This window comes from Hevea brasiliensis, chromosome 6 (genome assembly GCF_030052815.1).
Source record: "Hevea brasiliensis isolate MT/VB/25A 57/8 chromosome 6, ASM3005281v1, whole genome shotgun sequence".
In the NCBI taxonomy this organism is placed as follows: domain Eukaryota; kingdom Viridiplantae; phylum Streptophyta; class Magnoliopsida; order Malpighiales; family Euphorbiaceae; genus Hevea; species Hevea brasiliensis.
Genome location: NC_079498.1, coordinates 96,687,161 through 96,759,249, shown reverse-complemented (window position 1 = coordinate 96,759,249; position 72,089 = coordinate 96,687,161). Strand labels below are relative to the sequence as shown.

Sequence of the window (72,089 nt, the reverse complement as noted above, 5' to 3'; positions counted from 1 at the left end):
ATCTGCATCTCAATCATCGTCTTTCACTTTATAAAGGTTGAAAATGTCTCATCTTTTATTTTCAGAAAATACACCCACACCATCTGAGAGTAATCATCAATCAAAGTCATGAAGTACCTAGCACCGCTCTTGAAAGGGATTTTATTAGGACCCCATAGATCTAAGTGGATATAATCTACCGTTCCTCTGGTCTTGTACACTGCCTTTTTATCAAACTTTACCTTGGTCTGTTTGCCAAACACACAGTGTTCACAAAAGTCCACAGATTTTGTTTTTTGCCCGTCCAACAAATCCTGCTTGCTTAACACAAATAATCCTCTTTCACTCATATGACCAAGACGCAGATACCACAATTGATTCTTATTATTGCTTTCGGATGCTACTACAGCTTCCCTTGAAACTGTACTGCCTTGAAGAAAATACAATTCTGAAACCAAACTGCTCTTCATGAGTACTATAGAGCCCTTGTACACTTTGAGAACTCAATTCTCTATATGGTATCTAAATCCATGAGAGTCAAGTATCCCAAGAGAAATTAAGTTCTTTTTTAGTCCTAGATCATGCCAACACTCTATAGTTCTGACAACACTATCAAACATCCTCAATCTGATGTTACAAATTCCTTCCATATAAAATGCACGATTATTGCTCAGAAACACCTTACCACTCATCTGTTTGTAAGTGACAAACCAATTTCTGTGTGGACAAATGTTATAAGTAGCACCAGTATCAAGAATTTAGGAATTTTGTCTATAATCTGAACTCACAGATAAAATTTCCTCAGCACTGTCATCACTATCAGAATCGATAAAACTATCAACTACATTCGCAGAACTTTCTGGTTGCTTTCCCTTTTTATTTTTCAACTTGGGACAGTCTCTCTTGTAGTGACCATACTCGCCGCACTCAAAACAATTGGCCTTTTTCATTCTTTACTTAAATCTGGCCTTAGATTTCTTCCTGCTGGAAGAACCTTCCCTTGAATGTGTTCTTCCCCTACTCACCAAACCTTTCCCCTCAAATCTTTCTCTATTATCTAGAAATTTCTTTTTCAACTCCTTCGATTTTAGAGAATTGCTAACATCGTCTAGTGAAATACTCTCTTTTTCATACAACATAGTATCAACAAAAGTTTCATAGGAGGGTGGCAAAGAACATAACACAATAAGGGTCTGATCCTCACTATCAACTCAATATCAATATTCTTCATGTCCATAATGATTGAATTGAATTCACCCAAATGTTCTTTAATGGGCGTACATTTACTCATTCTCAGATTGTAAAGCCTTTTCTTCAAATGCAGGTGGTTGGCCAGAGATTTGGTAGAGTGCAACTCCTTTAATTTCTTCCATGCCGCAGACGCTGAGCTTTCACCAGCAATCTCACGTAGGACATTATCAGTTATGCTCATGAAAATCACACTTAAGGCTCTCTCTTTTGGATCAGCCTTCTCCGCCTCTTTCATACCTTCTAGAAGGTTATCCTTGATTGCCTTCCATAGACCTTGTAGGATCAAGGAAGATTTAATTTTAATCTTCCACAGATTGAAACTCGATCCACCATCAAACTTCTTTATCTCATACTTCATTGAAGACGACAACATCTGTAAACCCTAAGTTTTATGCACAAAGCTTTGATACCAGTTTATTATAACAAGTACACAAATCTAAGGCACATACACAAATTGCACAATCACACAGTATAGAAAAGAAAAGAATAATAATACAGAATTTAATGTGGTCCAACCACAAGGTCGGCATCCATTGGCAAGACAAGAGAAAAAGTTCAACTATAATGAAAAAAGTAAGATACAATTACTCAGAACTCTCAAACCCTAACTCTAGTGTGTTTCTCGAATATCTTACAACTCTATCACAAATAGTAGAATATTACAATATTTATACTGGTCCACCACTGATCTCACTTTTTATCCTAGTCAGGTAGCAGCATGAAACTTTCAGGTCTATGAAAAATATATCTAAAATTCAAGCCACAAAAAATAACACACCCTTTCTGCCAAACCAAAATACAAAATCTTGGGATCATTGGGATGAATGGCAAGCACTTTTATCACCTCCAGGATCACTTTAGCTAACAATGACCATAGCAACCCCTCTCTCGCAAGATAAGATTAATCTTATGCTTCTCTCTCTACTTCACTAGTTGGTTACAATACTCGAGTTTCCAGGTGATCAAACTCTTCCAATATAGCACAGAAATATGCAATGAGCCACGACACAGCCCAAGGCAATGTAATCATAAAAATGGGTGGCTAATCTATAAGGAAAAGAACTATGTTACTATTATTAAGGAAAGATGACAGCTATGATTTTCTATTTTAAATTAGTTAATTCTAATCCCATTTGTTACGGGATTTCTATTATATCAATTCCTCTTATGCAGGGATTTAGTTTCATTGTATATCTGCTAAAGATACTCACTGTACTCATATATATGGAACAATAGAAATCAAAGAAGTGTGCAGAAAAAATCAACTAGTTTCTGATTTGTTTTATGGTATCAGAGCCCATCTAGGTTTAAACACCATTTTTTTTTTATCTACCATGGGCACCCAACTGTCTGCCTCTTCCTCACTTTTGCCTCTCGCTCCACCTTCTGTTCATCATCAAATCACCATTAAACTCACTTCCTCTAATTATCTTCTCTGGAAAACCCAAATTATTCCTCTTCTCTCCGTACATTAATTAATTCATCATATTGATGGATCCAAACCACCTCCTCCCAAGGAACTCAATAATGCTCCAAATCCTGAATATACCGACTAGTATATCAAGGACCAGATTATGTTGGGTTGGCTTCTTAGCTCTCTATTAGAATCTATTCTTTCTCAGGTTGTTGGTGCCACTAGTGCGCATTCTGCATGGACTCGCTTACAGACCACTTATGCTTCTAGTTCTAGAACACAGATTCGCACACTAAAAAATGCTCTTCATTCCTTGACTCGTGACAATGATTCCATTGCGACGTAAATGGATCGAGCCAAGTGGTTGTTTGATCAACTGGCTGCCCTTGATGCTCCGATATCTGAAGATTATCTTGTGGATCATATTTTGTGTGGTCTTGGTCCAGAGTATAGACCTTTTACATGCAATATTGAAGCTAAATTATCTCCCACTTCCTTTGATGATTTATTTGGTTTACTTCTCTCTGAAGAACTATAACTCAAGAGTTCCACTAACACTCTTAATCCTCCTACTGTTACTCATTATACATCTCGTCAAAATAACACTGGTGGAACATGAGGTAGAGGACGTGGAAACTGACGCGATGGCTATAATTCCTCTTCTGGCCGTGGTCGATCTACTCCAGTCCATAATGATCCTTCTTCCTTTATTTGTTACAGTTGTCGTGGTCAAGGTCACACCTCCAGACAATGTCCTAGCCCCAAATTCAATGACAATAACTCCAAACCAGTAGCTAATTACACCTCATCCCCCACTGCACCTCCAAAGCCGTGGGTCGTGGACACTAGAACAACCCATGACTTGACCTCTGAATCGAGAACACAGGCATTCACTCAATATTCGTGCAATCGATGAAGTCACTATCACAAATGGTAAAAGCCTACCTATCACTCACATTGGTTCTAAAGCTATTTCTCTCAATTCTCATACTTTTTCATTAGATAATATTCTTCATGTTCCTCAATCTAATTCCAATTTATTATCTGTTCTACAATTCACTAACTCTAATGATGTTTCCATTGAATTTTTTCCCACTTGTTTTGTGATTAAGGATCTCCAAATGAAGCAAGAACTTCACAAGGGACACATTAAAGATGGCCTCTATCAATTAGCTTTTGCTCAAATTTCTCCAGTTTGCAATTCTATCTCTTTGTCAACATGACATGTTAGATTAGGCCATGCTTCTTTTTAAACAATTAATAAAGTATTATCCTTGAATAATTTGTCTGCAACTGCTAAGACTACTAATTCCTTATGTGAGACGTGTTGTGTTAGCAAATCTCATAAGTTACCTTTTTCTAATTCTAGTTTTTCTGCAAAAGAACCATTAGAATTGATCTGTTCCGATTTATGGGGTCCAACACCCATTGCCTCCACTGATGGTTCTTTATACTATGTTTTTTTTTTTTTTTTTATCATTTTACCAAATACACATGAATCTATTTCCTTCGCAACAAATTTGATGTCTTCAATACTTTTGTTAAATTTCGGGTTATTGTTGAAAAATTTTTTGGTAAATCCATTAAGCAATTTCAAAGTGACTGGGGAGGTGAATATCAAGCTTTAAAACAATATTTAGCTCAAAATGCCACTATCCAACGCAGCTATTACCCTCACACACTTGAACAGAATGGGTGTGCTGAACGCAAATATCGTCACATCACCAAAACAGGTCTAGTATATCTATATCATTCCTTCGTACCACCAAAACATTAGGGTCATGCTTTTGCCATAGCTGTTTACACCATTAATCGGTTACCCACTTCCAAATTGAACAACAAATCACCTTACCAAATGATTTTTCAGCGTAACTCGGAATATGAGTTCTTACGTGTTTTTGGATGTTGTTGCTATCCTTGGCTCCGTCCTCATACTAAGAATAAACTTGAACCTCACTCTACTAAATGTGTTTTCCTTGGTTATAGTCTTCTTCACAAAGGATACAAATGCTTGTCTCTATCCACTAACAAGATTTTTTACTCACGCCATATTTTATTTGATGAACAGGTGTTCTCGTTCAAAGAGAGTGATGGGCAATCTTCTATTCTCGGTCCACCACCATCCCCTTTCTTTACACTTGGACAGCCCCTCACAAAAATAACTTCACCAATTGTGGAACCTCAACCAGTGATACCACCTACACCACCACCAACTGTCATTACCTAGGATATTCTTCATCTAGCATTACCTCCACCTCCACCAAAACTGCCAATTCCCTCCAATCCACCTCTTTCTCTTACTCAAAATTAGCACCCCATGGTCACTCGGTCTAAAACTGGCAGCCTTAAACCCAAAGCTAATCTCACTACTTCTGCCACTTTTATAGCTCCATCCATATGCACTGAAGCAGCCAAGCATCAAGTTTGGCGATAAGCCATGTCAGAGGAAATTGAAGCGCTAATGTCCAATGGCACTTGGGATTTGGTACCGCGAACACAAGCCTCTAATGTGATCGGTTGCAAGTGGATTTATCGAATTAAGATGAAGCCGGATGGTTGTATTGACCACTATAAGGCTAAACTTATGGCTAAAGTGTCACACCCTACTCCTCGTAAGATGTAACATGCTCCCGTAGTACACCTAATGAGTTATCGTACTTCGTCTACCGGTAACCCATTAAATATACTACAAGGGATTTTGAAACAATTTTCGTTCATTTTTAAATTGGTGCGTAAAATTTTCTCAGATATTAAAAACCTTTATTTAAAGTCCAAACATAAATCAAATTTTTAGATATTTAAAAATCTCCGTAATTTTTACAAAAATTTTGGCTGAGTGCCGTCTGTATTTTAAGAAATGATTCTTCAAAACCTAAAAATAAAGATACTCCCAATATTTTTCTCAACAACTTCTTCAAATTTCACAATCAATCTCAACCAATTTCTCAAGTCTCAAAATTCAAACCATCCTCATTTCACAAATCAATACAAACAATTCAATACACAGTTTAAATTAAATCAAACATTGAAATATCTCATTAAAATAACAAAATGAATATTTACATTCATTGGAGTATTAAAAATTTAGTAGTGCAAACTTTATAAATACATAAAATCTCAAGATAATATTGCAATAATTTGTATTTGATTACAATCTAAATATATATATATATATATATATATATATATATATATATATATATATATATATATATATATATATATATATATATATATATATATATATATATTACAAAAGAGTTAGTACAACTGCTTAAAGGAAATTTCATACATATAATTACAGAATTACATCAAAAGCTAATGTACAAGGGTATACCTATGATATACCCGAAGATAGTCTCACTATGTCTTTTCAGAAATCTTGCTCAGCTGCTTTATTATTCCTTTCACCTGCGACAGTATACAAAGCTATCGCTGAGTGGTGATTTCAGTGGTGCACAAACTAATAATTTAAAACTTAATACAATTTATTCTTAACAATTCATAATGAATAAAAATTTAAAATTTCTAAATTCTTCAAAATCTATGCCATTCAAAAATCATTATTTTCATTCATGCAAATTATTCATTTGAATAATATTTTGATTAATTAATAACTATTTATTTACATTTCTTTTAAATTCCGAAACAATACAAAAATATTTTGAATCACTAACAAATTATTTATTTCAATCACAATTTATCAAATTATGCATAATTTAAAGGGCGTTGTCAATAATTCACACAGTTGATCCCATGACCCAAAATTCAATTAGATGCCGTGTTGTACACCTCGACATTTCACATTCTCCCAATAACCGAGGCTAAAAGGGAGAAACAAAGACTAGCTAGTATATATGAGTACTCATTCAAATTCTTCCTCAACTGGCAAGCCAGAGAGGAAGTAACTCGCCCCATCTAGTGGAGGAGATATCTCAATAGACATGCTAATGAGAATTCACAACAAATTTTGTTATGTCAACTGTGGTTTCAAATCATATTCAAAATAATTTCTATTTACAAAGTGCTTACAAATCAACATATTTAATTATCATAAATTCATGCTCAAGGTTGGCAACACATCAAACTTAAAATTTACGATTCTCAAAACCATGCAATAAATCCTTAAATGCATAAGAAAATTTACATTTAATTTATACAAATTTATTTAACAAGTTAAAATCCTCAATACAAAAAAATTATAAATCATAAAATAACTTGTTCAAATCAATTTAGAAATGAAAAGTAACAAAAAAGTTAGTTATGTACAAACCTTAAACGAGTCGCCTCTTGGCCTTGACTCGATTCCTCGAGTTCTTTCCTGGTATTCTTTTCCACTGAAACACACAATTTCACAGTGTTTCAGTATCATAACTCATCATTAATCCAAAAATAAATTTAAATTCATTTATGCCTAGCTTTAATATGCTAATCTTGGCATTCTTCAAAATTTGTGTTTCGGGGTTACTATTCACGATACTATTCAAGTCAATTTGTTGACTTTCTAAGACTTAATAGGTATGGGAACTCCAACTTCACCCACATACCACATTTTGGTCACTAAATTTTTTGGTTTTGGTTGTTTACTCAAATTATAAGTCTTTTAGGCAAAATTGTAAATTTTTAGTTTTGGTGTCTTAAGTTGCACTATTCTATTGGTCATTTTACTGTTAGAATTTGGCAAAACTTCATCATATGAAATGTTCCCTATTGTCTTAAGTTTATTATACTTTTTGAATCACTCCAATTGGAGTTTTGTAGCTCAAGTTATAGCCATTTGAACCATGGCTGCCAGATTGGACTCAACCCAGATTTCTGGGCAAATTTTGGTTCTGGCAGTTTTAGGTCACCAACTTTGGGTGGCCAAATGACTTGGTTAATGGCATAATTTGGGTTTGTATTCTTCATGAAAGTTTTAGGTCTATACCTCAACTGTCCACTGGTAAAATTTCAGGTCATTTAGACCTGCCTAGCTTGAGTAATAGCCAAATGAACAAACACTGTTCATTTGGTCAGTTTGTACAGGACAGACTAAGATTTTCCAAGTTTGGTCAATTTTTTCACTAGGTTTTAGTCACTTTTTGGGCATACTTACTAAATGAAAATTGTGTCATTTAGTGTCTATTTTCATTCCCAATTGGTCTCATACCAATTGGACTTGTAAATTTTCATTTTTGGTCCCTCAAAGGAACCTTGCAGCATGACCACACTCAATCTGAATTTGATCTCAACTCCAACACTTCCAACTCACTTCATTTGGTCACCACTGACCATTTCTCACTTCAAATTAGATTAAAGACATCATTTACCAATTTTTCATATTTTTGTCTCTAAACCCTAAGTGTCTAAACCCTAACCACACTAAATTGTTGCATTTAGCTAATTCAAGGTCTTTAACTATAATCACTTAACTAATTGAGGTTCATATACCCATTCAAATTAATCAAACCATGAAATAATCCCCTTATACACATGCTGGCCGAATTTCAGCTTGGTCCCTCAATAATTTATTTCATTTCATTTTAAGTTTATTTCTAAGTTAATCAAGCTATAAACACAACTAATAAACTAATTTTGCAACTTAAATCACTAACCTCAATCTTTGATGTCCAATTCTTCAATTCTCTTCATTTTTCTTTTTCTTTGCTCTTTCAATCCTCTTCTTAGGTTGAGGTAACAAGCTTTGATGAAGTGTTTATGGAAAATCTTAAGGTTAAGTGAGGGAATTTGAGCTTGAGTACAAGCTTCAATGGAGGTTTAACAATGGAGATGTGAGGGAGAAGGAGAGTGACGGCTTGAAGAAGACTTTTGTGTTTTTTTTTTCTTTTCTTTTCTTTTCCTTTTTTTTTTATGTCTAAGGAAGACCACAAATCACTTTAATTAAATTTATTAATTATAATCTTTATGGCATCATGCATGATGTCATGCATGATGTCATCTTCCTTCACTTTTTCATTTTTTTTTTCATTTATTTTTCTATTAGTTCTTTAATTTAATTCCCGACTCCAAAATTTTCTTTTCTTCGATTTTATTTGACAGTTAGGTCAGGAGTCAGCTGTCGGGGTCAATTGATCAAATTGCCCATCGCCGGTTCAACCCGGTTTGCAAATAATTCAATATTTCTTCCGGCTCTCTGACCTAATTATTTGACTGACTTAACAATTCTTTTTCGTGATTTTCTCCTTTCCACTGTGTTCGTAATAGTCCTAAGGACCGCGGCGTCACATTTTACGGTTCGAAATTTGAGTTTAAATTGACTTCGCAACCCTTCCCGAGAAGGTCACCCATCGCTGTGACTCTCGGCTCGTTTAACTTCTTATGTTCTGTTTTTCTTATTTATACTTAACTAATTGGCAATTACTAATTATTTGTATTTATAGCTTATCTAGTTATCTTAAGTGTGATTCTAATCCCCTTAATCGTCCGGATCGACACCGGTTACATGAATAGTAACATATACCAGGTTATGCAAATGGGGGTGTTACACAAAGGATTTCATCAATGGCTCGACGCGGATTATGTTGAAACATTCAGTCCTATTATAAAACCAGCAACCATTCATCTCATTTTGTCTATTACGGTCAATTCTAACTGGCCCATTCGATAACTTGATGTTTCCAATGCTTTCTTGCATGGGACACTAGAAGAACCAGTGTATATGGAACAACCCTAATGCTTCTTGGATCGCACAAAGCCCAATCATGTGTGTTTTTTAAAGAAATCTTTATATGGGTTGCAACAGGCTCCTCGGGCGTGGTATTTTTGTCTTGCCTAAGCCTTACAACATCTTAGCTTCAAAGGATCAAAGGTTGATAGCTCTCTCTTTATCTATCACAATGGTGATCATATTGCTTATTATCTTATGTATGTTGATGATCTCATTTTGACAGGTTCTACACCTACTCTACTTCGCACTTTAATTCAATAGCTTGGGACTAGAATTACTCTCAAGGATTTAGGCCCTCTCACATATTTTCTTGGTGTCGAAGTTGCTTGGATTCCAACTGGCCTTCAGTTTTCTCAATCCAAGTACATTTGGGATCTTTTACGCCATGTTAATATGCATGAGGCTACTGCTGTTTCAACACCTTCTTCACCGCAACCATTCTTGGAAGTTGATTCTTCTCACCATGTTTAAGAACCAACTCTGTTTCTACAAGTAGTGGGGGCCCTTCAATATTTGGCAATTACTTGGCCCGATATTTCTATGGCTGTCAATAAAGCAGCTCAATTCATGCATACTCCTTATGTTAATCATTGGCAAGCTGTAAAGCGGATCCTTCGCTATCTCAAAGGCACCGCTGATCATGGCCTGGTTCTCTGTTCTTCCTGTTCTAATAATCTTATAGCTTTTTCTGATGCAGATTGGGGCCGTGACAAAGCCGATCGCAATAGTACTTTGGCTTATGTTGTGTTTCATGGTTCTAATTTGATCTTGTAACACCTTGGCAAATCCCACATCGACAAAATATGGGAGAGATGTTGGGTTTATAAGTTGGTGGTTCGTAACCCCTAGTGACGAGTTTTAAAACTGTGAGGGCTTGGGCCCAGAGCGGACAATATCACTAGTGGGCCGAGCCGTTATATTTGTGGTATCAGAGCCGCTCCGCATGTAACCTTGAACGATGGTGGGGCAAACCTCAGCGAGGACGCTGAGTCCCATAAGGGGGTGGATTGTAACACCCTAGGTAAATCCCACATCGACAAAATACGGGAGAGATGCTAGATTTATAAGTTGGTGGTTCGTAACTCCTAGTGACGCGTTTTAAAAACCGTGAGGGATTCAGCCCAGAGCGGACAATATCACTAGTGGGCCGGGCCGTTACAGATCTCATGGTGTTCGAAGAAACAACGAACTATGGCGAGGTCTAGTACTAACTCCGAATATTGTGCCTTAGCCTCGGTAGCATTAGAGGTTTATTGGCTTCAGTGTCTTCGCCGTGAGCTTCACCAACCTCTTATTACAATACCGAAAATCTAGTGTGATAATGTTGCTGCCACATATCTAGCGACCAATCCGGTTTTCCATTCTCGTTCCAAACATTTGGAACTCGACTTTCATTTTGTCCGTGATCAGGTTCGCCAAAAACATCTTCTAGTGTCTTACATTCCAACTACTAACCAGCTAGCAGATGTTTTGACCAAGCCCTTGTCCAAGCAACGGTTCCTCCACTTGAAGGACAAACTGCTGGTTGTTCCTCCCATCCGTTTGCGGGGGAAAATTAAGGAAAGATGACAGCTATGATTTTCTATTTTAAATTAGTCAATTCTAATCACATTTGTTACGAGATTTCTATTATATCAATTCCTCTTATGCAGGGATTTAGTTTCATTGTATATCTGCTAAAGATACTCATTGTACTCTATATATATGGAACAGTAGAAATCAAAAAAGTGTGCAGAAAAGATCAACTAGTTTCTGATTTGTTTTAACTATGAATATCATAAACAAGAATCTCATTTTATGCAATCACCAAATGCAGCCATCCGTGGTAGACAATAGCAATTATGGGTGGTGTGCGCCAATAAAAGGGTTTCGGAGATGATGCTACAGGTTTGCGCATTGTCCTATCTCATGAAAATATCTCCACCTCAAACTCAGACTTTTCGGAACTGTAGTAAGGAATACGTACCTCCTTGAACTTGAGATTGGAATCAGTGGTGACACTTCCTTTATCTATTTGGCAGTAGGGATCGCAGACAAGGCCAATGTGTATCCATTCTTGGTAGCGAGAGGGTGGAGGTAGTGCAGGCCATTGCTTGGCTATAGGATTGCAGATGTAACACATGATATGATCAAAGGTGCACAAGAGTAAGTCATTGCAATAACCCACAACCATGCGATCTTTGGGCTTACAAGGAAGGAAACTGAGAGTGAATTGAAAACCATTGCTACTGCTATTGGAGGTGATGAAATTTTCTTCGTGGAGCTGAAGTTATTTTAGTTGACGTGCTATGTATATTGCTACTGAATAATGATCTTTCATATTCCATAATTATTATAATTATTTTATATTCAATAATTATTAATATACCTTCGTTGTTGATAATTGAATGTGTGACCATAAAAATAGATAAATTTCAATAACTATCTTTAAACTTTAGGGGTATAATAGAGCTATTTTTGAACTTAAAAATATAATATAAAATTTCTTAAATTTTGAAATTTTGCACAACAAAATCCTTTTAACTCTCAATAGTTGAATTATTATATAATCTACAGTGACAATAACATGGATAATTCTCTATTCGCTATATGATAATGGTAAAATCGATTATGATTTTCTTCACAAATTAACCATGAAAAAGCCTCAGCTATACAAAATATTGAAGTGTTATATCAGCTGATAAGAGAGATTTTACCTTCAGAAAATAACAACAATTATGCAATTGTTATTTTAATTTTTCACATCAACATGTTAATTGCTTATAAACCGAGACTTAGAAAAATTTTATTATGTAAAATTTTAAAATTTTATATCATATTTTTAAATTGATAAATATTTTTGTTTCAACTCTAAAATTCAGTAATTACTCTTGAAATTTATTGGCATAAGAATTCAAATATAACTAATAACAAAATGAAAAATAATAAAAAAAGCAGGCATTTTGTCATGTACCAAAAAGTGATAGGATTTACAATAATCGTTGTTTTTAGCTGAGAATTATAAATTTAAAGCGTACCATATTCACTATATATAAAAGTTGAACTTGATTCTTCCGGCATATAAACACCATAAAATGAAGAACATATATTTTTGATTCCAGCTAGCAGGTGGAGAAAGAAAATCTTCCAACAGAAACCGAAATGCTATATTGTGAGTAGCACACACACACCAATGGCTTCTCTCTGTTCCAGTACTCATAACCAGTCCCACCATAAATAATAATTCTAGACCGGTGACCAGAAGAACCACAAGGGCATTTTGGCATGGAATTAAAATATATATATATATATATATATATCACATTACTACGTACAAAAAAACGTAGGATAAGAGAAAGAAAGAAAGAGAGGATCTGCCACAAATCAATATCAACTCATCAATCATATATTAAAACCAGACAACCCAGAAACTTTGATTTTCAAATTCTAGTTAACAGTCAGAAACAAATTATAAACGCAGAGTAAGATCAAGGTTTACTGGGTCATTGTTAAGATCAGCTACTGGGGAGAGAGAATCATTGTCGGGAGGATTGGTGGAACAGCCATAAAACTCATCCTGAGGAAGGGGAACAGGCTGAGCAGGAGATGCAAACTGTTGAGTCTGGATGGATTCCAGCCAGTACTGGTCAAGAAATGGTGCACCGGAGTCCACGTATGGCTCTGTTGGAAAGTGATGACCCATGGGTTCCACAGATATGTTCCCATGAGCAGCAGCTAGCTCGCGCTTGTGGGCATTCTGGTGGCCGCCGAGAGCGTGAGATGTGTAGAACTTGCGGGGACAATAAAGGCACTGGACGAGGCGAGAAGAGGAAGATGGTGGTGGGTTTGTGTTCCTTCTTGGCAAGGGTTGTTGCTGGTTCAGAAAATTGTTTATAGATGGGCTGCCATTTCTGTGCCTCAATTTGCAGAGAGGAAGAGGAAGAGTGAGAAATAAAAGCAGGTGGCATTATAGTAACGATACAAAATTTATTCCTTTTGTTGCGAACAATTGGATAATTATAGTACTACTTTATTCTTACATGACAAAACTTCAATTTAATTATATCCCAAAATTTAAAATATTAGGAGTAAATTTTTATATATTATATTAAATTTAGTTTTTTTTATTTAATTTGTGATTTATTTTTATATATTATATTAAAACATTAATTATTCTCTCAATTTAATTAATGATATATAATTCATGTCAAATTTAAAGTATTTATAAAAAAAGAAAATATGTCACTTTATTGTTAACCCTATATTATGATCTTAAAAAGAAATCTAATTAAAACATGAACTAATCCTCACATATTAATAATAAAGATATATTAACGTAGATTTCACATTTTGTATAATAAATCTCATTATACATATGCATTTTTATTATTATTATTGTGAATTCCATTGTGAATTCCACAATCAACATAGTCTAGATGAAAATTTTTCATATATATAAAAGAAAATTTAATCAAGTAGGTCAAAGTTAAGGAGTGGAGTAGCAGCTACTGTAGGTACTTAAATAAAACTAGTTGCCTTGTTGATCAGAGCTGAAGGTATGGCTATGGCTTCCAGTGAGCTCACTCCAAGGAACATGATTTAACTAACATGTGTGCGTCCTCTCTCTCTCTCTCTCTCTCTCTCTCTCTCTCTATATATATATATATATATATATATATATATGTATTCACATAGGAAATGCCTCCTTGTAAAATTCATCTGCAACACAACTAACTAGTCAAGAAAGAGGACTTTCACCTTGCCAAGGCAGAACCATTAAAGAAATGAAGGTTGGTTGGGTCTATACTAGTACTAAGTCTATGGGCATTGATTGAACCTTAAATCATTCTCTGGGAAATTTTTTTTTTTTTTTTAGATGATATTAAAAAAAATAATTTGAAATTTTTATACAATAATTAGTTATTATTATGATTAAAATATATTAAATTTTAATGTTGTCAACATCAAGAAGCAATGCCAGATAGACAAAATCTAATGGGACGAAGAAGAAGAAGAAGAAGAAATTGAAAAATATAGAGCAGAAAGGAGGAGGAGGTGATCGGGGGAAAGGACAAGAAGTGGCAAGACTCACTTGCCTCCTCTCTTTCTTGAGGGAGGGCAGGCAGAGCGAGATCGAGAGTACGGACAACTTGCAGCCATTGCCTCGCTAATTAGGTGACACTGATCATATGGACCTGTTAGGCCTAGGCCTCAATGGATCTAGCTTTCCTTTTCAAACACTCAACTCAAATTTCATATATTTGTAGTTTGCTAATTACGGACCATTACTAAACCATTCATGGGTAGACTCGGCCATTGGACAGTTGAGAATCGAGCACGGATCGGAATCAGGACGATTAAATTGGAGCTCTAGACCATTATATTGGATGGGCCTCCCGCAAATGATTGTTGCAGCAATGATCTCATGATCATTGTTCCTTTAATTTATTATGTCTTTTTTAAAAAAGAATAAATTGTAAAATGATCATTTTATTCATTATAACAATTATATTTAATGAGTATTTTGAGAAAATAAAAACAAATAAAATTACTAAGTAAAATTAGTTGTATTGTGCGAATTATTTTTTATTTTATTTTAATAATATATTTTAAAATTTATATTTTATATTTTTAAAATTATATTAAAATTTTGTTAATATTAAAATTTTTAATTAATTATGTTAAATACAAATTAAAATTTGTTAAAATTTTAAAGGCACGATGAATGGGCATTCCCTTGAAAACTTTTATTATCTTATTTTTTTTGGTAAATTTGTTTTTTTTAATCTATTATTAATAATTACTAAAATAAAATTATTAAAAGAAGATAAGAAATTAATTAAAATGAAAATTTAAATATTTATATTATTTAAATTTTAAATATTTTATATTTTTAATAAAATCAATTGAAATAAGTTTTCTTTTTTTTTTTCTTAGTGACATATATGTCAGCAGATAATGTAAATGACAACTAAAAAAAAATTAAAAAAATTTACTCATTATTTACTCTTACTCTCTAAAAACCTCAATTATTTATTTTTTCAACCAATTATTTCATTTAATTTTCAATTTCCCACAAATCAATTTCCTTACATTCCTTTATATTTTTTTCCCTACAAATAAAAACAATAATAACAAGCGAAGGTTTTTCAAGCCAGGCATCCAAGAAGCGAAAGAGCAAGAGAAAACTTAGAGAAACTCAATTTTCCTTTGACTATAATTTCAACCAATAGAAATTAATTAAAATGAATATTCTTTCTGAAATATCTACCTTCTTTTGATTTTGATGGTAGCCTCTATTCAATTTTTTCAATATTTTAATAGTGAAAAAAAAATATATGAATCTCATTTTCTAATTTTATACAAAATTTTTAAGAAAAAAAAAGCTTATGACACTGATTTTGATAGTTGCAGTTGAATAAAAATTTAGTATAATTAGAAAAAAAAAATATTAACTCACTACGAGAAATTTAGAAATTAGAGATAAAATAATTGGTTACATGTAAAAAAATACAACTCTAAATATTATTTTTAGAGACAAAATAATACAATTGAGAGTATTCACAAGTAAATAGATGGCAAAATTAGAATTAAGGTAAAAATTCTTATAAATGTACAAAAAAAAAATAATTAAAGGGCTTTGATTCCTCTCCCTTTAAAAGAATACATAAACATCTTAATCACCAAATAATTAAAATTAAGTTCAATTATTATTTTAATTTTTCAATATATATTACTAGCTAAAATCTCTATATGCAAAAAAATAATATATTTTTTTTTATTCACTAATCCATTAGATTTTTTTTTTTTTCCTTTCATTCACAAATACATATTTTTTTTCTATCTTTTTAATTAAAACATATACAAAAAAAATTCCTGTAAATAATAATATATATCATTTAATTTTTTTTTTATAAAAGTAATTATATTTAAAAATTCGCAATCAATTTTATTTAAAATTATATATTTTATTTTTTTATAAAGTAATTCAACTGACTTAACGTTCAGTTATTTTTCACTGAAATTTAATTGATATACTATTAAATAAAAATCATAAAATTAATAGTAATGCTTTATTATAATGAGTAGTTTTATATATTTTATAAATAATTATTAAAATAAATTTAGTTAAATTTTAATATGTAATTTTAAAAAATAATAATTTAAATTTTTGTTTAACATTTTAAATAACATTTAATTTTTATTATAAAGAAATAACGATTTATTTATATTAAAGAAAAATAAATATGAATATATTAAAATTATATCACACAAAAAAAATCATATTTTCTTTTACATAGTAAAAGAAAATAAGATAAAAGAAATAATTTAATAATTTAAATTAATATATTAATAAAATAAATTATTTATTATTCAAATCGTAAATGAATTTAATAATTAATAATTATCTTATATTAATATAATATAATTTAAGTTAATAAAAGATAATTTTATGAATAATTCTTAATTACACTCGGATGCATACACTCTACCGATCAACAACAATAGTTAAAATCCTATTAATATTATGACTCACATAAAAATACATGTAGATAATTTTTTATTAGTTAGATATTTATCATATATAGCTTATCTGAGTGGTCGGTCTATGTGAAATTAAAACCGGACTGAATTAAAACCGAACACTAAGTTGCCACCTAACTTAAATCAGACCCAAACCATAACTATTGAGAACTGGAACCGTGTGTGGCTGAGACTCAACAGTCCAATATAGGGTCAAGCCAGCCGGCCGGGAACCACCGATGCAAAAACCGGCCATGGCCATGGCTATGCATAGGTTTACCCCCAAATACGGAATTCATGGCTGCACCATTTCTGCAACCCACAAGGAAGCATAGGTTGGATCTTGCAAAGATGCTAATGATGATCAGAGTTGGGTATCATTCCAAAGAAATATAAGAGGTAATCAAGAGAGCAAGTAGAGCTTCAACCCATCAAATATAATTGAATGGATGTATTTACAAGTTGAGGGGTTAGAGCTATTTTAAGATGAGACGACTAAAAGAAACATGTTGTGAGCATGTACAGTGTCAGCAATCTATTGAGGTTAATTAGACAATTCAGTTGCTGATATCGAAATATCTTGGATCTTCTGGGAAATAATATTCCACATTCAACTGCCACAGAGAAAGCAATGAACCTCATTAAACTATTAGACAAGCTAATGTAGAAGGTGAAAATTTCGTTTAACTTCGTCAATGTAAATATTTCAGCATAGAGATCATGGATAACTTGTTCGCAAGGCTTTAGCTTCTAGGTAAAGACTCACCCCCATTTACAGAGAATTTGCACAAGAGAGTTTCCATTGTTATTAGGAGCATGCACATCAGGCCAGCCCCATTAGGCCATGTTTTTATACAGACAACAAAAGAAGCAAAACAGCAGTCTAATTCTTGATGCAACAAACTCAACAAGAAGAAAAATATAATGGAGAAAATTACGGCATTGACTTATTCACTCATTTGAAACAGTAAAATTAGATATGCAGAGTCCATCTTTTATTTTTATTTTTATTTTTCTTTCCTCTCATCACAGGATAGGATTGGCTCAATAAAAACAGACTATATGTGTATAACAATTCACATTGGGGCCAGAATTCAATCAGGAGACAACGAAGAGGAAAAGGATGTTACAAGAAATTAGCAGCAAACACCCCATAAAACCTTAAATAATCGCAATGGGTGGAGTTTAATCTCTCACTTCACATGTGACCAACAAAAATTACTAAACTAGCATATAAAATCAAGAGGAAACATGTTGAATGTGTTCAATATTATTTCAACTACTTCAAGAAGAAAAATTGTAGAAAATCTTAACAGCATCAGAATATTGCTGTAAATGCCCAATAATTCATTATGATTCCAATAGTGCGAGATTTAAATTCCCAGTTGACAACTAAAAATATAAAATTTAACCAGAGATGAGCACGGAAACAACCATAGAGAATATGCCTAATCCTAAGATCTCATGTATCATGTTAACTCAAAATCACATACCTTGCCCTCATCAGCATCTGAATGTCGTTGAGGGAACACAACTCTCAGGTCATTGTATAAATAGAACCTGCGTTCTCCTTCCGCATCTAAATGTGTCTTCCATGGAACAGATGCAGGATCAGATTTACATCTCTGAACTGATCTAGAAGACATTTTTGGTGAAGGGCAAAGAAAACGTAGGTGGAGTGCATAACGCAGAGCACCACCATGGGCATTATCATTGATCTTTGAACAACCATGAGTTGATCTTCTGTCAATTCCAATGCATGTATCCACCCCAGTGCACTCCTTACTAGTTCCCTGGCAATTGCCATTACTGCCATCATTGTCAAGTGTAAAAGAATCAACACTTGCCTTTCCCTCACAACACGATTGTTTGGGACAATTCTGTGTGTCGATTGAATCTACATCATAGCATTCAATCCTCTTGACTTCAATATTTTGGCTGATAGAAGCAACTGTATTTACAGGATGGTTGTTCTGTGACACAGAGGTCACCTCGTCTTTCATTTTCGTGTCCAAACCTACATGCCCATGGTTCAACTCTGACGAAGTTGTTCCAGAAGAGGCTAAAGTTACCTTCTGTCGCAAAAATGTCTACTTTGATTTCAACAGAAAACAGGAAAAGAAAATTAATTAGACAGCATAATTATAAAGTCCAATCATATATGCCACAGAACAGATATTTATGCATTTAGCAAATGATATCTTGTATTGCATTGTACAAATAATTTCACAGTTAAAATAAATATGACAACAGACAGCATAACCACATGCAGAAATAGAATACTAGACTTGAAGGGCCAAAGTCAAAATAAAGTGAAAATGTATGTGAAAGTTGACATAAAAAGGGGAGCAATACTACCAAATGTTATGCACCACAACACCACAACCCAACACACCACATCCCCTCCACCCCACCGCCACCCCCAAACCCAAACCACGCCCCAATGACCACTTCCAAACAGTGTTATCAAAGGCGAGCCAGGCGCCCAGGCGAGGCGCCAGGTGAGGCGAGGCGGGCCTCTGTCGCCTCGACTGGAACGACTGGCTCGATTTGCAGGAGGCAACGCCGGCCGAGGCGGCGAGCGAGCGAGGCGAGAGGCGCCTCTTCCACAACGGTAAGTGTCTTCACGACGACAACAGGTACGCGCTCTCTCTCTCTCTTCTTCTTCTTCTTCTTCTCCCGCTTCGATCTCTCTCTCTCTTACGTCCCTTTCTTTTTTTTTTTTTTTCTCCCTCTCCAGTCTCCACCTCTGTTCGATCTCTCTCTCTGATCTTTTTTTTTTCTTTCCTGCTGCGCTGCTTGCCGCTGCTTCGATCTGTCTCACGTCCCTTTTTTCTTTTTTTTTTTCTCTCTCTCTCCACTTTTCTTCTACTGCTGGCTGCTCTCCTCTGTTGATCTCACGTAGCTTTCTTGTCCCTTTTCTGCTGCTCTGTTTTTTGTTTTTTCTTTTTTCTTTTTTTTTCTCCTCTCCTTCTTTCAGCAGTCTCTTTTTATTATTTTTTTTCCTTCTCCTCCTTTTAATTAATTAGTTATTATTAATTATTTATTTATTTGTTAATTTAATTATTTTATTTTTGTCAATTAATTATTTAAATTTTATGGGTATTGATAAATTGATTATTTTAATTTGTATTTTTATTTAATTAGTTGATTAATTAATATGGGTATTGTTGATTTGTTGATATTTAGTTTAATTTTTATTTGTTATTCTTATTAATTTAATTAGTTTTACTTTTTACCTTGTTAATTAGACATTATTTATTAATTAATTATTTATTTTATATAGGTATTATTAATTTATTGTTAATTTAATTTTTTATCTTCTTATTATTATTAATTAATTGTTTAATTTATATGGATATTGTTAATTTATTATTAATTAGTTTACCTTTTACTTGTTATTATTGTTAATTAGTTTTAATTTGATTAATTTTACTTTTTTCTTGTTAATTAGATATTAGATGTTTATTTTATATGGGTATTATTAATTTATTGTTTATTTGATTATTTTTCTTTTTGTTCTTAGTAAGTAATTGTGTAATTTATATGAGCATTATTACTTTGTTGTTAATTAGTTTACTTTTTACTTCTTATTATTGTTAATTAGTTGTTAGATTAATTAATTTTACTTTTGTCTTGTTAATTAGACATTAGTTGTTTATTTTATATGGTATTATTAATTTATTATTAATTTGATGATTTTACTTTTTGTTCTTATTAATTAATTGTTTAATTTATATAGGCATTGTTAATTTATGATTTTACTTTTTGTTCTTATTAATTAATTGTTTAATTTATATGGACATTGTTAATTTGTTGTTAATTAGTTTACTGTTTTACTTTTTACTTATTATTCTTGTTAATTACTTATTTAATTTAGATATAAACATAGTGTAAATCATATTTTTTTTCTTTTTAATATGTTTTTTTACTTATCAACTATTTAAAAGTATTATATATATATATATATAATTTAAACAATTAAGGTTATAGCGCCTTACTTCGAAAAGGCCCTCGCCTCGCCTCGCCTCGCCTCTCGCCTCTCGCCTAAGGCCATAGAATACTCTATCGCCTTAGTGTCGCCTTTCGCCTTGATAACACTGCTTCCAAACTAGTACTGGACTCAAAACTTGTTACACATTAAATTTACCAAAAACAATTTAGGATAACATATGTTGAATGCTTAGATGAAAACATAAACTTATAGCACCTGTATACTTGTGAAAGATAATTCTTTGTTTTTCATTTTCCATACAAAACAAGGGGAAATATGGAAAACACATTCACTTTTCAATAATAAAAAAAAATTTTCCAATTCAAAAAAATTTTAGAAATATTATAAAATATATTTAGAAACTTATTTTACTTATAAATTCTTTTTAATGAGTTATTCATTTATTTTATAATAATATGATTAATAGTAAAAGTTAGTTTCCTACTTATTCAATTTTAGTTATGTAAAAGTATAGTATAATTTTGATGATAGAAAAGTCATTGTTTTCATTTGAAGAATTGGACTTTTATTAGAAAGGAAAATAGTGGAATTGTCTTCTGCTGTTTTTCCCATTTTTTCAGATCTTCATTAAATTTTGGAAAACTAAAAAGCTAGTTTTTTTTAGTTTCCATTAGAAAAACTGGGACATAAACTCAACTCAACTAAACTAAACTAAGCCTTTATCCCAAAAATTTGGGATCGGCTATATGAATTTTCTTTCTCCACTCTAAACGATTTTGGGTTAAATCTTCGAAAATGTGTAATACTTTTTAGGCCATGTTGTACTATTCTTTTCTAAGTCAGTTTAGGTCTACCCCTTCTTTTCTTTTTATCCTCTAACCCAATGTGCTCTACTTATCTACTTGGAGCCTCTGTATGTCTACGCTTCACATGATCAAACCACCTCAATCTCAATTTTCTCAACTCATCCTCAATTGACACCACTCCTACATTTTCTCTAATACTCTCATTACGGACTTTATCTAGTCTAGTATGGCTACTTATCCACCTTAACATTCTCATCTCCGCAACTCTTATCTTAGATATATATGACTCCTTCATTGCCCAACACTTACTATGATATAACATGGCCTGTCATATGGCTATACGGTAAAATTATCCTTTCAATTTATTGAGAATCTTGCGATCACATAAAACTCTCGTGGCAAATCTCCACTTCAACCATCCGGCTTTAATCCTATGGCTAATATCCTTCTCACATCCCTCATCTACTTGAAGGATTGAGCCAAGATATCTAAAGTGATTACTTTAGGGTAGTACCATTCCATCCAAACTAACTCCTTCCCTATCACCAGTTCGGCCTTCACTGAACTTGCAATGCATGTATTCTGTCTTCGTTCTACTTAACTTAAAGCCTTTTGACTCTAGAGTACTTCTCTAAAACTTTAGTTTTTCATGACTCCTTCTCGTGTCTCATCTATGAGAACTATATCATCCGCAAACATCATGCACCAAGGGATACTCTCTTGTATATATTTCATCAATTCATCTAGAACTAATGTAAAAAGGTAAGTGCTTAGAGCTGAACCTTAGTGTAATCCAACTGAGATAGGAAAATCTTTTGTATCCCCTCCCACTGTGCGCACAATAGTAGTTGCTCCTTCATACATATCTTTCAACACTTGTATGTACCTAATAGATACTCTCTTTTGTTCTAACACTCTCCATAAGACATCTCTTGAAACACTATCATAAGTCTTCTCCAAATCTATAAAAACCATACGTAGATCTTTCTTCATATCTCTATATTTCTCCACCAAACTTCTAATGAAAAAGATCGCTTCCATAGTTGAACGACCGGGCATGAAGCCAAATTGATTGGGAGAGATAGAAGTGTTATGACGTAGTCGATGTTCCACAACTCTCTCCCACAACTTCATAGTATGGCTCATAAGTTTAATTCCCCTATAGTTTGAGCAACTCTGTTTGTCTCCCTTATTTTTAAAAATATGTACTAAAATACTCTTCCTCCATTTATCAGGCATTTTCTTTGAGTTTAGAATTTTATTAAACAATTTAGTTAATCATGCCACTCCCATATCTCCCAAACACTTCCACACTTCAATTGGTATTCCATCGGATCCAAAGGCTTTACCTACTTTCATTCTCTTAAGTGCTTCCTTTATTTTTGAAAATCTAATCCTTCTAGTATAATTCACATTATTTTCTATTGCTCTGTAGTTTATATTTACGCTATTACCATTTTGATTATTATTAAAGAGATCATCAAAATAATTTCTCCATCTTTCTTTAATGTTCTCATCTTTCACCAACACTTTTCCTCCTTTGTCCTTAATGCACCTAACTTGATTGAGATCTTGACATTTATTTTCTCTCCTCCTTGCTAATATATAAATATCTTTCTTCTCTTCTTTTATTCCAGATTTCTCATATAACTTTTCAAAGGCCTGTGCTCTTGCTTGACTAACTGCCTTTTTTGCCTCCTTTTTTGCTATCTTGTACTGTTCATATGCCTTATTATTATTATACTTAGGTAATTTCTTATACCATTCTCTCTTTCTCTTCACTGCCTTTTGTACTTCCTCATTCCACCACTATCTCTTTTTTAAGGGTGATCCATGTCCTCTAGACTCTCCAAGTACTTTTCTAACTACATATGAATACAAAACTCTATTTTTCAGTTTTCTTCAAAAACTTTTTTCAAATAACAACCTCAGTTTCCTGCAAGTGAACAGGGCTTTAAGTTTGTAAAATTACTTGGTATAACTAGGGGAAGGCAGAAGATCAAATTTGAACATGTGACTACCAAAAATAACACATTCCATTTAAAGGTCAAAAAGGAGATTGATCGTACTGCTAAGTTCAACTTTACTACGTACGTCTAAGCAAAAGTTCATTACCTTGAAAAGATTGTTTAAGTTTTATTTTGATTAGTGAGAAAGCTCCCTATAATTCAATTCAAAAAATTACCTACATATGTAAGAGGGGTGCTAATATTGGAACCTCAATGAACTCAATGCCAGCTCCCATTGCATATCTACTTCAAGTGGAAAATAAATGTCCAATAAAGTTCAATCACCATCCAAATGTTGAAAAAAAAAAGAAGTCAACGCAACTAACTATTGCTCCATCTTACTTTGGTACCAGCAGGCATGTCACTCAAATCATAGTTGCAAAGAAAGGTGTGGAGAGGGGTCTTCTCTGGATTGCTGAGGACCTGCAGAGAGCAAACCATTTTGATGATAAAAGCCAATTCTTCCATCAATTACCTACAAGTTATAACTTCAGCCTATAAAATATATTCAGTTCCAAAAACCAATAAATTAAGTAGTATTAAAGGAAGTAAAAACAATGATTGAACCACATGCCAGTAACTCCCATGACAACTTGTAAACATAGTACTGACATGTTGAATAATGGGCAAACTAGTGTATCAAACACAAAATTGTAGGAAAACTATATCCATTTTCCTAACTGCCAATATAGGTAACAGGCCACTAGAATGGATAACTCCAAAAGAATGCAATGAATGCAGGCCATTCCAATCAACATGACCAACCAAGATCCCTGCCAATGTACATGACAAAGGTGATCTAAAGGTCCCGCCACAAGTCAAAGAGCAAAAATGGAAGGCCACCAAAACATGCTGTAAAAGAAAATGCAACCACAGCTGGATGCACAAATATATATATATATAAAATCTCAAAAAGTTGAGAAAAAAAAGAGCTCAATGTATTATGCCATAGGAAGGCATAACCACCAATTAATAGTACAGAAAAGCAAATTACCAGCTGAACACGCCCTTTCATAGGAATACGAAAGCGGCTCCTGACAGCTTGTGAATCATCATTACTCAGGCCTCTTTTCAATTTTTGGCCTCTATGCTTGTTTGATGAATTTCCAAAAAGATCTATGGATGCATAATATAGCAAATGACAATCTCCATCAACACTGGTCACTGAAAAAGGAAGCTTCTGTGATTGCGGTGAAAAGTTCCCTCCTGTAATGCTTAACACAGCTAGGAAACCATCTATTCTCTACAAATACAACACCAACAAAAATGAGTAAGTACTAATGAAATAAGAATCAAACAGCAGCATCAATGAACATCACATTACTATTAACCTGGGTGAATTTTCCAGAAATGAACCGTCCAGACAGTAACGATTCCTCAAATGAACCAACCAAGGACCTACGAACAGGAAGGCTACTCAAGCTTCTAATGAACCTTGCACTCTGGGAAGGAGCCAGCTCGCGAAACAAAGAGCAGCTGTCAGTAGCACCTTCAAGGGAAGACAGACAAAACTCTTTGTGGAAGAGATCAATATCTTCAAATGATCTGCTTGTTATTCTGAAATCAGCTTCTTCTGGAGCAAAGACAATGTCTGGGTTATGTTTGTCAAGTGACTGTTCTATATTCTCCAAATTTGAACAGCAATCCTCTTTGCGGTTCTTAACATTCTTGCATCCTTCTGGAGTTTTTATTCTTTCAGAGAATTTAGGACCTAGAGGAGACAATGATAGAGGTGAAATGGTCTTTCCGGAGGATAAGGATATTGCCCTATTTTGGTATCGTCCTTCATGTGATTCCTGGAAATGATCAAGTGCAGAAGAGTATAGAAAGGTACTGTTAGAATGCAGCCCCCTGTTTTTTAGTAGAGGACAATCAGCAAGTAAAACGGATGCTGTTGTGCTATTGTCATATAGCATATCTCTTTTATCCAAGCAACTAGATAAGGACCAGGATGATGTGGTGAAATTAATTTTGCTATCAATATTTGCTTTCTTATAGTCGAGTGGTGCAGAAACATTTAAATTATTGGTCAGAGAAAAGGAACTCACCTGAGAAGCATGGCAGCCAATATCTAGATTATCCCCATCAAATTGTTCTGCAGAAAGCATGCTGTTTAGAGGTGACAATAACCTTTTCCTAACAAGTGGCCCAGCCAGCTCACCTTCATTCACTGTGAGGCTAGTCACAGAGGAAGAATTTGGATGATCAGCAGAAAATCCCTCAAATCCATTATTTAAAGAACTTGCTCCCCGTGATTCAAAACCAATGATCCTAGAAGCAGGGTCTTGGATATTCCTTCCACTTTTAGGAGTTATTCGTCCAATTTTATCTGCAGAACCAGTTATCATTCCATTAACATGGGAAGTAGCATCAATTTCCCCTCCAAATCTCAAGGAATTCTCTGGAAATTTTGAACGCTCCAAAGCAGTTTTGCTCTGAAAATCTCCCAAAGAAGAACTCAGAGTATCCCCTACTGTTTGGCTTATATTTCCTCCATGCAATCCATCCAAATCACAGGTGCTCACACCAGCAAATCGTGGTGGGCTTTGGAAAAATGAACCCAACAGTGCTGCAGGATCTTCATTAGTATCATCAGCAGAGGAAACTTGTGGCAAGCCCATGGCTCAAATTTGTAGTCTCAAATATCTTTTACCCTCTTGAGCTGAATAATTTATCTGTCCTTTTTTTTTTTCATTCTAAGTGAACCTATTCAACTTTCAATTCCATAGAATTCAATATTTCAATTCCATAGAATTCAATATTTCCTGCTCAATTTTCCTAACAGAAGTTCATCTGTTCTATATCATCTAACGAAAGCAGTATTAATGCTTTCCTAACCTATCAATGTGAATGAATTTAAGTGAAAACCAACTGGTTCTACAAACCAACTAAGTCTACCATTGCAGCTAAAATCAGAATGTAAACAAATCCCACAAAAGCAATTTCGTATCCACAGAAAAGCCAGTACTATGTATCCACCAAGGGCATCCACTTTTGATCCATAACTCCTTTATGAGATTGCACAGAGAAAGCCGAACACATACTAATTACCCAACAAAAACGTGTAGCACAGATTTTCTGACCTCCAAACCAGCAAACAATGAAGCACCTAGAATTCATTGTTCCTAACAGAACGGATGCAACTACCTGACAAAATTCAAAATAAAAAAGAAAAGAAAAGAAAATTTAGCTATAAAATCATGAAAAAGCAAAATTGGAGAGCATTAATTTTTCCCCCTTTATCAATACTTCCATTTCATTGAATTGAGATTTGACTCAACCGGACTACATTAATTCTCAATCTTGTGGCACAACCACAAAAAGAATTTTCATTGATTAACATGAATCATCATAAGCTACAAATGATTTAATCCAAACTGCAAGTATATACAGCTGAACTGAACATGAATACAGAACCCAATATGACAAAAGCATCAAAGGCGATCAAAAACTCTCACCGCTCAATCGAACACTTATCCAAAAAAGCTTACTCAGAAATAGCATAGCATAAGTACCTCAAAATCAAAGCAAACTCCGGTCTACCATTACGAACCAAAATTTCCAATACCCAGAAATGATTTCAAACAGCAAGCAGAGTCAACAAAGCAAAGAGAATGAAAAGCACACAAATCCGATTCCTTCAACCAATTAAAAAAAAAAAAAAAGGAACAAAAAGCATACACAGCTCTAAAGGTTTTGTTTGTAAGGCACACATTCACCACAACCCTCCCCCTCCCGTCCCAACTCAATGAGTCATCAACCATCCACCATAAGCAATTTTTTAAGCTAAACCCAAAATATATTATCTTAGCAAAACGCAATCACAGCTTGATCTTCTACGCAAATTATCAAATAAATAAATGTATAAATAAACAAACAAATTATGTGAAAAAATTATTATAATCTGATCAATGGACGCACCAATAAAGCACGTGATCAAGGAATCCTGTAGATAAGACATTTCAATGGTGATCTGCCATGAATTTCAATCAATTCTCAGATCATACAATTACCACATAAGAATTATATACTCAAATCTTTGACAAAGCAAGAGAAAGAACAAGGTTCTTCAAAGAAAGATTATATTTTTTTCCGCTTTTTCTTTCTGGGTCTGCTTAGAAAGGAAGATGGAGAAGAAAGATAAGAAGGTGAGTGTGAAATTCTAGAAGTATGGGAGGAGAACGCCGTGTCCAAGTCCATTGCTCTCTGTTTATAATCCCACGATACCAGCCTCATCGCCCACCTATTTTTTGGTGGTACCTTTTTGTTATTTTCTTGGCTGTAATTTGTAAACTATCTTTAATTTTTAATTTTCCTTTCTTTTTTTTTCTATCCCTATATATATATATATATATATATATATATATATAATGATTGCGTAAATAATAAAGTATTATTTTAAATATTGATTGATTAATAATTAAATTTTGAAGATAATTTTTTTTATTAATCTTAAAAATTTATTAGCAATATAAATATAGTTTGCTTTTATTTATATTATTTTAAATTTCATCTTTTTTATTTTAAAAACATAATTTTCACACTTGAATAAAAAAATAATATTCAGGTAAATCCTTTTAATAATAATGACTGCTATATAAAGTATAATAATAAAAAAACTATTAGTGAGAGAAAATAAATTTAATTTTGTCTACATATTTAAAATTTTAAATATCATAATTATTTAAGTAATATTAATATTTTAATAATTTTATTATTTTTATAATATTTTAAAAAATGTAATTGCATAAAAATTAATAAATTATGCAAAAAGAAGCAACAACCATTAGCAATTGGATTAATTCCATGGTTGACAATTATTCATTTCTTTTTCTCTTATCATTAAGTTGACCTAATCCTTTACAATTAAACTATGTACTCTTAAATTTTTATTTTAAAATTACATCACATTTTAATAGAAAACTCTAATCTAATTATAAAAGTAAATTCAATATCATATGTAAAAATCAAATTAAATACCCTCCACAAAAATTAAAAAAAAAAAAAGAAAATATATATGGGATAGCAATTTCATAATCAAATACATCCTTTTTAGTTTTTAATTTTATTATTATAATCTTGGGTGTATTTGAAAGATTTGTTAGCCTTGGTATAGAATGGACTTAATATGTTTAAGTCTTTTTTTTTTTGTTTTACTTTTAATAAAATTTTATTTTTTAAAAAAAGTATATTATTCTAGTTGAATTTTTAAGTGGTCCAAATCTAATCTACTGCTGATCATATTTTACATTTATTACCATTTTCATTATTATTTTTTTTATATATAAATAAAAGGTGAAAGGGAGACCCATTCAGACAACAAACAAAAGTAGCTGCAAGTCATATCTTCCCTTAGTCAACAATTGGATTAAATGGCTTTTGAGCTCCTCCAAATGTACAATCATACCCACCATAATTAGATTTTTTATTTATTTGTCAAAATTGAATTTTATTATTCTACCATTATTTGGGTGGGGAAAAGTAAGATTAAATTCTGGGTATTTTACAGTGCCGTGAAGGGTTTATTTTATTTTGTTATGGGTACAGAGAAATAAAGAAATGATGGTGTTTAAACAGTAACAGAGCATTAATCATAATCAAACTCAGAAGCTACCAGGCTGCTTTGCACTGTTTAACAAGCCCCAAATTACAATACAAAATGTAGTTGAGGATAACTTATTGCATACAAATCAGTTTGTTAACAAAGATCAGCTCCAGTTTGTTAAGAGGAAGATAAGGATGAGATGTCTTCTGGAGATATGGACAGCCAAGATAGCCTATAAATAGAGTAGAAAGGGAATTAAGGGGATATCTTTGGAAATTAATAAGTATTATCAGGCATATTGCACGGTGGCGTTATTTGTTTTCCTGTTCTTTTAGTCTTTTGAGTTGTTCTGCTCTTACCCAGTGAATTATTTTGTGTCTTGAGTGTTTGGAAATTATCTTTTGGTTATCAATAAAAGAAATCAGCAGCTCTTCCTTTCCTTTTCGCATCTTCAAATTCCCAACTCTTATCACAACCCCTTTGCCTATCCACATGGTTTTGCTTCTTTCCAAGCTCCAAATGCACTAGAATTTCTAATTTAAGATTTTTGGTAAAACTTGGATGGCTACAGGTTACGGATTGGGTTGAAAATTTAGGCACATGATGTCTCGTGGAGTCACATGACAAGGCCTATGAGGGGATCAAATGGCAGCAAGCAGTGAGCTAACCAGGCAGACAAAATCCCAGGCATGTGCCAAACAAACCTCCTCTCCCCTCCCATACACATATAGAATTATAAACAGATACGCCACGTGTGAAAGAGGAGATAAGGCTGCTAATGCTAATGGATAAGACAGTATAAACCTCTGAATATGATTTTGAGTTGTGCTAATATAAAAATATCACATGATGAATCTAACTCTTATCTCCATGGCAATGTTTCATTTGAATAAGTTATCCTCAGCGGAGACCAATATGATATTAATTCAATGTTCTTACACCTTGAAGGTTCAAAGAGGAAACAAGGGTAGAGCCCTTGACAGGAACCCAACAATCTCTTTTCCAATGGAAAATCTGCGTGTAATTAGGAAAAGGTCCAGGTTAGGTTCAATTCAGTGTACAGTAGCCAATGAAATGAACACTTATAGCTGCCGATGCTATGACTCGCAGATTATCATGTGCGCCATAACAAGTGAATGGCATTTCCAACAAAAGGAGATGATCAAGGGGGCTAGTTTTCTATTCAGATCATCTAAGATCATATTCCATCCTTTCAGTAGAGTAGAAACAACTACCACGATACATGGCTATAGAAAAATAGAAGCATACCCAAGATAGAAACAAGCTCAGCTCATGACATGAGCAACAGTTTCAGAAAAGTTCGGTGAGGTAACATCTGAAAATTTGATGCAAGCATAAGAACATGGCTGTGGTTTACTAAAAGGGTCTGGCTGCTTCTTCCATCATCTTCTTTACTCTTGTCAGTTTCTCTATTTCCTTAAGAACCTGAAAATGTAAAATAGAGAAGAGACCGCCAATTATTGTTAGTCTACCAGACTAGTTTAACTAGGAACAGCGAGATTTCTTTACCTCCAATGTCATATCCTCTGTGGTTACTGAATACAACTCATCATAGCCCAACATAGAAGCTACTTCTGCTTAAACAAGAAATGATTACAAATTAATATAAAACATAAGAAAACTGCAACAAGCTTGATAAATCATGGGGACATACTTTGCAGGGAAATTGTAGCATCAGCTGTAGCATATCCTCCTCTCATTTCTTCATATGTAGCCACTAACTGAGTTAGTACCTGGTTATCGTCCATCACATTAGTAATCAGTTATAAATCAGAAAGGCTGAGGATTGCAAAACAAGTTACTTGGCAATAATGAACAGTTCCCTAAGCACATTTTCCGATCAGGCAGGTAGATTAACAATTTGAGAGTGAAAAGGAAAACCTCTAAATGATCTCCAGAAACCATTTCTGATGCAGGAAGTTGACTATTGTCTTCACTCATCTCCCTAGCTACCATGTCCAAAGGTACATCAACCCATAGTGAAATTCCATGTCTCAGAAGTGCCCTATAATGATTAGAAGGAAGCCAGGACTAAAACAAATGGGAAAAAAACATAATAGCTACAAATACTATTCATGTGGAATAGAGGCAGTGAATTTTCTCGCTAGTGCAATCTATGTTCAAGTTCATACAGGTTAGTGGAACTCTGGACCGCACCATCTCCTGCACATACCACCAGACGACCCATAGACGATAACTGCTTCAATACTTCTGTCTGTAACAAAAATGCAACTTCAAAATAAGGTAACTGATTATCTAAATCCTTAAGTAACACAGTTCGCATAACATATGTGCCGAAAAATTCTACCCCTGAGGACTGAGGCCTCTGTTGACCTCAGGTAGGCTTCAATCCACTCATTTCTAAGTAATGCCCCTCAAAACAGAACTTCTGTTCTCATTTTCAATAATTAAAAACCAAACTGGAATCCAAAAACCAAACAAAAGGAAACCCAAATGGTTCTGAAAAAATTTCACCTCAGATTCACGAAATCCCTTCTCATCAGTCTCCCTAAAAGATTTGGCAGCGGATGCACCACCAGCGGCTTCCTCTACCAAACTATCACTGAAGCAAATGACTTAATGAGTAAAATTGCACTATCCATAGCTCTGCAACCTTTCCAAGCTATATTTCACAACACACATCTATACCTGTCAAAATAATAATATCGTAATGCATCCGCTAGAAGTTTGCCCAAACTGGTTTTCATAGAACTTTTCATTCCTTTCACACGAAAAAAAATGTAGGGAACCCACAATTAATACATAAACAAATATCGCAACTCGTAACTGCAGTCTCCAAAAGCATTGATCAGTGCGTGTCAGGAAACTATAATCTAGTGCTTACCGACAAGAAAAATTGAAGTGCCTTTAAGGTCTGATGAGATATCTGCTGCTTTTTTCTGAATTAAAATTGAAACAGTTAACACAAACCCTTTCAATTCTATCCAAATAGATAAAACACTAAACTCGAACATTACATCTTCTATTCTTCTTTATCTCACCTTCACAGTTAGAGAAGGTTCATCAACAGCAACCTTCGAAACTGAACACAAAAGGCACAATTACAAGTATAAAATCCAATTCAGAGAAAACAGAGCATGAAACGGAAGGAAGTTCAAAGTGTTTCAAGTGGGTGTAAAGAACTCACCGGAAGTAGTAGCTTCATTAGGAAGCGAGCAAGTAGTGGCGAGAGATTTGGGGAATGAAGTGCGGGAGGCAGTGAAAACTGAAGGTCTCTGAAACCGAAGCTTGTGTTTGACAATAGTATTCAGTGAGCGAGAGGACCGGGCATGAATGTGAAGCAAACGACTGGAAAATTGGGGGTTTGGAAAGACGGATGAGCAAATCGTCGGTATTAGTGGTGCCGTTATCTCCATCGACGGGTTAGTTGCCCAGTTCCTGACTTCTGTAAGGAATGATATTTTCATACTCTGTAGCCCATTTAGATAGAATTTGGGCTTTTTTCGAAAATGGGCTTAGCCCTTCCATATGACTTTTAGATGTCTGACTCTCATTAAAATAAATATATAAATATATTTTTAATTGGTAATCATATAAGTTCAAAGTTAAATTTTATGTGAAAATTTTTACTTTATTATTTTTAAAAAAAATTAAAAAAATTAGAAAAAATTTGATAAATGAAAAATATTTAATATTAAAATTATTAATTTTAATATTTTATTATTAAAAAAATAAAAAATAATATTTTTTTCTAAAAATAATCTATTTAGACAAAAAAAAAATTGTACTTATTCAACCCAAAATTGACTGAAAGTAGAGTGACTTATTTAATCTTTTTTAGACCCTAATATATAGAATTCCAACATATATATTAAACATGCTTGTACACGTTACTTATATTCATTATATATAAATATTGTAATTTAATTTTTTACATAATTTTTTTATATATGATATGTTATTACTATGACTTGTTAATTGTTAATAATAATTAAATTTAATCCTTTATTAACATAATATTAAATTATTATAACTATATTAATTAATATTTTCATGCCAAACAGACCCCAATTGTTAAATTTTTTGCATGTCCTTGGAAACATCCATTAGGGTTTTCAGCAATATTAAAACTTTGGGGATTTTTCTGAAGCTCAACCTCCACCTATGACCAATTTAAAAGACCAAAGTTCACTTCACATATAATTCTGTTGAGATCCTGTTGCAAATTCAGAGTTCATAGCATCTGAAAATGAATGAAGATACCAAATAAGAACCGATGGCATTTAATAAGCAACATGTCGTTGGTTTAGTTACTTTCGTAGAAGGAAAATTCCATCAATTTCTCAGCTACCAAACATTGTAGAAGTTTTGGAGTAAACTTCACATTCCCAAAACTTACAGGAGCATGCGCAGCTCCAAACCGAGTCAATCGGATACGTATCAAATCCAACTCTACTAAAAATTAAATTGAAACTGTAACTGAAAAATTGAATTTATACAAGTGTTTTTCTAGATAATCAAATCAAACTGAAGCAAAATTAAGTATAAGAATCTAATAAAATCAAACCAGAATTGAAAATTCTAAGAATCAAAACAATACCGTAAGTTCAATTCGTTTTCAGATCCTCTAAGTAGATCGAAATATCTAAGAATCAAAACAATACCTAAAGTACAGTTCATTTTCATATCCTAAGTAAACCCCAAACTAGAACCAAAATTACACACCCCTATTAACAAGTATTTTTTCAGATGCTGTCTGCATGTGTAATTCATTATCATTTCAAATGAATTTTTTATAATCCCATAATTTGCATTAAGATTTGGAGCTCTGACTGACGGGGCGAATTAGGTTATCCCAGCCATTGCTGGCAAAATCTTTACACCGGTCAAACATACTGTTTCATAGAGATGTGAAAGACATTTTATTTCTGGTGATTATAGCAGTGCAAGTAACAAAAAATCCTCACTAGATTAATCATTTCTAGTGGGAAATTTTAATTAAGTAGTACTAAGAACAAAATTTCTTAATCGATGATATACATGATGTGTAATAATGCACAATTATGTGAGCTTAGTTCTCATCATATTCAATCACACAATGAACAAAATTTGGGATGAGAAACAAAGCAATGCATTTAACATATTATTTACAGTACCTAGCTTGAACATGACGAGACCCAAAAGGAAAAAAAAAAAAAATTGCATCAGGCAATCTTGGAAAAAAAAAAAATCAGAGATTCATGTAACGTTCATTATCTCAGCTCCCACCTGCATTCAATGAAAATGTTCGCAATCAGAACCAAAATTTGATCATTATCACAGATTAATAATCAAGCAGGATAAGCACATTAAATGCACAGCTATAAACAATGCTTTGCCTTGTTTGTCTAACGTATCATACAGGCTCCAAGTCAATCTCACATACAGTTCCTTCGTTGAGAAAAATGAGTTACAAACTAATTCAGAAAATTTTCAGACACAAAATCCACCCGTCCATCCCTATAAAAGGGCTAATTCTGGAAACAATTTCCATTATCATCACATGGGAACAGCCTAAATATGCATGCTATAGCTAGTACAACATTAATGGCCAAGTGGGTGCTATCTATAATAGACAACAGAAGACGAAATAGGCATCACAGATCAGAGCTCCATGGTTCAAACAGAGTGCCCTGGAACTAACAAGCCATTTGAGGGCAGCCCCAACTAAGTCAATGCTATTTGCAAGTGGTGGTCCAAGAGGACCTTGAGCATGTTAACATAAATGGACCTTTTCAAGCATCAGTTCATGTAACAAAGCTTTTAGATTAGGGCAGTTGAACATGTAGAATATATATATAATTCAAGATGGAAATCAATCTTTTCTGAATAATCTTTTCATTTCTTTATTTTCTCTCAACATATTAATATTTTAAATTAAGTGATGCATATGCAATTCTCAACAGAAATGTAAAGTCAAGACATCAATAAAGAGGCCAGCTTAAATTTTAGTTGTCCAAAGAGAGAGTTTTGATTTTAGAAAAAGCCAATAATATGATATCCAGTTACCTCTAATTTGACCAGAATGAGGTACCAATTCAGGCGTGGCAGATGCTTGTTTGATGTTTGCTATGGATTGTGTCAATGGTGGATAATCATCAACTTCTTCAGCCTTTTCTGGGACATGCAGAGACTCCACAGATTTAGAAACATGTATTGTCATTGCTCTCTGGCTGCTGGAAGGAATTGAGAAACTTCGAGGAACAACAAAAGGTGGAATTGGCAAAGGTGACGCATAATTTGTCATTGTAGAAGGAATCTTGCTTGCTCCAGAATGCTCCAGATTTCTGACCAATGGAGCAGAGTGACCAACTATTATGGATGATTTTGCTGGTTTTGAGGCTAAATTCCCTGGTGGTCTAGGAAGCTCATGAAGCTCACTTATTCTGGGTGAAGATGCAAGGGGAGGTGAAGCAGTTGGGGACACCTTTGGAGATGTAGTCTGAGGAATTATTACACGTGGAAGCACTCCAGAAACTTGTTTGGGAAGTTCGTTAGAGGAGATGGGGCCACTGGCAGATAAAGCAGGCTTTGTAGACCATGGCTTACTAGTTATTGGACCAGAGAAAGATTGCCATTTAATTTTTTTGTTATCGGATGCATTATATGTATCAAGCTGTGGAAGTGAAGTTCCTTCCACTAAAGGAGGGGGTAACTGGTTGGAGGCATTGTTACTGTTGCTCTCTTTGTGTGCCGATCGTGCTTTAAAGACGGTGAACTCTGACAGATGACTGTCACCAGGATCTTTTTCATGCTTCTTCTGTTCCAGTGGGGATGAATGCCACAAATTATGGGTGCGTCCACTGAGGTCAGTTGGCCTTGTGTGGGCAACTGAACCACTTGTTCTTGAAGAGACTACACCCTTAGCATCAATAGGTGTAGGCAGCACATACGTGTTAGACTTTCCCACAGATGATTGAATTTGTTTTATTCTTTCAACTGGATCAGGTTTTCTTTCAGGAAATATCGGTTCAGAATGGCTTCCTGGTCGAGGTTCTCTAAGTTAGATATTGAAACACCATAGTTTTTTTGATGGGTTTAACTGCATGGAGATGCACAATTTTAGTTGCTTAATAGCTTACACCTCTGACCTCATAGCATGGAATAGTCAAACCCAACAAATTAAAAGCAAAATGATCATTAACATATTTACAATGATCATTAGTGAAATTCTACCCCAAGCAGTTTGAAAAGTGGGCCAAACAATCTAAAGGTTTTCTTCCACAAGAGTTGGGAATTATCAGTGAAGTTAATGATATGCATTGCCCATTGATTTAGAAGGATAATTGATCCAGGTAAAGTCACTAGGTACAAAAAAATATTAACCAAAAGGAAAGCAAAATTGTACCTCTGTACTTTCTGTCACTGAAGCTTGAGGAAATGGCATGTCAACATATTCCACCTGGTTAATAGGCAAGCATTTCAGCACAAAAATAAGTTAATAAAAAGTAAGAAACAAAGCAAAATATCCAACAATGCCTCATTACTAATTATGACTCCTTTAAATAGGAAGATTTGGGTCTTCAAGTTTAATTCATCCATTATTGACAGGCATACTCTTTAAGAAAGATTTCAATTCTTTTGTACAATGTGCTTCCATTCCCATTATAAGAACAGTCCCTCCTTTAAACAAGAAATCCACGCTTCATACTTTTCTAGAAAGGAAGTTCATTAACATTATGATAAGCATGTACCCTTCCATAAAATAAGTCAATAAAATCCACGCTTCATACTTTTCTAGAAAGGAAGTTCATTAACGTTATGACAAGTGTGTACCCTTCTATAAAATAAGTCAATACTTTCATTATCCAAATGGATGAGCTCCATAACCATTCACATCTTTAAGACCAGGGTAATTGTACTCCCCATTTTGCTTCAAGTGAACCACCAAACTGCCTAAACTATAAGCTATCCAACAGGAATTTTACAAGATAGTAATGTATACTCCACACAACTACTCAATCTCAAAATATTATAATTTTATATAAGAAAATTCATTTATAAGAATAATAGTACAACAACAATAATAATGATACTTTGATAAACTCTTACCATAATACTCTTCCTAATTTCCAATAGTAATAATGTAAATCATTTATTACTTAATAAAGAGAGAGAGAGAGAGAGAGAGAGAGAGAGAGAGAGAGAGTAAATCATTTATTACGCAAAGAAGAAAGTTATTACATAAAGAAGAAAGTCACAAAAAAAAATAATAAGAAGAAGAAATGGATGACAGAAACCTACTGATAAGGCATTCACAACTTTTCAAGACAAAACAGGATCAATGTGTCAATCACAAAGCAATAAATCAGGAAATTAAACACAGTAAAAGACGATAAACTAGGCATACAAATCATCTCAAAACCTAAAATGTTTCCAATTAATATTACATCCTTACCTCCATTGAATTCCTTGATGCAGAAAAAACATCAAGCCCTTGCTTATTTGTTCTGTAGTCAAAACTCAGTTCCCTCCCGTCATTTGTATCATCTCCATTCTCATCATCTTCCCTACCATCATCTTCAGGTCCACAGAATTGATAATCAATATGTTGTTGGTCTGTAACAATTTTTACGAGCTGGTCAACGGCCTCTAGTGATTTAAGTCCCTTCCGAAAGAAATTCAACTGCATTTAAAGCAGAAATAAGAGTATATCATCATCCATGTTATGAGAAGAATAAAAGAACTTGACTTTTAAATACCCTCAATGAATATAAAGAAAACCTGAGCTGCATGGTGACGAGCTGCCTGTGTTAGAAGACTTCGAGACTGTCCTTGTTTCAGAGATTTCAACCGGAAAACACACAGGGTTGCATCTTCATTATATTCATCATGAGCTGTTTGCAATTGCTGCAAAGTAAAGCTTTCACCTTTCCCACTCTTTGACTTTCCTTTTTCTTTCTGTTGTGCCGCCATATATTCATAGACATTTCTGAACATCACATACAAGATTCAGAAGAAAGTTACTTTCATCAAATAAAATCAGAATTCAATAGAAAAGGACAAACCTTTTTTCATCGCATTGTCGCTTCATATCCTGCACCAGGGAGCAAGAGGAGCGTATTGAGTAAAATCCATAGCAAAATGATTTGATACCAATATATTCTATCTATCAATCTAGATGATACAAAGGTTATATAAAACCTCCTCGGGCAAGGAAGCAATTGCTACCTCTGCATGAAGAGAGAAGGGGAAGTCTTTCATAATCAAACCTTTAAAACTGATATCATACTCAGTAGGGATTTTACTCAAAATTCAATGTCTTAACATATCGACATGTACCACACCTCAATATTGACTGTTGCCAGGCTAACAAGGGCCTTCAGCGATAGCTTTTGAAACTGGTTTTTAGAAAAGCACTTAGATGTTCTTTTCCAGAAAGCAGTTTAAATTTACTTTTGGGCTGTTTTAGAATAAGGCCAAAACATGCCAAAAACACCTTGAGATTAACTTTTAATTTCTTCAACCAAAATCTTTTAGTGTGTTTTTTTTCCATAGTAGCTGCAGCAACGGTGCCAAACAGAACCTAATGTAAACTATTAGTATAAGATGAAATATGATATAAATAAAAGTTGAAAATAAAAAGATTCAGAACAATCTTTCAAGTGCTTGCAATTTACACTTTTTTTGCAAACCGGGTTTTTCAGGTACAATAAATGCACATCAAGGACTTGATGAAAAATGGTTTCCGGAAACCTAGATTTTCAAGCTTATTACAAAAATGAGTTATTAACATCACCTACTATCAAGATTATTGCAAGGATGCAGAAGCACCATAGCAAAAAGGATGTTACAGTACACATAGCCTTCTCCTCTTTGCATTGCAGAGAGGTTGTTACCATAGTTTAAACTCTTGAATTTGACTCATGGAGAAACTTTGCCAGCATACCATGGCTCACCCTTCAAAAACGTCATTTTGGGCACTACACACAGAGACTTGCCATATGTTCTGATTAATGTAAAATTGAAAAGGCCAACCAAGAACAAGAGAACTCGATCAATTGTAAACAGAACTTTTGCAAGGAGGAGAGAACACAATAAAAAGATAACTTTTGCACATTTTTTTCCCTCTTACAGATCAGGGGAAAAAGTAGGAATACCCTAGTGTTTCTCATGTGGCAACTACTGCTCATGATTGAATTTCAAAGTGATTTCCTTGATTCCAATCAAGGGCAGGACATTTCTAATATTCTCTTAAGGCATAAACAATGGCAATTGGCACAAGAAGTTAGGAACATATTTGATTTAGAACCACGAAGAACACTAAAAGGGGGTGAGAAACAACTTAAAATTTCTATTAATTCTCAAAATCAATGTCAGTAATAATAAGCTCTCTCATAAAATACCTAGATCACATATGTATTGATAGTATAATATTAATCCTACTGCTGTTAGGATTAGAAATCCCCAAAAAAGAAAATACTAAATCAACCTAACTACGAATATAAAACCAACTCTAACTAGGAAAATACTAAACCTAATAGAACTCTTTAAATATTCCAAAATAATTAAGTTTCCTAAATAATAGAAACCTAGACTTCATCATTTTATAATGAAAAATTCAATCAAAATAATTCCTAAACCTAGTCTTCCTTGACTAAATCAATGTCCACTTATAACCATTTTAGAGGGTTATGGCAAATTGCAACAACTACAGAATGAAAAACATAGAAACAAAAAACACTTAACCAACAGTCAAGTAAAGGAAATATGTAAAAGAAACTTCTTTAAGATAATAAACAATGGGAGAATCAGAGTAACAAACCTCAACTGTCCGAAGTTCATTGAGAAGAGACTCTGATGGATTTGTAATTGTCAAAAATATATGAGACCTCTGAATTACCAACAACACTAAGTTAGAACCAGGATCAATTGAAGGTATTAGTCCATAATTATCTCAAAAAGCATCGTACAATTACAATGAAACAGCTAGCACTCACATAGCTATCAACAAGTTTTTGAAGTTCAAACTGCACTTTTCCCAACATCAACAAAACTCTGCCTGCAGATAATCATGGACAATCGTGGCAATTCATACATAGTCCATAAATCATATTAATAATATACTAGTGATAATATGCTTGTTCTCAAACGAAACAAGAAGACGGGTGCAACCCACCTCCCCACCCCGCCCTAAAGAAAAGAAAAATCCAATCGCTGAACCCTCTACCCAAAACAACACAAACACACACGTTATTCTGCATAATGTTAGGGCTACTTCAGTACAATTTTCCACACATTGTTATGAATTCAGCTAAAAGCCCAAAAAATGTTGGTGAAGGAGAAGGTCAGCCTCAGGTATACTACAGAAGGAACAAAAAGAGAGATCAGAAGATTCTGTAGCCAATTCATCTGCTGTCATACTTGGTGGAAATAGATGCCAAATTCTGTTGGAGTGAATCTCACAGAGTACACCTGGAGTGGAGAAACTAACAGAATGGGAGCTGAGGTTGGAAAGATTGAAATAGGAAGAATCTGAGAAGGGTGACAGTGAAGAATTTACTAAAGAATTATTTTGGCAGTACTGCTGGGGCAAGCTCTGTGTTTCTTGCTTGGGAGAACTTATCTTCTGGGTTATTTCTTTTCTTTTCTTTTATGTTTGTGAGTTGTATTTTGGTTTGGCAGTAAGAAGAATTAACGTAATTGCAGAAGAAGGGTTGTAACTGAATTTGCAATATCAATTCAAGTGAATTCTCCTTGTTCAAATTCTCCATTTCCCGCAATCTTGTGAAATTTGTTCCTCACTTTTAACAGAACTTCTCAAAATAAAACTGATTATTATATTCAAGAAATTGGAATGAATATTTGCCCATATAGAAATTAAGTAAAGGGGAAAAACCAATCTGTGAATATGTCAACTCCTCATTGACATATCTCATTTTTTTAGGGGTATGCCATAAGCATATAATTTAATTCGAATTCTCAAAGTGGGTGCCTACCTTTCTTTACTAGGCTAAATTGAATTCTAGGTCCAAAATATATTTTGAAGTTTAATACAGTTGTTAAAGCCCCTGGTACCTCAATCACTGAGAGGCAGGTGACCTTAGTGAGGCACACACCTTTGCTATATATTTTTCTGCAGCTTAAAAAAAAAAAAAAAAAAAAAAAAAAAGAAGAAGAAGAAGAAGACTCCACTTTTAATTCAACTATGCAAGTGGCCTTACCATTGTCATGTAGATCAACTGACCAAGTCAAACCAAAACAACAAAAAGAAAGAAACCAACATTGGTTTGGAATAAACAACCTTCCTACACAAAGGGGAAGAAAATACTACTGCTTGGGTTTTTCTATAGCTCGCAATCAGGTTTCTCCCTCTCCCCATCATCCTTCTTTGCTATTGTTTTTTACTCCAATTTTCTTCTTCTTTTTTCCAGCTCTCATGGTCCTTTATTTTCTATTTTTCTGAATCTATTCTACTCCACTAACTCAATACAAAATACGACTGTCTAAGATCCCTTTCCTTCATTCTATCTCTATTGCCTCTAAGAATTTTTTAAGAGAAATATTTGTTTTCTATCTCTGTTATTTTATTAAAGAATGATTTCTATACAAACACACAAAGTTATACATATGTAAGGAATGTACACAAGAATATAGCTCAATACAAAGAAATAGGCTAAGATTATGTTTGTTAACATGAGACTGAAACTGCTCAGATTTTGGAATGAGATTGACTAAATCTCGAGATCTAGTTGCCATGAGATGACTTTTCCCTCTTTATATTTTATTCAATTCTATCACTCCTCACACCTTTTTTTCCTTTCTTTTCTCATTTTTTTTTCCTTTTCCAGATGACTCTAAAATACTATCCATTTTCTGGATGTTTTTCTTGTTTCTTTTTTCCTTTAATGCTCTTGTTTCTTTTTCCTTTCATTTTCATTCAAGAATTCCTTTAATGCTCTTGTTTCTTTTTGCTTTCATTTTCATTCAAGAAATTTTGAGAATTTGTTTCTTTTTATACTTGAGAATTTGTTACTCTTGATCTTTGAGAATTTGTTTCTCTTGATATTTGTTCTTCCTGGTTCTACATAAAGTTGTTTCATGGGATTATTGCTATCTAGTAGGAATGTAGGAATATGGTTCAAAACTTTTTAACATTATTAGTTTTATTTCCATTTGGGATTCAAAAAAGTTAGTGCTAGAATTCTAAATTTTTTTATGTTATTAATATAAGTAGTTGTCTTATACAGGATTAGTTGTCTTATTTATTTTATTTCTTTTGCACTTCACCTCTCTCACTTTGCAGCCTAGGGTACAGGACACCTTTGCACCTTGTGCCTTTAAAAATTATGAAGTTTGAATAGCATGTTCATTAATTCTCAAAACACATGTTCTCATATAGAAGGGAAATAACTAATAAAACAAATTAGGGTGCATCTCTATGTACTTAATGGGTCAACAGTTAACAGTATATATTAATTTCAACAGCCCCTATTACAACAATAAAATCAAGCAAACTCTTTGAGCACTGAAAGAAAAATATAAAGATGATATTCAACTAAAATAAGCCTTAATTTCAAACCAAAATATACAAAGTTCAAATAAAGGTAAGATGTCTTGACATATGAAGGAGGAGGAGAGAAGGAAAGACAAAAACATAAAATATTCATTATAGAACATATTTTTATGAGCTAAACACCAAACCTACTCCTGCCTAAAGCAATCAGATGTAACCTTCTCAAGCTAAAAGAATCAGAGATTTACAGACCTAAGCTCCCAAATTTGATCATGAACAAACTAGAAAGGCACAAAAAATTTTTCATTCAAAATCAAAGTCATCTGTATATAACATAAGAAAGGTTTAAAGGGCCTTCTGATCCATATAGCAATAAACAACTCTCTTTTTCCTTCCCCCAAAGAAAACACTATGTGATTTAGTAGAACCATGCATATAATACAAATATGTACATATGAGTATATTATAAAGCCTAGTTCCCCTGATACCTGAGAGGTGTGGCATTTTAATGATGAGGTGAACTGTGAACATTATAAACTTCCAGGCTAAATTTGATAGAACATGCTACAATGCCAATATCTATCTTAAACAATTGCTAGAACAAAAAGCAATTTGATAATCCTTTTTCACACTTTCACTTACCACTTTCTTCATCATCATGTAACGCAGTTTTCTCCAGTAGACAAGAACCCATTTCCCGCAATGACTCCGAGAATTCTGAAATTTTAGATGTATTAAGATGAGAGAATCTTATATCAAAATATTAGATGAAGTTTGACAAGTATTATGTGGAATGGCAAAAGTTATAAATTAAAGTTACCAATGCACATATCAGGGATAACAATTAACCAACTGGAACATTTACAAGCTCTGAAACATATAAGAACCTGCAGTTGGCAACATACATGAACATAATAATCCCACAAAGTTCTCTCTGTTACATTTGTAGTTTTTCAAGGTGCACAAGCTGTAAAATTACTACAAAGAGTGCTCCTAACTTCCCAGCGCATGAGGCTTCCCACACTGCAGGCTTTGGGGGCAATCAGAGATACAAACCTCTCCTCTTGCATTTGCTAGGAGGATGTTTCCTCGGTCTGATCAATGCTTTTTGATATTTTCACTATGCATCAATAATGAGCACTTTGGCCATGTATGAGTATGAGCATAAATTCAATTCAAGAACCTAATTAATAGTATCATGTTATTATACTCAACTCAACTAAGCCTTTATCCCAAAAATTTGAGGTCGGCTAAGTATCATATTATTATAAAATGAAGAATTACACTCTGTTTAGAAGGAATTAGCGTAAAGTTTTTTAAAGTATATTTTTTTATGATTTTTGAACCTTTATAATTTTTTTGTTTTTTAAGAGGAAGGGAAGATTTTTGAAGTTATTTGAAGGTTTTGAAGAGAAAATCTTCTCAACCCACTGATATGTTGAGTTAGAAAATGGAAGGTTTTGGAGGTTTTCAAAAACCTTCAAAAATCTTACTTTTTAAAAAACCACATGTTCTCCCAAACACAAATTCAATGTTTTTAAACCTTTAAAAAAAAAAAAAAAACTCCCATTACCCTGTAAAACCTCCACCCAAGCAGAAGGTTAGAAGCAGCAGCAAAGGTCACAATATATTTAATTAAAATATTTTACAAACTGTAAATTGTAATATTGTGTATAGATTGAAAACCCACCATCAACTTTTTGGTGCTAAAGAGGAATATAAAAAGCGGACCAAACTTAAAAAAAAAAAAACAACAACAACAACAACTGAAAACCAGAACATGCCAAATTCTTACTAGGAAAAGCTGAACATGAGAACAACAAAGCCTAATATCTAATATACAACATTTAAAAAAATAAAAAATAAAAAATAAAAGAAAGAGAAGGGGACAGTTCATTTACCGTATGCACTGTTTGCCGTTGCCGCAGCTGCAGAAAGTAGGCTATCATAGCAATTTCTCATGTCTTGCATGTCCTGTGATAAGGAAAGGATCAAAGAAAGTATTAAATAATGATTCTCACCAAATGGCCCAAATTGCGGGCCAAATAAACAAATTTTTTTAGCACAAAGTTCTCAAATTTCATTAATTGAGTAGGAGAATACAAAACCAAAATTATATAAAGTTGCAAAACCTTTTTATGTTATAGTTTTCCAGATTGTAGAAGAGTGTAATGCTAGATCAATCGCAACCCAAAGCTTCTAACATCCACAGAGTCCACATAAATGCTTGAATTTGCTTGATAACTAAATCCTTGAGTTTTTTTTTTTTTTTTTTTTTTTTGCATAAAATCCTTGAGTTAATTCACTCTCCTTATTGGCATTTAAATGTCCCCGGAATTGTAAGGAAAAACAAGAGCGAACACTCTCACGAGACCATAGGCAACAAAAACAACTAAGCCTTGATTCCAAACTAGTTGGAGTATGCTATATATATCCTCTTTCACGATTCAGCAATTTTTTACACATAATAATAGAGCATTCAGCTCGAAATTGTAATCCACTACTTAATCAACTTAACATTTAATAACATCGATCCAAATATACAATTCTTCACAGAAATTAATTAAATCTCCATTAATCCCCACCCCCCCTTCCCAAACCACCTTTATAATTTTTGGTTTGTTACCCATAAAATTATTGCCAGATTTCGATTCGGAAACACAGTTAAATTACTACACAAATTCACTTTACAGTTATTCGTTCCAAAAGGACAACAAAAAATAAAAAAGAAGAAGAAGAATTGTGAATTGAATTTGTAATTGAGATTAAAGGGAACACTGAGTTCAGAGAGAAAGAGAGAGTATTAAACTTGCAGATTAAGATCAAGACAAAAAAAAAAGGTACCTGGGCAGCTTGAGCGAGCTCATCCAACTGAGCTGAAGGTAAAAGGTCTCTTTTGTCCTTAGCATCGGTCTTGTGAAGCTTAAATCCAAACTTACCTAACGGAGATTTCATTTCTCGAAAACCCTAACGCAATGAGGCGGAAACAAAGCAGACCAAGAGACGCACAGGGGGGAGAGAGGAAGAGAGATAATCGAAGCTCTTCGTTTTCCTCGGTTGGCGTGGAATCCAAATTCTCCGTTAATTTGGAGAGGAATTTCAAGTGTGAAATTGGGAAAACAGGGAGCGGAATTCGATTCGATAGTTTCAACGATATTGAAGAAATAAAGAAAGAAAGAAGAAAGCTTTCGTTCGGGTCAAAAACGACTCGTAACAGATCCGAGAAAATAATGACAACAAAACAAGAAATGAGTAAATTAAAAAAATTAAAAAAAAAAAAACAGGGAGAAGAAAATCAAAGAGGGAAGAGAGGGCGGGGATAAACTTGTTAAAGTCTTATGCTAAAAGCGAGAGATCTGTCCCTTATGAGATGACACGTGTTTAGAGAGGGCAATTTGGTAATAAAGTGTTAGGGCAGTGTGACGTGGCAAGCGGTACTGGGATAAGGTATCGTGACACGTGGGCAAAAGATGGAGTACTGTGACAGTGGAGTTGGGAGGGGAAGGATGTGCAGTCAAAGTCAGATATTGATGACATGGAAAAGATGGGATGAAGTGGTATTCAAAACTATCTTTTACTTTGACCGATAATGAGCTTCAGGTTCAGAACTTCTCTTTTTTTTTTTTTTTTTTTTTTTTAAGAACTTCCATTTATTCCCAATTCTGCCCCTACATTTAATTAAAACTTTATTTAATTTAATTAAAAATAATATAACATTAATAATTTTAAATAAAATTTAATAATAAATACACGTAACTCATTAGAAAAATCGTAAATTTAATATTCTCCGGTGACTAAGGAAACAAGCCCCACGAGAATAGAGAGCACGGCAAGTTGGGTCAGGCCAGCCTTTACTAAGCCAGAAGAATTCTTAAGCCCGTTTCCCATTAAAATAATATTATTTTAAATATAATTAAATAAAAATTTTTATTATTTTATTATTTCTATAATTAATTTCATTTTAAATTAATTTTTTGTTAATATATTTAAAAATTATTTTTAATAATAATATTACTACTCATATTGTAGGCTGTGGGTGATGCAATTGCCACAAGGGAAGAAGCTGCTTAATTTTCTTTCAAATGACAAATTTGACCAGAATACTCCAATTGGGAAAATTATTTTAATGATATATATTGTTATAATGTTGGGATAGAATTGGGTATAATTGTGATTTGATCTACCAATCTATAGTTTAGACTATTTTTTATTAATTCTAACTCTACATTACATTGGCCAATTTGGATTTTTTTTTTCAACTTTTTATTTTATATTGCATGCCCACAGATCGTAATTAAGACAGTTAAATATAAATTACTTATATCAAAATTAAAAAATTTATTGCACTAAAAAAATTTACAAAACAAGAGCATTTCTTGAAGCCCAAGGGAGATACTAAAAAAAAAGATATAGCTATGATATCCATCCCATTTTCAAACATTAAGCCTCCCTTTTCAAGTGTTTGAGCCTGGATTCTCTTCTATTAATTAATTACTAGTCTTGTTTCTTCGTCTTTATGATTGATTTCTTTAGTAATATGAAAATTTGTAACTTACAGCTCGTCACTTGCAGTACAGAGTCGTATATTAGGAGAAAACTTTGCAGTTTGCCTGTGATGCCTCTCTGATCTTTCTGTTTTTGTGGTTGCACCAACTCTGACCACAGGGCGTCCCACGATGTTACTTCATGGTTATGGTGGTTTTTTTGTTTGATAGGCAGCATGGTTTTGGTGGTTTGTTAGTTGTGCTATTCGGTTTGAATTCTATAGTTTGATTTTATATCACGAGTCTATAACGAATCTAATCTAAATAAGAATTTTCCTCTATAAATATGAATTTGGGTTACTGTATGGGTTAGTTTTGAGCATTATGAGATCTTAATATCCTTGCCAATGGCACTTATTTAATGCAATGAATTGCATGTTAAGAAAAGAACACCACATGCACATATGATAAATTGATGGCATAAATTGACATTAATAAACAAATCCCTATCTGCATAAAAATTGAAGAAATTAAAAGGGTAATATTAATGTTCAGTTATCCGACAAAAAGGGGAACAACTCAAGGAATTGTTTTCTTTTTTCTATTTACAAAAAATAAATAAAAAAAAGGGGACAAAGTAAGTGAATGAAAGATTGCTGCCTCGTAATACATTAAGATCTTATGCCTAGATAATAATAATAATAATAATCATCATCATCATCATCCTATCAAACAGCTTTTGCAATCAATTTAGTGGTGCTGTCATGAGGAGGTGAAGAAGTCTGACTTCTGCAAGAGGTTCCATTGAGTATATTTTTCATTCCTGCTGATCCACCTCTTTGCAATACACTCCTAAGTCCACGAGTAGATCCTCCCATGTGCATGGCACTCCTAAACCCTCTTCCCTTCCTCCCTCTTTTCGCCGGCAGAGTCTCCGATCCCTTCATCAAATGAAGAGCAAATTAATTCTAATGTATACATATTACTAATCTGATTTACAGACATTGTACATTAATATCATATGTATATGTACCTTGTCAGTCCCCGTATTTTTTGATTTGTTCTCTTCTCCTTCTTCTTCACCATTATCTGCAAAACACAGCCAAGTAATAATGCATTCATCATCCAATGGTAATTATTAATTAAATTTTATTTAATCCTGCTAATTAAGTAATTAATCAATAGGAAAATGAAGTCACCTTCATAGGGAAAGTCATTAACACAATATACCCTAAAACTAGGGGATCCTGGAGAAAATAATATGCTTGCTGCACATTCCTCTGCATTGCTTGGCCTGATATATTCATCCTCATTATTATTGCTAGCCTCCCGATCCTTATTTAAAGACTTCTTCTCCTTTGGAGCGTCTTTATCCATTGTCTCAACATGAGATTGCTTGAAACGGGAGACACTAATAAGGTCCTTTCTTGGGGAAGAAGAAACACTGCTTTTCCTGCCATGATGGCCAGGCTGTAATTCCCTCTCCACATCTTTCTCTTTCTCATTTGAACCGATGACCCTTTTTAAAAAACCACCATCCCTACTGCCATCTTCACTGGTCATAGAAGAAGTACTCTTTCGTTGCTTGCTGGTTAAAGAATCGGTTTCATCCTCTCTATCTTTGACATCACTTCTTCGACGAAGGGTTCTAATCTGATAGCCTGGCCGTGTCTCTTCCAGGTTTAACTTAGAAATGCCGCAGCCCATGAAGGAGGGATGGCATGAAAAGGGGGAATCAAATGAGAAGAATCAGAGGTGAAGAAGAAGAAGAAGAAGAAGAACACACTTGGGGGAGAAGAAAGCAAAGGAAAGGAAAGGGAAGGGATTGAGAGAGATAATTAACGCTAGCAAAGGTCCCTTCCTTGTTGAAAATGGTGATAAGAATAGGTGTTGTAAAGAGAAGAGAATGAGAGATTGAACGAGGGTTACGGGGTTTGGATAGGCTTCAATTTCATTCATGGGATGCATGACTTGGAATTACAGTTAAAGCCGTTATAAAATTACTTCTTACGCATGTCTAATTTCCTCCATTATATACACACACACCAGTATGCCATATGGTCTTACTTAAAAAATCGTCATGTAGCATACCTTTCTTTTTATATTTATTTTTATATTTTTATATAAATATTAAATTTTATTTAAATATTTTTAAATTTTAATTATAAAATCTAATTTCATATACAAAATTATTTAAAATTATTTTTACTACATCTGTTAAGAATTTTAAAATTCTATAATTCTATTTATATTATATAACTTCAAAAATCGATTTTTTTAATTAAATCTTCAGTTAAATTAGAAAAGGCATTAATTATTTTTTAAAAAATTATATTAATAGATATAAATAACTATTCAATAAAGAATTATTTATAAAGTTTAAACATTTATTTAAAAATATTTTATATTTAAAATCTAATAATTTTAACAATGATACTTAAAAATCATTACATAGCATTTTTTTTTATGCTTTTACGTATATGTCAAATAAATTAAAAAAACAATAATAAAAGACAATTTATTAATCAACTAATAATTCTTTTATTAACACTTAAAATAAAATTGTAGTTAATTAAAAAATTTATCACTAACAACATATTATAACATGATTATGAAAATATAAAATGAAAAATACATATTAAATTATATTATTAAATTAAAATAATAAATAATTTACATAACATGAGGATAAAAACGATATATATATATATAAAACTTGTTATATATATATATATATATATATATATATATATATATATATATATATATAACTTGTTATATTTAATATTAACTTTTATCTAAACTTTTTTAAATTTTAATTATTAAAATCTTATTTTATATATAAAAGAAATAGTTTACTACAACTTTTAAATTTTAAAATTCTTTCAAGCATTATAAAACTACATTCATATTTTATTTTTCTAAAAATTATTTTTTTATTGGTATCTATTAAATAATTTTAAAAATAATTTATTAATTAACTTATTCATTTATTAACACTTAAAATAAAATTATAATTAATTAAAAGTTTTATCATTAATAAAATTGTACAATATAAAAATATTAAATAAAAAATATTAAATTATATTATTAAAATAAAATAATAATCATTTTCAAATGAATTTAAGTTATCCGTACCTTTAATTTTTTTGTACTTTTAATTGTAAATTTTAGTGTATATATATACATATTAATTATTAAATTATTTTAATTATTAGATATTGGGAAATTTTTTTCTAACTTTTCATCTCATTCATAAACCAATGGAAAATTTTTCCTTCAAAGAGGATAGATTCCCTGCGTCATTTATGTCAAGTAATCGTAGTTGATGAACCAATAGAAAAATAAATTGAAAATGTAGATGAAACAATGGAACGACGTCGCTTGATTTGAATGAACTGGAAACCTCACAAAAGGAACGGCAACGTTTTTACCATGGCGTCAGACCCTTCCTATTTGTTCTGATTTCCAATTGGTTTCGTTGTGGGCAGAGCACTAGAGCAGACGCACAATCGCTTTCACAGAGTCCATAGCTGAAGAGAACCCCACACCCAGAGAAGAGGGATCATGGTAAGCGCATTCTGGGGAACAAGAGTAATGGAGATAGTGAAGAAGCACGACTCAGGAGGTCTAGTCTGGAAGAGAATAAAACTGACCACTACCCGTAAAGCCAACGCCAAGAAGCGACTCCTCAGGGTTTGGCAGGTGAATTTCTCTCTATCTCTCAATCAAATTATCATTGGCCTTTTATGCCATTTTTTTAATTTTATTTATTAAAAATTGCATCTCTAATTATCTAAGGCAAGGGTTCAATATGAACTGAAATTTTGGTTTTTAATAGGTTTTTGTTTGATGTTCAAATGACATAAATTTGATTGGAATTTACTCGCTTGGTGTAACCGTAACGTTTATGCAATTATATGTTAGCAAATCTTTAAACAGTTCTGCTCAAGGATGATTTATTTTAGCTAGAGAGATTTTCTGGTTGAAGCGTCTGTTCAAATTCTGGCACCTTGTTTGTGAAATTCAAGGTAGAAGTGGAAATGCTGGACTCTTTGTTTGGGTACCGACTGTTCTTATTGTCAGGCCTTTGTAAATGTATTTTTGGGAATTTAAAGGCTGGGAAAAGATAAGCTTTTGTTAGTTGTTATGTGGGTTCTCCTGATTGGGAAGCGCGTTGCAACGTTCATTTTTATCTGGAGTCTAGAGGATTCCAGGGGTGTAAATGAATCGAGTTCATCAAAATTCTTTGGGCTCGAGATTGGCTCGTTTTCTAAAAGAGCTAAATATCAATAAGTTTAAGCTCGGTTTATTTAGAAAACAAGCATAGCTGTGCCAAACTATTATTGAGCCGAGTTTCGAGCAACATAACTCATTTGCAACCCTAGTGAGCTTTAGGTTTAGGTTATGAAGTTCAAAACTATGTAGTTTTGATTAGGTTTAAGATAATAAGTTTAAAATTAAATAATTTTAGTTAAGTGAGCAAGCTTGCCAACCGTTCCCAAGCCAAATATCAATAAGTTCACGAATCTATTAAACGAGCTAACTCGCGAGTTTAAACGAGTAAGCTCACGAGCTTTAACGAGCCAGATATCAATAAGTTCACGTTTGGCTCGTTTAGAAAATGAACTAAGCAAAGTTAAGCTTTTCTTGAACCGAGTCTCAAATAGCTCGTGAGCAACTTTATTCATTTGCGGCCTTACAACATTCTCAATCTTTGGTCTAGATGGGTCTGTTTGGAATTGAAACCGTAAAGCGTAAACCTTGCCCTACGTCCCTTAGGCCTCAGCTCTCACCAACGACCCTTCCCAAGTAGTAAGCGATGGCACTAACAGAAAAAGAAGAGAGAGAGAGAGAGATCATCTTTAAGTGGCGATATTCATCGTTTTCGAGGTTAGTTCCACTCGCAATCAACAACGCTCAACCGTTTTGATCAATGCCCTAGCTCCTCACTTCTCCCTCTCTTTCGACACAATCTTAATCTTACCAAAACTAGCTCCAGCTTCATTTTGCTCATCTGCGCGCCAACTCCATACAATTACAGACCCACGCAACAACCTTTCTTCTTCTTCAGTTCTACTACATATCCTGCTCTCCCCCTCTCACAGTTTTCGTGTCTTCAACTAAAGTGCCAACTCCCTTCCTTATCAAACCTCACTCTCCTTCCCTTTGAAGACCATTCACCCCTCACTCAGTGCCATACGATACGCATTGTCACCCAGCTTCTACTCGCTTTTCTCCATACCCATCTCCTTCACCACGTTCCCCTGTCTCCATTCTCCTCCAAGATCACTTACTCACCTTGCACAAGCGCTAGCCCTATGAGCAATCTTCCTCTTCGACAATCAAGCACCCATTTCCTTTCCTCTCTGCCTCCATTCAAGATGAGAAAGGAAATTACTAAGTTCACAGCCATTTAGGGTTACATGATCACATGATCCTTTTCTGGCTCAATTTGTATCAATTCTAGTAATTTTGGGTTTCATAAGTCCATGTTAAATATTTTAAGGGCCTATTTGACTGCAATTTTATTTATAAGGGCTGAGTTGACTATTTGGCATAAGTTTTAGGGCCTATTTGGGCCTTTGGCCAAAAACTAAAAATTATTCCCTCAGTTTTTGTTTTCATGTTGACTTAGTCAGACACCTTTGTTCCCTTTGTACTCTCTTTTGTGTTTCTTCTTTTATATAAAAATCATAAAAGTTGCTTAAAAAGGGGAAAAAAGCAATTGAGATTTGATGTAGGGGAGATTGTTTACTATTAACATTAGTTCATGTTTTTGCATTGCGAGTGGACTGGAATGTTGTGGGACTACGCAATGAATACTCTTTTGTAGGTTTAGTTAGAAATAACTTGTGGGCTCATGAATGTTGTGGGACTGTACATGCACATAAAGATAGCAGGAAAAATTTTGCTTTGATCCATTACTATATTTTGGCTTTTGGAGGGAGAAATAGAAGGGAAATTATTATTCATTGCTATCCTAGTACTAAGAGGGTGTTTATCTTATAAGTAATTTACCCGTTTATTTATAACATTTTTTGGACTTATAAGCTAAAAAAAATTAATAAATTGGGGAGCAACTTTTCATTTTTTTGCCTATAAGACTTATAAGCTAGTTTGCCAACTATTTTACCATGTTACCCTTGTTTAATTTTTAAAATTTCACCACATATCTCGATTAATATCATTTTTAGTAATTTTAATAATATTTGTGCTTATAAACTACTTTTTACCAAACGTGTTTGTTACGTATTAGCTACTTATAATCACTTAAACCAAACATATATTGATTAAAATTTTAAATGCTTATAAGCTTATATTGAGCTAATTTTTATAAGCTAAGCAAACACCCTCTAAGTCTATGAGGCAATTCTTTTTCAATTTTTACGCCACATTGGATTTTCTAGACTCCTTGTTTTGTGGTTGTTGTTGTTTTCTTGTGGGTTATGTCCATTTGGTGTCCTTTGATGAATTTTCTTAACTTAAAAGAAAAGGAAGAAAAAAAGGTGATTATTTATGGAGGACCTGGAGTTCCCAAAGGGACTATGATGCTCATGCTGTTTTGGATCTTGTGGACTTCTTATTTTGCATTTGTAGCTGTTCCGCATTTAGGCTGTGCCCATGTGGTGCCTTTCAATGAATTTTACTTAAAAGAAAAAAGAGATTATTTGTTGTGGACCTCGAGTCCTGAAAGGGACTGTGATTTCTTGTCTTTGGCTGTATATTAATACTTTCACATTCATGCACATTATTTTAAAGCATCTGTCTTTATCAGTAAAACCTTGACAGTTGTATAACCAATGGGTATTACTATTAAAGGAGCCAATCTTGCATGTAGCTGACATGTGACCAACCCTAAGTGTTTCAAAGCTGATTTGAGTTTATTGTAAATATGGTGGATTAGAAGGTGACATTGAAAGATTATTTTTGTTATCTATGGTAAAAAGGGAATAGAAATTGCAATTGTTGGTTGGTGTTCTTCAAAGTAAAAATAAGTAGTAAGCATGCAAGCGATTTAGCTTTGCTTTATCTGAGTTCTTATTACTTGAATTTTGTGTCTTAAGTTTTAAAATCGAGGTTGATCGGTTTTGTTAAGATGTTTTTTAGTTTATTTCCAAACCTCTGTACCAACCTTTGATTCCTGACTTCTTTCAAAGCTGTTTTCCTTTAGCACTAGTGATGCTTCTCTGTTCTTTTGGACAAAAAAAATCTGAAGCACCACACAAATTTATGCTATTTGTTTGATTTAAATATGGATGTCTTCTAATATTTCTAATGATTTTTGTAAGTATTATTCATATCTTGTGCTCTTTTCATTCTTACAGAATGAAGCTGTCTTGAAGGCATGTGCTGAGCCACCGCCTTCAAAAACTTCTGTAGCTGATGTTGTTGGTGTTGCAGAGAAAGCTGGCATCAACAGCCAAACTTAGCTTGCGAAATGAGTGAGAATAGGTCTCAAGGATGTCATGTGGTTGCAAATTTGGTGAACACAGTGTTCATTCCTGTGTCTGTCTGGGATTATTTGCGTTTTAGGCTCTGATTTTAGTTTGTCTATCGGACCGACTCCGATGTAAAAGGGTTTCTAGATTCTATAAGATTCTTTTTAACATAGATGGAACTTAAGGTTTTTTCCCCCCCTTTTTTAAGCTCTTGAGCAAAAATCTGTATTGACCTTTGTGTGTTGGTAGCTTGTGCAATCTGCTTCATACCATTAATATTATGCTGTTTGATTACTCAGTATCTTGTTTAGATGACTCCTTAATTTCCTATAAATGCAAAAAGTTTTTTCTTCAGGAGAGTATGCAACCATGAGTTTTCTGAAGTAATTAAAACATGGCATACTATGATCTATTCTTGTTTAGGTAAAATGACAGTGTATTGAAAGGTTTTGTAGTGATAATGCTTGAGAAGAACTAAGTTTTCTTGTTTGCTGAATATAGCTTGATGAAAGGTTTTGTAGTGATAATGCTTGAGAAGAACTAAATTTTATTATTTGCTGAATGTAGCTTGATGAAAACTTTGTGGGAACATTGAATGGCTCAAAAATAGAAACTTCTTAAGAGATGATGATGTCGAGAATGACGTTTCCCAGGACCATCCTTATGGCAAAGGGAGAAGGGTGTGGTTGAATTACGCAAGAAAGGCAGGAGAAGGCAAGAGTGTTTTAGACTTTTCAATTGTCACTAACGGCTAATTGTGAGAAAAATGGATGTAGTTTAGGGACATTTTAATCTATTTTTTAAAATAAAAATAATAGTGTTAATAATGGTAAAATGACGAAATAATAATTTATCCTTCTCTTAATCTGCTCTATTAATTCAGGTATTGCTGTTAATTGACAACTTTAGAATCCTAGCTGAACAAGAAAATCAGTCCTTATAACCATTTTATGTTTGGAGAACCATCGGACTGAAGCTAATGACCTTCAAATTTTCTCTCATTTATCATCACACTCTGCCTTGAGCCATTTCTATAGGCTTGAGCATGAAACCCATGATTTTATCCTGCAATTATCTGCAGGTGTGAAATTTTATTCTTATCATTGGTTTTTCATGTAAAATATGAAATTAATTATGTTATCATTTAAGGGATATACTAAAATATTATTATTATTATTATTATTATTATTATTATTATTATTAATTAGATAAACAAACTATCATTATCTACACTCTATTATGGACAAAGACAAAATAGTGAGTCTCTCATCTATGGATTTCAAATATGAAACCAACAATTCTCTCTGCTAACCTCAATGCTTGGAGTGCAAGCAGAGATATATTAATAGGAATTGTTGATACGTTTGAGCAGATAAGGAAAACCTACAAATGAATAGTCCTGTGAATTAGCTATTGGACCACCACAAATGACTATTGGCCCACCTGATTGAAAAAAAAAATGGCATTAAAAGTCAGAAATCTACACTCCCAACCATTTTTGATTTGCATAATAAAAAACTTTGTCTGCTTCTAAAAATATTGGTGACGTGCAGAATATTAATTGCTTTGTTGGGTCGATGATTCTAAAACCTCTTCTACAAGTAACCTTTAGTCGGCAGTTTCTACTTCCTTCATCCGCCAACTTTCATCCCACCACACAGTCCCTCTCCAGCAAATTGACTTTGCCATTCACATGTAAAAGAAAAGGACAATTCCATGACAAAATCATATGAAACATTGATTCTACTTTACAAAATGAGACCAACTTTTGAGGCAGAATCATATCTCTACTTCATTTACACCAAAGTTTATATGCTGCTAGATATGATCTTTTTATTGTTTTTTTTTTTTTTAAATCTTAGTTTATCAATTTCAGCAGCAATATATATTTTTTGGCCTACCCGGATAAATATGGACCGGTTGTTTTCATTTGTAAAAAGGAGTTCTTTTTTTTTTTTTTGTTACATACACGGTTCAGTGACAGGAATGAACACTTATTAAAATCATGTTAATTTTAATAAGGTACTTGTTTTCATATAAGCCACATCCATAACCGACGTGGGATCCTAAAAGACCAAAAGGAGAAGTTTCTATTTTTCTCCAAATTTAGTCGTGACATATCTTCTTGAGTTTGAAAAGATGGATCTATTGTCAATAATTTTGATCACTTCAATAATTGAAAAATCTTAATAATTAGTCACATAATTCAAAAAATAATCTTAAATCCAATCTTGTGAGTGTACATCACATGTGAAGTGTCTTTGACCTAGCTTGATAGTCGCTAGGTTAACGGTTGAAGCTAATTGTTGCTGATTGAATGGCTAATTTCTCAGTCACTTTCTTTAGGCAACCATTTTTCCAAGACCCTTTACTGAGTATTTTATTCCATGATTTTGCAAATCAGTGCAGAATTTTCTCTCTTTAACAGAAAGAAAATATTGATTCCCCCTTTTGGAGATCACACGCCTGTTATAATCTAAAATCTCATAACTTTGTTGATCCTTATTCTATCTAGTTGTGCTTCTCTAGTGATTTTTTTTTTCTGTCTGCAAGGCTATAGATTAGCTTTGCTACATGTTTGATTCTAGATTGGAAATGGTTAAAATAATTAACCCATAGATCTCTCTCTCTCTCTCTCTCTCTCTCTCTCTCTCCTCTGTGGGTTTTATTGGTTGACACAAGGAATCTTATTCTCATCACCCCATGAGAGGTTGAGATATCCAAGCCTGGAAGCATATAGAAAACTCCTATGTGTCTTGTTCAGTTGTTCCCTTTCTCAACACAAAACAAATGCCATTCTTTAACGATTAATATTATTCAATTTGGAATCATTTTCAACACAATTGGAAGACATGAAACAGTGAGAGAATCTTTTTTTTTTTATTTCCTTTTTTTTTAAAAAAAAAATAATGCGGCTAGCCAGTAGTGTTAAGATAAATAATTGAAAGAGAGAACTAAAATCACGAAGATTCGACTAACGGAATTATATTTTTAAGGACTGTAGGGTATAGCATTAAGTTCTTCTAACAAGGTCCCAATGGAAACAAACCCCATATGCAGATGCCCTTTTCCCACCATAATTTTTTTTTCATGTTTATATGCTTGTGCTGTAGAGAAAGAAGGGAGAAGGGAAAGGGAAAAATCTAAGTTGAAGTAGTATTATAATTTTGAGGTAAATTTAATGTCTAACAGAGCTAAACGACGAAAAATAATTTATATAAAAAAAATGGGACTAATTTAAGATTAAGGTTTAGTTATTATTTGTGTTCGCTTATTTATATGCTTTGTGCTCAAGGAATCTACTTTTCCTGCAAAATAATGGATAGATAACTTTCAACCTCCTTTCTGCCTTCCTTGGATGCCTCTAATATATATATATATGCACAATCTTTTTGTCCCAAAAACCACTTGCCTTTTTATAATAATAACAAAAATAATAATTATAAAAAAAGATTAAATAAATAGTGAGCAACAATGGGTGCCAACTCCATCTCCCACTATCTGCATGATTGATTCAGAATATAATAGTACATTATTTTCTAAAAGCAAGTATAACGAGGAAAAAGCATTGTAATAGCCATGAATTTGCGTCATTACCCTTGAAAGAGAATTAAATGGTTTAATTTTCCATTTGTTGCATAATTGATCTCAGGTACAAATTTCCTTAATAGAGTGTTTTAAGTCTTCTTCATATAAGAATGAAAAGAAAAGCTAATGGAAGAACTGATTTCTTCCTTATCTAACCCACTTGAAGAGACCTCATCAGTGACTCCACTAGAACATGGTGAAGAAGGTTGAGGAGGGCCCATATCAGAGTTTTCTTCCATTCTAAATTCCATGAAACTTGATCTCATCACCTCATGTGTAGTTTGAATATTGTTGGTGTTTGAGGGCTGAGAAATGATATTCCCGTGTTTTCTAGGTCTCCTTTTCCTCTGAAATACTTGGTAGACAACCCAATCTCCTAATTTCATCTTAGCTATCTGAACATAAAATTTTCAAGAACAAATCCATTCATTAGAACTAGAAATAAAATGGGTATTACTCATAATATCACATGAACTTCAATATGGACAATTGCTGATCATCTGAACTGTTTAATCTTATATTATACCTGGGTTATGTTAGGGATTGTTCCTGAGCCTACAAGGCGATATTCATGCATGATCCACTGAGTTGTAGAGTCATTAGAATGCTTCCCTTCACGGAAAATTAGAGTTTTCTTCATTCCAATTACATGGTTGCTAAAAGAAGCTACAATTTGCCTGCCTTTGCCAATAGGCTTCCAGTAGCCAGAACCAGCAGCTTTCTTGCATCCGTTTTCACTGTCATTTCCCCATTTTCTGCCAAAGAAATACCTCTTTTCCTTCAAATTACCTGGAAACCAAAAGAAAAGGAGTCCAAAGACTGTAAAAAAGATGCGAAACCTTGAAGCAAATACAGTGTGGCCAGCAGGCCAGGTGTTGACGGATCATCTCCATTTATAGTCATAACATCCAGATTTGTTACAAATTTAAGAACTAAATCTCCGCACATTAATTACAGGTTTAACAAGAAAGAAAGAAAGAAAGAAAAGATGTTCACTGACCTGGCAAGCTCCAGGGATCAGCTTGGAATACATCAAGCTCAGGAATAACAGAAGCAGGCAATGGAACACCAAAGACCTTACGTCTCAAGTAATGAAGAAGAAGTTCTTCATCTGTAGGATGAAATCTATACCCAATAGGCAATTTCATCCCACCATTCACAAGAAGATTTGATTTCTCCATATTTCAACCAAAACTTGTACCTTTTCTAAGAATAATAATAATCAGGTAGCTATGAATTAATCAAGCCAGTTGAGATACAGAGAGGAACACGGGATCTTTATTAATGAACTCAACAAGGTTGAGCTAAATTGAGAAGAAAACTAACAACCCATGTTGGAAAGAAAGAAAGAAAATGAAGAGAACCCAGAAAGAAAGCAAAGGCAAAGAGAAGACTTGTGGTGGGCTTTGTCTTTGTTGGGAGGTGATAAGCCAAGGAAACACAAAGTTTGTTTGCATATTTATATTGGGTAGAGAAGGAAAGAAATTCCAATAGTTGATTCCAACTCCAATTCTGACTTACAGAAAGGGCAGAGCAGAGCAGAGCAGAGAGGACTTGAAAAAACCTATTCCTTTGCTTTATTTGACGGGTCACTTCATTTCTAGGAATTTACAAACGTGTAATATATTAGTAGACTCGGACATCATGAAAACCCAAAAAGCAGCTCAATCTACCATTAACGTTTTCTCCAAGACACACAGGAAAGTAAAGGAGACCAATGAGTTTAGATAATAAAGTGATATTCAATATACGAAAAAATATAGTAAGTAGTGTCACAATAAATTAGATTCAAATAAAAAAAATTATTAAAGCATATAATGGTTCAAAACTTAAAAAAAGATGATGATTAATGCTGTAATGAGTTAGACTCAGATCTATTTGTAAAGTTAAAAAAGAAAAAATTAAAAGAAAATATATGAAGCTCAATATATGAATTTTATCGGCAGTCTTTCACATTCCTTAAATCAGAAAATTTTATAAAAATTAATAAATTTTAATTAAATAATATTAAAATTATTGTTATATGTGAAAATTTGAGTTTAAAATTCATAATCAAAAGAATAAAAAGAAAAAAAGAAGGGAAAAGGAAAACGCCTGTGTTCTGGGTCAGGGAACACGCGCTACTTTACTCTGCCGGAGAGACCCACGTGTATCACGCGTTTGTATCGTTGCGGATCTTTTGTTGTAACGTTTTACAGCCTTGCTCTCCATTACTGTTAAAATTGCGGTTCAAAAATTTATTTTTTAAAATATATTAATTAAAAAATATTAAAAAATAACTATATAATATCTATAATTAATAATTTTAATGTAAAGAATTATGATATAATTTTACATAATAATGTAATTAAATATGTTAAAGTATGGTTTTTTTTATTAAAGTATTACTTAAAATAATAAAATATTATTTAAAATTTGTTCTACATGGATATTGAATTGTTTTAATATCTTAATTTTTTTTAATAGAGTTTTTTTTTATTTAAACTCAGTCTATCTTGAACTCAAGATATAAAATATATAATAGAATATACCTATTAAATACATAAGCTCTATATATTGAAATTTATTTAAAATAAATAAAAAAAAGGCATGTCAACAAAACATTAATAGATTTAAGAACAACCAACTATCTATGTTTAAATTATTTATAAAAAAAAAAAATCCATGTTTGAATCCTCAAACGTCATATGTTCTGGTTTACGCATTTGATTTTGAAATGAACTTGCATTGCTAACCACTTATCATTTTTTAATTTCTCATATATTGAATTAATTAGATGATTATTATACAAACGTTTGACAACCGAGTTGTTCTTGAATGTGATTAGCAGCTAGCACTATCAATCTTGATGGACGACAATTGTCATAAATCATCTTATCACAGTAATAATAAAGCTAAAGCATCGATCCATGGTTGGAAATTGGCAGGCAAGAACGAATTTTGGCACATTTTTTTTAAGGTGGTTAACTGTGTAATTGGCCGTCTCATGCTTAAATTTCAAAAGCAGGCTTAGTTTCATCATAATATAAAATTGACTACAACCCCTTTAATTAGTCAATAATGACAGTGATATCTATGATGATTACATTAACATTACAAAAATATCAAACCATGCAATAAATTATTGGATACACCCATTGTATGCATCTATTTTATAGGTTTTATGCTTTTAAATTCGAGGCTTAATTGCAAGTCTTATCTGTATTCAGATGTATGAATCTAATTAATTAATAAATATTGTTTTAGCTAAAATTATGATAGATCACGTATAAATTCATTCATGATGAAAATTTCTTATTGATTGGGAGCACAAATACAAGTATATTCTTTAATTTGCCAAAACTATGTACAAATTAGCTAAATGTTTGTCCTATGCGTAAAATTAATAGAAATTGTCTTTTCTATATTTAATTTAAGTTTTAATATTTCATTTGTTTATTAAAATCAATTCTAATATTTTTTTATGTAATTTGATTAACAAAATTTATAGTATGTAACTATAATACTCTCATTTTAATACTTTATTTTTAATGTTTATATGTATTTAAATTTTCAATAAAATTGTATTTTTTTCATATTTTTTATAATTCATCTTCCATGAAAAAATAAATTAGTTAATATATATAATTAAAATATATCAATACTCATAAAAATAAACAAATGAAAAAAAAAATAATCATCATCATAATCAATAGATAAATAATAAAAATAAATAAAAAATAAAGATAAAAGGAAACATGTACAAAATCAACATTAGAAACTTATTTTGGTATTATTATTATTATTTTTTTTAATGGTTGGTGCTACTTGATCTTTTGGTTTTTAGATTTGATGGTCTCTTTCTAATATTATAAGGAATCAAGAATCAATAGAAATGTAATCAAATATTAAGAATTAAGACAATAAAATTTGAATAGAAATAATTAAAAATAAAATCAAATAACAATTTAAAAGTATTAGATGATAGGAAAAAAGTTTGGTATTTCTTAAATAGCACAAAATACTTACTATTTATAAGTAAGATGATAAAAATAAATTAAAAATAAATTTAATCAATCATTAAAAAATTTTAATTGAAAAAAATAATTACACCATTAACTTTAATTTGGTATTCAAAGTTTGGCCATTTAATGGGCCATAAGTTGTAAAACAATGTCTATAAATAAATTACAAATCATTGGCTACTAAATATAATTTATTATTTTTTAAAATAATTAATTAAAAATAAATTAAGACATTAATATATTAACAATAAAAGAAAAAAAAGTTAAGCTCTTCTTAAAAAATGTCACGTGAAAGTTATTAAGAAAAATTTGACTTATTTTGAATTGATAGATAGATAGATTATTTTTGAGTGTTGAAGTAATTAATTAATAATAAGTATTCTTTTAATATTATTAATCATAATTTAATTTTCAAAATCAAATCACAAAGGATTTAAGTTTACATAATTTATAAAAATAAATATATAATTTTTTTATCGAACGTAAGCCATTGAATAAGATTGGATATTTCAATTAATGTGAAATAAATCTAAATCTTGATCTGCTTTACTTTGAGGGACTAATTGAACTTGGGAAAATTCTTGTTAAAATTCGACCTATAATAAATTATATATTTACGTATTAAATTTATAATTAATTTAAATTTAAATAAAATTTTTCCATCAAACTTGATGATTGGATTAAGATATCACAAACAAAACTCTTTGCATGGGATGAATTTTTTAATATTCAAATTAAGCAAATTGAATAAATCTTTCGATCCCCTTGTGAACAAATCTATTAATTAATTAATTATTTATTTATTTAACTTCTCCACAAGAACCAAATTTCTTCTTTGAAGCCTGCAACTTTTGAAACACACAACATCTTTACAAGGTGTGCGTTGGAACACATTAAAGTTTTGGTTTACATCCCAAAGGGATCAGCAAGTTATGTATTCTTCGTAGTAATTGATAAGACGTTTGTCCATTCTTCCTCTTAATATCTTGAGAACAAAGATACTGCCGACGCCATGTCTGTTTGAAAGACACTTGGCTTTTAGTTAGCATTCAACTATTAATTACTTAGAAAAATTACACTTTTCACTCCTAATTTAACTATTTTTATATTATATAGTTTTAGAAGTGTGTAATTAATTAATTGGTGGGCATTTGAGTGTTTGATGGGCATTTGGGTTTAAATTATGAGAGATTATTTATTTTTATAGAGTATTTTTGTTTTTTTAAAAAAAAAACAAAATGGGTTCATATATATTGATCACATATTCAATAAAGAATATTATGCCTTTCACATCAATAGAAGTGTACATGGATTGGTTTGGGTAGGTTCGATAAATTAGAGATGAGTATTCGGTTCAAATCGAACTGAATCAAACCAAACCGAATTAAATTATGAAAATCGAATTACATATTTTAGAAACCGAATGGAACGAAATGGATAAAAAATTCAAACGAACAGAACAGCTCTATTTCAGTTTGATTCTGTTCAAACCGATCAATTTTGATTTTTGATTTATTTTTTAATTTAGATTTTATTTTCAAGTTATTTGACTCCGGTTTGAACCTAATAACCATTAATCAATGAAATTAAATAATTTATATATATATAATTAAATATAATTTATAAATTCTCCATAAAAATAAATCAATTAAAAAATTAATTCTGTTCAATTTGGTTCGATTTGAATATATAAAATTACTATTCAGTTTGATTTGGTTTAACCGACTTTTTCTCTTCAAAACCGAATTGAACCAAAATAACCGAAATTTTTATAATATAAAGCCGAACAGAACCGATTAAATTTTAAAACTGAATTAATTCAGTTCGGTTCGATTTTTCGATTTGAACCGAAATCTGCTCACTCCTATGATATATTTTATCAAACCAAACTAAAAAAAGTTGATTTTGATAGTAATTCAAACCGAAACTAACAAATTAAATTATAAAACCGTATACAAGCATGTTAGATTGGATTTGGGTAGTTTTTTAGTTTTTATAATTTTATTCTCATTAAACCTTTTTCATATACATATTATTATGCATTAATTGAAAAAATAAAATATTAATTTACGATGTATTATTCGATAAAAATAAATAAAGTTATTTACGTATTTCTCTTTTATATATATATATAATTTTTATTATGTCAACTCAAAATCTAAATCGAAAATTTTATTTATAATTATTTTCAAACCATAACCAATATTTAAATATATAAAATTACTAATTTTGATTTGAATTTATTTGGGTTGGTGGATTTGATCAGTTCGGTGGTTTCTCTGTACACCCTACACATCATGAAGCATTCCAATTGCATCTATATAAGAGCTAAATTGTAGAATACTTTCATAGATGGATTAACTAAGGGCGGAGTAAGAAAGTTGAGCTAATGAGGTAAAAAAAATCTGTTATACTTAATTCAAACAACAAAATATTATATAGAATAATAAACTATTTAATTAGAGAAAAAAAAATAATGCATACAAATTTTCTATATGTAATAAAAATAAAATAAAAATTAAATGAAATAATTTTATAAAATAATAAATTCTTACAATGACCTTTAAATTTATAATTGTTATTGATAATTTTTATTTTTTGGAAGTACTTTGCATTATCGTTATTATCAATGCAATTAAAAATATATTTTTTAATATATGTAATAAAAGAATCATTAAATAATGAAAAAGATAAGACAAAATCAATTAATAGAAAATGAAGTTAAAAAGAAAAGGAAATGAAAAAAAAAAAAGTAAGATTTGATTCTTAATGAATATGAGAATAAAAAGAGACAAAAATATCATCGGAGAGAATAACTAAGTCTTTCTTAAAATATAATATTAATAAAATTTTTTATTTTTTATTTTAATTGAATTAAAATTTCATACAAATATAGAAAATTTTTTTAATTTATTTTTTTATTTAATTGTACTTCAACTTATATATATATATATATATAGTTTGTCCTTAAATTAATTAGATGCGGATATATTTTTTTTTTGTCAAAGATAGAATAGACGAATTAATGATGATAATAAATAACTGGTAAAATATAGTAATTTTAACAGTATTCTTATTTCCATATAATTTACGCTTACACAAACTTCACAATCGATGTGAGATCCCAAAAAATCAGCCCATTGATAAATGTAAATATGCCGCTCTACTAAATGGTCAGTAGTGAAATTTAAATCTAAAATCTCTCATATTGAATAAATATCTTTGGCCAACTGAATTAATTCCTTGGAGTAAAGAGTATTTTTTTCAATACTCTTAAAATATTTTATAAAATCCCTTGAGTTACTTAGCTGCAGCAGAAAGGAAGAAAGTACAAGTGCCGTTTTAGTCAAAAAAAAAAAAAAAAACTCATTAATAGATTTAAGAACAACCAACTATCTATGTTTGAATCCTCAAACGTCGTGTCTTCTGGTTTAAGCTTTTGATTTTGAAATTAACTTGCATTGCTAACCACTTATCAATCCTTTGCAACTGGCTCTCAATCGTTGGACACTCTCAATCTTGACGAACAAGAATTTATAAATCATCTTATGGAAAGTAACAATTAGTAAAGCATCCATGCATGGTTGGAAATTGGTAGGCAACAACGAATTTCACACATTTTTATAATGTGTTTAACTGTGTAATTGGCCGACTCATCCGTAAATTTCAAAGCAAGTTTAGTTTCATCCTATAAAATTGATTTACTTAGTCAATAATGGCAGTGATATCCATGTATGATGATTACATTTCTCCTCATTATACTACAAAAATATCAAACCACAATAATTAGTTTTCAGTCTTCTCCTAACTAATTCATAATAAATGTTATTAATCTTTATTTAATTTTCAAAACCAAATATACAATTTTTTTTATCTAAAAATTCTCAATCTATTTTAGTGTAAAAGATTAATTAAATTTAATTAAATTCTTATTTAGACTAATCTATTATAATCTATATATAAAATAAATAAAATTTATATGTTTTTATTTTAAATTTATAATTAATAGAATTTAAATAAAATTTTTAATTGAATTTAATTAAATTAAGATCGCAATAAATCCATCAATTATTTTTTTATTTTTTTTGATAGAGACCACACACATGATAAAGACAATTCATTAATTAATTATTTGTTTCCCTTATTTACAAAATCCAAATTTCTCCACTTTGAAGTCTGCAACTTTTGAAAAACGCATCTTATGCGCGTTGGAACACATTAAAGTTTTGGTTTACATCTCCAAGAGATCAGCAAGTAATATATATATATATATATATAGAGAGAGAGAGAGAGAGAGAGAGGGAGAGAGAGATTATTAGCCAAGGTGGGTCTTGGGAGGGTTATATGCTTCTCTCACCGTCCTTGAAGTTGACAAATTCACACAATGAGGTTCGTTCAACTGAAGGAGAAGGACCACTGCTTATTATAATATAGCTACCCATTCAATTTTACTTTATTATCTTTTTATTTTATTTTATATTCAACATTTATTACCTGTTTTGTTTACTAATTTTAATATTATATATTAATGGTTGTTAATCGTTAGAGTCCATAGGATGTCTTTCCCAGCTTTGTCTGGGATGTAATATTGGTACCGGAAAGTGCATCTCATTTTCCAAGTTTTTGTATGTCCAATAACTATATATATATATATATATATATATATATATATATATATATATATATATATATATATATATTAAATTATAGGGTATGCCCACAATATTAACTATAATAGCAGCCGTTATTTATTCTGATAATTATCAATTATTTTATTAACGATTAGTTATTAGATATTAATTTTTAGTAGTTAATTATTTATATAGTTATTTAAAATAAAAAAATAATTATTATATTAATTATTAAATATAAAAATAATTATATTATTTTTTTGACTCTAATCATAACATTTCATCAACTTATAAAAACTAAGAGGAGTAAACTATGAGAGATAATATTTTATAAACCACTCCCTCAACATCTAAATTATTATAAATATTATGCAATCGAACAATATAAATAAGAAATATAATGTTTTAATTAGATCAAAACATTAAACACCACTATAAAAATTATTGTCAAACATGATTGTAATTATTTTTAATAATCAATTTAAGTATAGAAATTCTTGGACAAAAAAAAAATGTATGTATAAAAATTATCTAATTCTCTTGCAATATTTTCTTTTATTTTTTTTCATATAATTAGCTCTAACTGTGATTTAAACTCAATATATCACCATTTTGGAGACAATTTCAGTATCAATGAGTTTATTTTCCAAAAACAAAATAAAAGGAACCCAAATGGTGGTCCTAGTTTACTTTATTTATCCCTCTTCTCTATTTGTATTGCATTATAACACTTAAAAAAAAAATTGAATTAGTAACCGATTTAGCAAGCGATTCAGTTGGTTACAATAAGACTGGTTGTAAATAGTAACTGACCATCAAATCGGTTGTTAAGTTAATTAAATTTAAAAAGATAAAAATTCTAATAAAAAATTATTGGTTGCTCATAGCAACTGATTTAGCAACTGAAACTGATTGCTAATAGCAACTAAAATATAATTAGGTGCAAAAAATTTGGTATCTTTAATTTTGTACTTTTACAATTATTTTATAAATCGATTACTATTTATAACTAATTTAGTAATCGAAAAGTCTGTTGCTAATTTAAAAAAAAATATAAAAAAATTAAATTTCCAAATAACAAATAAAAAATTTAAGTAAATAAAATTTTCAAAAAATTACTAAAATAATAAATTATTAATAAAAAATTAGTACTCAAAATTAATATAAAAATATTATAAAAAAATGACTAATAATAATTATTACAAAAAATATTAACAAAAAATTAAATTTAAAAAGATATTTATAGGACAATTTACTAAAAAATTACTATATCTATAATAACAAAAAAATACTTGTCGACACCATATTTTGGCCGATCACCGAAGTCAATAAACTTTGAAAATCGATCTTCAACCGACATTCTTCGGTTACAAGTGACTCGACCAGGAAATAAACCGATCCGGCATCTAGTCGATTACATTTCCGATCTCTTTTCAAAGGAGATCAAACCAATATCAGATCTCTATGCCATCCAATCTCATTTCCGATCTCTTATCAAAGGAGATCAAACCAATATCAGATCTCCATGCCATCCAATCTCATTTTCGATCTCTCGTCAAAGGAGATCAAACCAATATCAGGTCTCTATGCCATCCGATTGCATTTCCGATCTCTTGTCAAAGGAGATCAAACTAATATCAGATCTCCACGCCATCCAATCTCATTTCCGATCTCTCGTCAAAGGAGATCAAACCAATATCAGGTCTCCATGCCATCCGATTGCATTTCCGATCTCTTGTCAAAGGAGATCAAACCAATATCAGATCTCCATGCCATCCGATTGCATTTCCGATCTCTTGTCAAAGGAGATCAAACCAATATCAGGTCTCCATGCCATCCAATCTCATTTCTGACCTCTCGTCAGAGGAGATCAAACCAATATCAGGTCTCCATGCCATCCAGTCTTATTTTCGATCTCTCCTTTACAAATGTTGTGGAAAATCATTTAATAAAGTTAAGGTTTCAGTCTGACTTAATGGTGATTCCGATCTTAAGAATTCAAATCAACTTTCCAATTTTAATGATCTAAAGTTCTACCCGGTATTTGGTCTCTGCTTAGGCCGATCTCATGGTTACAATGTAGTTCCGACCTCTTATACTTAGATTAATAATCGCTTTTAAGTTTGATGTTCTAATATGTTCAAACAATCAAGCACTCATACAATTTAGATACTTTCTGATCTCATCAAGAAATTAAACAAAAAGGATTTCATTTCATCTCAAAATAAAAGTACAAGTCATTCGGTTGGAAGGTCACCCCCAGCCTATTCTACATTAACATTTCGCTCATTCTCTCCCTCTCTCTCGGTTTCGTCCTCACTCCCCTCTTCGTGTCGGAGAGCAAGATCCACCATCCAGGAGAAGTCTTCCCCAGGATAATGCCTCTCGAGCTCAGCCAGAAGATCGCTGTGTGCATTCACATAAGCACCAGCTTCCCTCGTCACAGCCTCTTCTTCCTTCACTTTGAGCTCCTCAGTAAGGCGAGCGACGTCGGTAGTTCGGAGCGACCGAGCTTCCCCAAGTTCACGAGCCTGTTTGGCCAGTTTATCCTCGTAGGATTTCATCCGACCTTCGATTTCAGTAATATAGTCTTGGGCAGATGAAAGTTGGGCTCGGGCGAAAGCTGCGTCCTGGACCGCTTTCAGAATCTCCTGCCTCAGAAGATGAGCCTTTTCCCTGATTATATGCTAGTTCACCAGGCTCTCTATGCTCAAACTCATTGTCTGAGCCAGGAGATCGTCAATGCTACCCGAGGTCAGCCTGTTTCGGTCCTCCTGGAGGCATATGGTAGCACCCAGAACTTTGGCCAAGCTCGGATTTTCCCAAACAGATCGGTTCTTCTCCATAGAATGAATGAGGACTTGGGCACCACGAGAAAGGGTCCTCATAGTAGGTTGGGAAGACCCCCCTTCCGCACTTGAAGGAACAGGTGGAGGTGGTGGCTCTTCTTGTCGAGGGGGAGAAGGAGCTACCTCTACTTCTGGGACCGGTTGTCTCGAAGGTCGGGACGAGTCTCCCGGCACTTCTCCCGAATCCCGCCTTGGCGTCTGTGATGCCGCGGCGATCTTCATTTCTCGTACCTTCCAGGGGACCTCTCTTTTCCGCTTGCAGCTCTCCTTTGCGCCTTCGCCTCCACCCATTTCTGCACAGAAAAATAGTTAGTGAGATTACCTAAATCAGGAGACTAAAGATTTAGGTTATACCGGTCCCGGGTCCGAGGTCAGAGAGCTACAGTTCATAGTCTTCATTGGCGATCATCCGCATTAGCCACCATCTCAGTTCGGCCATAACAGCGTATAAGCATGAATACTTGTGAGTGGCCGCCTGATCCTTCAATTCCATTACCATGGCACCCTCGTCCCTACTCAGGGCGACCTTATTTGGAATTGATGGGCCCAGATATTGCCAGTTACATGGAAAACCTTCAAAACCATTTTGAATCTTGCTCCTCAACATAAAGAAGTGATTATTCCAATTCTTCAGTGAAGAGGGGAGATCGGTAAAAAGCCCACAGTGCGGTTTGGCTTGGAAGAACCAATACTCGTCGTCCTTTCGACGAGTAAGTCTATGCAGCTCGGCAAAAACCTTTGCTGTAGGCTCGAGCTTCTTGGCTCGGCATAAGCCTCTAAAAGCCACCAGAATTCGCCATGAGTTCGAATGTACTTGGGCTATACATACGTGATGGAACTTCAGAACGTCCTTGAAGAAGTCGTCAAGGGGAAACCGAAGCCCGGCTTTTAATTGCTCTTCATATACCATGATCGCATCATTTTCTTCAAAGAAGTGATCGGCTCGGAGATCGCCATGGCATCTGACAAGCTCGTACGAGTCGGTCTAAAGGTTGTACTCTTGATTAATGAATTGCAGATTGGTTTCTTGGAGGATTGACGGCAACTCGTCCACGGGAAGATTTTCTCTCCCAGAGGAAGGTGTTCGTCTTGATTGTGCCGCTTAACCGTGGGCTGAAGCAGAGGTCGTAGGAGGCTCAGGTCGCCTACTTGGCCTGACTACCTCAACTTCGTCTGACGTCCAAGAAATATGGACGGAAGGGGGGCTCGCCGCTCTCTGACCCTTAGCGTCGCTCATTTTTAAAGAAATAAAAGAAGTTTAACTAAGAAAAGGATTAAAACCCTTACCGGAATGTGATCGGTGCCGGAAAAACTTGAAGAAACGAGAGAATTTTGAAGTTGCTAGCAAAGTGCTGAAAGTGACATAAGGGAGCAATTGATTGACCCTCCCCCTATTTATACCCGTCTGAGCATTTAATGCTCATGAAGTCCCAAGCGGCTCTTCGGTTAGCGGAATAGACCCGCTTTCTTGACACGTCGCGGGAAAGTTCCAGAAACACAATAATAAAATCGAATAAAATGAGATAGGCTAGCTAGGGTTATCAGATTGTGCGAATTTTCAGAGCCGCAGATCGGCTAATGACAATTTAGTTAGAGATCAGATCGGATATGCACATCAGAGATCGGAAAATAACCAATGCAATAATTAAATAATAACCTTCAAATAAAATTTCATTTCATTTCCAAAAGGTCAGATTACATCATTTGAGCGATCTCAAGAGATCGGATTACATCATTAAGAGAACCTTTAAAGGTCAGATTACATCATTTGGGCGATCTCTAAAGATCGGCACTACATTCTACCTAGTAAGAATCTATGTCAAAGCCTAATCTTGTAGCTGAATCAAAAGATGTGTTTGATCAGAAAGCCAGCCAAAGGCATTAGATAGATGTGCAGCTCAGATGGAGTAACTATGATTCTCATGATGGTGAGTGGAGTCATTGTTGATGTCATCGACCAGAACCGAGCTGCAGTCGGGATGCCCGATGTGGTGAGGAGCCAAATAAACTTCAAGAGGCGGTCACCGACATTAAGATTGAAATTAGTAGTACTCTTGCCCGAGATCAGCACACCAATTATACTGGTGGACCGATTCGAGATCGGCATGATCGTCGTTTAGAATCCTGATCGGAAAATTAGTCTGGTTCCTTCACTGTCATCAGATATCATTCTCATGTTTCTCCGATCACCAGGATCGTAAATTTTCAGTCGAGGAGCAAAGAAAACAGTCAGAAAAAGATCAAAAGCAGTCACCATAATCGGAATTGTCACCGGAGAAGCTAGAATAGGAGAAATGGAGAAATGGAAGGAAGAGAAATGAAGTGTGGAGGAGTTTTCTCACTGGTGCATATATATAGGGCCTGAGCATTTATTGTATACAGAAACCAACGCGTATGCATCGGTAACCGAAGAATTAATTGCTTTGACTAAGACAGATCGGATAAAGAGGAAGGTTCTGGAATGGGAGAGATCGGGAAGCGATGA

The 72,089-nt window shown here is 32.8% G+C and overlaps 6 protein-coding genes and 1 pseudogene across 7 annotated transcripts; 1 reads left to right on the top strand and 6 right to left on the bottom strand.

The window, feature by feature from the left end:
• Positions 1-12,680: 12,680 nt before the first annotated feature.
• LOC110662353 (zinc finger protein KNUCKLES-like) lies at positions 12,681-14,607 on the bottom strand. The gene is made up of 2 exons (XM_058149308.1): positions 14,600-14,607; positions 12,681-13,192 (listed from the first exon to the last, which is right to left on the bottom strand). Exons 1-2 carry the CDS (start codon positions 14,605-14,607, stop codon positions 12,760-12,762), a joined length of 441 nt encoding a protein of 146 aa, XP_058005291.1. The 3' UTR covers positions 12,681-12,759.
• Positions 14,608-17,150: 2,543 nt separating this feature from the next.
• Positions 17,151-26,321, bottom strand: LOC131180848 (uncharacterized). The gene is made up of 6 exons (XM_058148679.1): positions 25,633-26,321; positions 24,916-25,380; positions 24,579-24,827; positions 23,927-24,007; positions 18,308-18,904; positions 17,151-17,428 (listed from the first exon to the last, which is right to left on the bottom strand). The coding sequence occupies exons 1-6, from the start codon at positions 26,203-26,205 to the stop codon at positions 17,372-17,374; spliced, it is 2,022 nt and encodes a 673-aa protein (XP_058004662.1). The 5' UTR covers positions 26,206-26,321; the 3' UTR covers positions 17,151-17,371.
• Positions 26,322-30,050: 3,729 nt separating this feature from the next.
• LOC131180996 (probable inactive shikimate kinase like 1, chloroplastic) lies at positions 30,051-32,548 on the bottom strand. Of its 2 annotated transcripts, XR_009149634.1 has the most exons (11): positions 32,299-32,548; positions 32,153-32,193; positions 31,996-32,050; positions 31,800-31,872; positions 31,626-31,713; positions 31,283-31,365; positions 31,032-31,155; positions 30,805-30,883; positions 30,660-30,724; positions 30,399-30,575; positions 30,051-30,143 (listed from the first exon to the last, which is right to left on the bottom strand). XR_009149634.1 is itself a non-coding variant. In XM_058149306.1 (10 exons), the coding sequence occupies exons 1-10, from the start codon at positions 32,525-32,527 to the stop codon at positions 30,507-30,509; spliced, it is 906 nt and encodes a 301-aa protein (XP_058005289.1). In that variant the 5' UTR covers positions 32,528-32,548; the 3' UTR covers positions 30,051-30,506. The 2 variants fall into 2 exon arrangements, 1 of the variants encoding a protein (XP_058005289.1); XM_058149306.1 differs by having other exon boundaries at positions 30,051-30,575.
• Positions 32,549-34,061: 1,513 nt separating this feature from the next.
• On the bottom strand, positions 34,062-45,894 carry LOC131180847 (uncharacterized protein At2g33490-like; annotated as a pseudogene).
• Positions 45,895-47,612: 1,718 nt separating this feature from the next.
• LOC110662359 (uncharacterized) lies at positions 47,613-48,948 on the bottom strand. Its single transcript, XM_021821306.2, has 3 exons — positions 48,290-48,948; positions 48,124-48,179; positions 47,613-48,031 (listed from the first exon to the last, which is right to left on the bottom strand). The coding sequence occupies exons 1-3, from the start codon at positions 48,795-48,797 to the stop codon at positions 47,819-47,821; spliced, it is 777 nt and encodes a 258-aa protein (XP_021676998.2). The 5' UTR covers positions 48,798-48,948; the 3' UTR covers positions 47,613-47,818.
• Positions 48,949-50,544: 1,596 nt separating this feature from the next.
• On the top strand, positions 50,545-54,826 carry LOC110662361 (uncharacterized). The gene is made up of 2 exons (XM_021821307.2): positions 50,545-50,795; positions 54,419-54,826. Exons 1-2 carry the CDS (start codon positions 50,658-50,660, stop codon positions 54,521-54,523), a joined length of 243 nt encoding a protein of 80 aa, XP_021676999.1. The 5' UTR covers positions 50,545-50,657; the 3' UTR covers positions 54,524-54,826.
• Positions 54,827-58,106: 3,280 nt separating this feature from the next.
• LOC110636441 (NAC domain-containing protein 83) lies at positions 58,107-59,860 on the bottom strand. Its single transcript, XM_058148678.1, has 3 exons — positions 59,121-59,860; positions 58,647-58,909; positions 58,107-58,515 (listed from the first exon to the last, which is right to left on the bottom strand). The coding sequence occupies exons 1-3, from the start codon at positions 59,299-59,301 to the stop codon at positions 58,210-58,212; spliced, it is 750 nt and encodes a 249-aa protein (XP_058004661.1). The 5' UTR covers positions 59,302-59,860; the 3' UTR covers positions 58,107-58,209.
• Positions 59,861-72,089: the final 12,229 nt, after the last annotated feature.

Bases quoted from the DNA above. Each gene is read 5' to 3' on its own strand.
- LOC131180848 (XM_058148679.1), bottom strand. From the start codon at position 26,205: ATGGGCTTGCCACAAGTTTCCTCTGCTGATGATACTAATGAAGATCCT. The intron at 24,828-24,915 runs GTTAATAGTAAT...TTGTATTTGTAG, and splicing joins TTTCTGGAAAATTCACCCAG to AGAATAGATGGTTTCCTAGC. The intron at 24,008-24,578 runs GTAATTTGCTTT...TGCTCTCTGCAG, and splicing joins TGAAAGGGCGTGTTCAGCTG to GTCCTCAGCAATCCAGAGAA.
- LOC131180996 (XM_058149306.1), bottom strand. From the start codon at position 32,527: ATGGAGATAACGGCACCACTAATACCGACGATTTGCTCATCCGTCTTT. The intron at 32,194-32,298 runs GTGAGTTCTTTA...TTTTGTGTTCAG, and splicing joins TAATGAAGCTACTACTTCCG to TTTCGAAGGTTGCTGTTGAT. The intron at 32,051-32,152 runs GTGAGATAAAGA...ATTTTAATTCAG, and splicing joins AACCTTCTCTAACTGTGAAG to AAAAAAGCAGCAGATATCTC.
- LOC110662359 (XM_021821306.2), bottom strand. From the start codon at position 48,797: ATGGGCTGCGGCATTTCTAAGTTAAACCTGGAAGAGACACGGCCAGGC. The intron at 48,180-48,289 runs GTGACTTCATTT...TGTGTTTTGCAG, and splicing joins TAATGACTTTCCCTATGAAG to ATAATGGTGAAGAAGAAGGA. The intron at 48,032-48,123 runs GTACATATACAT...CATTTGATGAAG, and splicing joins AAAATACGGGGACTGACAAG to GGATCGGAGACTCTGCCGGC.
- LOC110662361 (XM_021821307.2), top strand. From the start codon at position 50,658: ATGGTAAGCGCATTCTGGGGAACAAGAGTAATGGAGATAGTGAAGAAG. The intron at 50,796-54,418 runs GTGAATTTCTCT...TCATTCTTACAG, and splicing joins GACTCCTCAGGGTTTGGCAG to AATGAAGCTGTCTTGAAGGC.
- LOC110636441 (XM_058148678.1), bottom strand. From the start codon at position 59,301: ATGGAGAAATCAAATCTTCTTGTGAATGGTGGGATGAAATTGCCTATT. The intron at 58,910-59,120 runs GTCAGTGAACAT...TTTGGTTTCCAG, and splicing joins TGATCCCTGGAGCTTGCCAG to GTAATTTGAAGGAAAAGAGG. The intron at 58,516-58,646 runs GTATAATATAAG...TTTTATGTTCAG, and splicing joins CAATCCCTAACATAACCCAG to ATAGCTAAGATGAAATTAGG.